A 71,576-nucleotide genomic window follows, 5' to 3' on the forward strand; every position below is an offset into this window, starting at 1 on the left:
GAAAACACTTCTCCCATAAAGCATGTTCTGGATGTCAGAACAGTCAAACTCATGAGCAGCGACAAAGTGCAAGTTAACACCTTTAAAGGACAATGCAGTTAATGAAGACGAGAAATAACAGTTTCAAAAGCTGCGATAAGAGTGTGTCACAGGGAAGTAGAATATAGCAATGGTCAGGAAGAAATATGAAGCAATAGCTGGGGAATTTTCGTTTTGATACAGTCTGTCTCTATGAACAAAACATGATCAAGACTTGTTCTAATCAGGCTCAAGCACCAAAGTAGAGTTTCTTCCCCCCCTAATTTTTCTCCCCTGCTTTCACACTACACACTGGAAGACTTAATTTTTCATTCCCATCATAGTGTATGTCTATGTCAGGTGCAGGTGTAAATGCATCAGCCAGTTTCCTCCTTGACCACCAAAAGTCTCCATGAGCTACAAAGATGTGTATAAAAACAGGCATTCCTTTATCCTGTGTAGTAACTATGCTCTTCAATCAGTAGAGGAACCCACCACCGAGTTATCTGCAGTATGTATTTAGGAAGTATTGAATGTAAAGTTCAGTAAGTTTATAGAGCAAGGACAAAAGAATGCCCTTCCCTTAAATATTTCAAATTACCTTTATTTCCAGAGCTTATCACTGTAGCAGCTTTTTTTCACTGTGTGTCAGAAATATCTGTGGGGTAATATCACTCAAGACTCTTAAAGCTGGAGAAATGTGATGCTATACAGTATATATATCAATACTCCGTAGAAAATGAGAAAAAGAAATTCTTAGAAGACAAAGAAGTCTAGAAGTATAGATGACAAACTGAAAAAGTGAGAAAAATGTTGAAGTTTTGGCTGAAGAAAGACATGACACTGATAATAATAGTATCTAAATACACATTAGTGATAGCAAAAATACACATTGCTGTAATTAAAAATTGTAGCTTACAGGCATTTTTATAAGCCCAAATTTGTTGGTAATTAAAAGTGATTCATCTACAACATGTTGCAAAATAATTAATAACTGTGTTGTTTTAACATGACTATAACCCAGTTCCCCAGGTGTTTGTCGAATACTAAGCTGGACTTCTATTTCCATTTACTGTCATCCTTACTGGTGTCAGGTGAGCTAAATCTGCTGAATTTTAATGGAACAGATTCTTTGCTTTCTGCTCTGGAGCAATTTTGTATGTCTGTGTAATGGGAGAATAGCTGCTAATTTCACAACTAAAGACCAAACCACTGGTTGGCAGCAGCAATTTGTATTGTTACAATGAATGGAAGACACGATTATTTTCTTCAAGTAAATCCCAGAGATTAAACTAGAGCGAAGACAATTGAATTTATAGGATTGTCACGGTTTGAGGCGGGGCCGGCCACTAACAAATGACAGACGCTCTCTACTAACCCCTCTCCCCTCCCAAAAAGGAAAAGGAAAGAGAACAAGAGAGAGAGAGACTTTATGGTTTGGAAAAGAAAACTAAAACAGCTTTAATGAAACAATAACAATAGAAGAAAAGATAATAATAAGAATAAGGAAATAATGAAGTATATACAATATGTACAAATATATACAAATAGATACAACACCAGCACCGAACCCAACTCCCCCCACCCTGATGACGATACGTCACCACTGCCACTGCAGGGCTGGCACTGGGGCAGTCCCAGGCTGGACCTGTCAGCAGACAGGGATGGGATGCAGGAGCTGGACTCAGGCACTGGATTCAGGGATGCACGGATTGGGATTGACGACACAAGAACAGACAGAGTCCTCCTCAGATGTTGGCCATCGAAGAAGAGAGGAAGAGAGCGAGACCCTCGTGATCTCTCAGCTTTATACTGAATATGATGTATATGGGATGGAATACTCTGTTGGTCAGGTTTGGGTCACCTGTCCAGTTCACTCCTCCCTGTAGGTGTGACCCTTTTCACTCCCGGCACCCCAACACAGAGTACAAGATTTAGCAGTGACCTTGGTTGCTATAAGAACAAGTATAAGCAAGGGCCTCTCTGCATCCCATTCCTTGGTATGAACTATAAACCTCAGGCCTTGTCACTGTGAGAAACAGTCACTGTCTGGAAAAACATGCTGCTGCTTCAGAAAGAGCAGTTAGAGGAGACTTAACTGAAAAGTTAAAGCACTAAACCAGAATTAGTTCTGATTTAGCCCAAACCAGGACAAGGATATAGAAAATTATGGGGGAAAAAATAGAAGATAAATAAAAAGTAGTTTTCTAATCACCAGAGGAATGAGGGTCTGTAGCAGCTCTCTAGTGAGAAGAGCAATAATTGAAGTGGCTTAAAAACAGGACTTGGCAAATTCAATGTATTTGCTTGACAGCTCTGAACTCGGTGAACATGAAAGTCTTTCACAGCCTGGTTCTATAGGTTTAATTGATAAACAGCCACTTTGCATTAATTTTGCATAATTTAAAGCAAAGGGTTCAGGTAGGTGTAAGGCCAGTTTCAGGAGATAAGGGGCCAGTTGTGTCATTAAAAAGGATGCTATAATGTAGTACCAGTAGTAACGATTGGCAAAGGGAATGTGAAACAGAAGGTTCCTATAGTTCATCTTTAAGCTACAAAATATTAATAAAAATCAAAATATAAAGTATGCTAAAGGAAGGATTCGTCTAAAAGCTAGTCCTCTAAAGGTCTAGGTTGCCCAGTCTCTTTCTGGAGAGAAGTAGGCCACTTCAAAGGTTGACCCAAACTAGGTACCTAAGAATTCAGCAATTTGTGTTGCTTTGCCCCAGGGACCCACAGCTACTCCCAGCAAGAAACTTCTGATTTAAGCTGTACAGCCAAAGACCGAGAAGTCTAACAAAGACCAGAGCCCACATGAAGGGACAGTGTGTCCATACAAGAGCACTCTCATGTCGATTAGTGTCCAGGCTTAGGACAGGACATTTCGACAGAGAGCCAGACTCCCTAACAGAGAGTCCAAGTGGACGTTTTGAAGGATATCTATGAAGAGGTCTTTCTTGCCAAAAATTCTTTCTCCGTGATTTCCATGCATGGAAGGGCCTCATCCTTTAACTTCTTCCTTGTTGAGTATGCTCAGGTTACACTGGAAATTCTTTGTTTTCAGTATTTATCCTCAGATTTTATGATCAAAGTCCAACTGCTATAGAAAAATGGGAGATGACAGTAATGACAAATATGCCTGTCCCAAACTCCTCCATTCACTGGTATATGGCAACAGGAACTTGGTAACTGAACTTGCCTTGGCTCTCTAGATATGAGCATGCTGTGCTGCAATACCTGCCTGTGGGCTCGCTAGAGAGAGAGCAAAAATTTAAGGAAGGCTTACTACCAAGCATCAGTGCCCACTTGGGCACAGTGCAGAACCTTTCTGCAATACCTAAGTTGAGCTAGATCTCACAGTGCTTTCTTAATTTTCTCTGAGTTTACACCTTTGTACTGTGCAAGAATAACAGAAAAGCCATTACTGTAAACCACAGGGTATGAGAAACTTCAAAATGAAGAAAATACATATATAACAGAATTATTGTGTAGTATTTTGGTTACATAAGCGTAGGACAACACACTTCAAATTACTATGTTGGAGCAAGGCTTTGGGATCCTGGCTTCCAAAAGTCTTAAGTCTCAGCGTGAAACCTCTGAGCCCTTGAGGCCAGTGATAAAAATCGCTGATTTCAATAAAGCCTACATTTCCCCTCAGATCTCTTCACTGCACTCTCACCAGATGCCATTCTGTTGCAACCCGTAGAGAAAAAATGTAAAGAACTATCTCATCATAACATATCTGTGCTTCAGCTTTCACTAAGAAAAAATGTTACTGAAGTAGACTGTCACAGCCTCTTTTTCAACTTCACAGAAATGAGGACAAGTTGAAAAACAGACACAGTATGACTCTTCAAAGAGAAAATTAAGAACAACACAAATATTTTTTCCAATAAGCAAAACATACTATCTTGCTGAAAATATTTAGTGGTAGTAGATGGGACCGTTTTTCACACTGAAACTGGAAAACATTCATTTTTGTAGGCAGCTTAAGTAATACTTCAAAAGATTTTTACCGATGATGTGAAACAAGCTTGTTGTTAAATTAATAAATTGTGGATATCAAAAAAACCCCCTTTGTACATAGTCATAAGACAAAATATCCGGGAAAGATGTACTCCCATTGTGCAACTCTGAATCTTTTATTTGATTCAAAAATTTTGGCATGAAAACAACTGGAAAACAATGGGGTCTGTACGGTCCAGATATGATAGAATTTTCAAAATTACATTGAAAATCCCAACAAGAAAGATTATGTAACAAAGAACAGGTAGCTTCTAATATCCTTTTTCATTTCTAATTAGAAAATTACCGTTCTTGATGAAACATCAGTGCACAGCCTCTTCCTAGATTTATTAAAATCAGAAGTTTCTTGGCATATTTACAAGTCCATGCAAAAATATTTAAATACAAGAATTATATTATATTATATATAACTGTTAACTTACAGGCCCACAAATAAAGATGTTTTCTACTGTGATAGTAGTGTCACTTGGAAGCTGTATGTTGATAATTTATAATTATAATGCATATTTTCATTATATTTATTTAGTTATTTATTTTGGTGGTTTAAAATTATCTCATTCCATAACCTAGAATATGTACAAAAATCAAAACAATCAATTGCTTGGCACTTATGATCTCAGAATTATTACCATGTCCTCCACAGAGTAATCATTCCTCTCCTTTTTTTATCCACAAGGCCAAAATCTAATTAAATATCTCGTTTTCCTTGTATGAGGTGATTCTGTTCCAGTGGAGAGATGCTGGAACAGCTTCTCCAAATTTGCAACTAGGAGGTGTATTACTGAAAAAATGAGACTCTTAATCTAAGGTTTTGATGACATGGAGAATTCATCTGTTTGGTGCCTGCTTTTCTTACCTTGGGAAAAGCAATCTGCCTTTATCTTAATCAGTCTTTTATGGACACTGTTGCAAAGAGTTACTGTGTTTTCTCATAGCTTTGTGGCTTTGAACAAAACTCTTCACAAGAAATTTTACGTGTTTATACTAATTTTCAGGATTGCTCAATAATGTCTGCTAAATCCACTAACAGCAATAAATAGCTGTTCTTTTTTACTCCTGTGTTTGATAAATCTTGCTTGCACTTTTTTGCTGAAAGACCTAGAGATGAAAAAGGTTTTGGTTTTCCTTGATGGTAGTAGAAAATAAAGGAATGCATATGCAGGACTCTCATTTGGATGTGCAAAACTGGAGGCTATCTGTGGTAGTCCCACACAGGAACAAATTTATGCCAGTTTTTGATCACAGTTTTTTTTTCCCATTTGTCTCTGTTCTGAAGTAGATAGAGAGGAAGATCCATCCACAAGAAGTGGGACAGAAGACTAAAAATCATTCAATGAGTTGCAGATACCAAAAATGAACTATATTTGTCTTCTACATAGGTTTCACACTTCTGAGGGGAGGCATAAAAGCTTTACGGACCACTTAAACCTTGGTCTCAGGCTCTTCTGAGAGTTAAAATAGCTTTTTCTATCATATAAGTGAATGGAACAGAGGCAGAGATGCTCTCGCTTAAATTGCTTTGGGTGCAAGTGTTTTATACATTAGCAGCTTCTCTGTGAGACTGATCCGCTAGCCAGTCTTTTGGAAGTCATCAAAAGAGTTCTGTCTGGAACAGTTTCTGGTGGAGAACATTTATGATTAGCTTACAAAGGAAGGAATATGAAAGGTACATATGTTTAAATCTAAGTTTTTGGTTTAATGCAGACAACTGTGACAACAGGATGACAACAAAAAGCACCAGACTTCATGCATAGCTATACTTTAAACTATGCTTCCCCAGTGTTTTAATGAGGCATATGCAAATCCTCTTTCATTGTTTTCAACTAAATAATTGCGAAGTTACTGTGTCAGGCCTCCTTCCTAAGATCATACAATAAGTTCTTTCAAACTAAAATGGAGAAAGGGTGATTAACTTCTGCTCTGTCATCACCTTTTCCTTGATGAAAACAGATTGTGCTGACGAAAGGCCAGACTGAAGAGGCTGTAGACTGAGCTCCAATAATTAGATGCTGGATGGGTGTGAATATTTGCTGCTCTGCTCATCTGTCTTGCATAGGACCACTTAAACCGCAAAGGCGGCTCTTTTTCCCGAGAGGTGATCTCTCTCAAATATTTTTGCTGGTTCCATTGCAAAAGAGTCTGGTTAGTCACAGCTTCTGCATTGGTTTCTGTCACCCTGTTCCCTGGAAATGCAGGTCTTTAGGAAGTGGTCAGAAAGGATTTCTCATTGAATTTCATTACAACTGGTTCTAGGTGGAAGAAAAGTAACAGTATTCTGGGTCCAGGAGTTTCTGAGGTGAGACTGAAGCTCTTTGAAATGCCAACACTGATGTATCTATTGGAATAGTTTTATATTGCTGGGCTGAGTTGTAGCATTCCACATGCTCTGTGTTTACATAAAAGGAAAAGCTTAGAAAATGAGTTTCTGGTTGTCATGGTCCAGTTTTCGTGTTCTTCTACTTCCATCTGATGATTTGCTGAGGACTGTTATACTAACCAATCTAGGAACTGATTTTCACAATATTAATACCCTTTTCTTTCTCTTTGTCATATTTATAGGCTTTTGGACCAGAAAAGAAGTAAATAAATCCTTAAAAATGAGAAAAAGGTAAAAAGGGAAAAGACAGTATTCATTAGAGGAACTAGCTCATTCTAAGGGCTCTGTTGCAATAGTTTGTAGCTACAAATGCATATTACATATTGATCATAAAATCTGAGCAACACTACAAGTCCATATTTCCAGGCTGTTTTCTAGCAGCTTTTTGCGTTATAGAGCTGTAACAGGTCTCACAGAGTTTTAAAAATACAGTATTATGGTATAATGCTAAATTACTAGTGATAAGTTTTAGGTCTGGGGATGCTAAGTTTGGGGAGTTGAATTCAAGTAAAAGTTCACACCTACATATTTGTTTGTTTAGTTACAGCAAGGTCTAGTATAGTCTCAAATTTGGGGCATCAGCGCCAAAGCTGCAGGGAAATTAGACAGTGAATTCTAGAGGTAAGCTTTGTCTGCCTAGTGAAATGTTTTGTGAGTGGGAAAGTCCTGGTTTGGGAGCTCAGGCAGAGTTGAGACCCATGACATCAGGTGACAGATAAACAAAAATAGACACAATTGATCAGTTCTCTAGGCTCTTCCAGTGTGTTAAAGAGATCTCCATTGACTAATTTACATGTAGTCAGCTATATTTTTAGATACAAGATCAAGTATCCAAACCTCGAAACAAAGCCAACTTGGGGGTGAGATTCAATTTCCCACACATAAATATGCAAGGACATTGACATGCAGTGTCCCAGATGGCTTCCAGATGCTTCTCCAAAAAGACACAAATGCCCATTTATTTTGCACCATGTCTCCCTGTTCTGTGTAGTTGTCTAGGGTACCTGAGTCTTTGGCATTAAGAAGTCAGCACTATGCATGTAGATGTAGGAAAGTGAATCTTGCCCCAGGTGTTTGACTTCTGAACAGCTAGTGCTTGATGCAGCTTTCTAAATGTAATCATCAAGTGCTACTTGAAAGGCCCTAGAATAAATTACCTGGCCTCCAAGTGCCTGTCCAGAGTGCATGACCTTACTGTATGTCCTGTCTCATATCTGCCAGCCCCATACAGGTGTTTTGGGTACTTTCAGGCTTCTTGTACAGTAAATGAATTTCTAAAGTTAGACAGGATGAACTTAACCTTCATGATCAAACCAGTTTCTAACCTGATTTAAGACAGCTCTATAGGCTAGAAGTGGTGTAGTTTGATGACAGCCAAGTCGGCTTTAAACAGAATTGTTTGAGTGCTACTAAAGTGTGAGTAGCTTGAAGATTGCTGTAGCTAAGGATTTACCCTGTTCCTATAGTGTGTGCTGAGCTTCGGGCTGCTGCAAATCTAGGCTGTCCCTGAGGTGTTTTAGTTAAACTTAGCCTGAATGTCAAGGATATGTTGCAGACAGGACAGAAACATTCACTCTCATGCATCTTTAACTTCCTGTCCTGAGGAAAAACCTTGGTGAAGGATTTCTGGGATCGAACCTCATACTTGTCACATCCCGTCTGCATTCATGAAATGCTCCTACTGCTAAATATCTGTTGGCAAACCCATGTGTATGTATTTCTTATTGAGTCACTGAGAAAGGTTTCACAATCATCTCTAGACAGAGCTCCCAGAGCAGTTCCTGCTGTTGCCGTGTATGAGATGTGAGCCCCAGTGAGCACCAGCTGCTGTGGACTGATACGTCTCAACATCTGCAGAACCACTTCCCTGGGCAGCCTGTTCCAATGCCTGACAACCCTTTGGTGAAGAATTTTTCCCTAACATCCAACCTAAACCTCCCCTGGGGCAACTTGAGGCTGTTTCTTCTTGTCCTATCACTTGTCCCTTGGGAAGAGAGACTGACCCCCACCTCACTACAACCTCCTTTCTTCATTGCAGTGATGGCTATCACTCCACTAGCATGCCTCAGAGACTCAGCTTACACCGTTAGCCAATACTGAAATCCGTGTTACCCCCAACTCTGTTTTTAGCAATACCTGAGCTGTTGACACGTAGTGTCCAAAGTTAGCACAGGCTTGGCTATCTGGGCTGCACTAACGGTATCACATTGATACTTTCGTTGTCAAGCAACTCAAGTTCATTGTCAAATCAATTCTGAAATACTGATGTCAGTACAAACTAGCATCTCTACTTGTTTTTAACATTCAAGGGTTCAATGTGGACCATTTACTTCTTTGTTATGGTATGTATGTCTTATGCCAAAATAAACATAGAGTATAATAGAATAGAATAGTTCAGTTGGGAGGGACCTACAAAGATCATCTTGTCCTACCACATGACCACTTCAGGGCTCATGAAATGTTAAAGCACATTATTAAGGGCATTACGCAAATGTCTCAAACATTGACAGGTTCGGGGCATTGATCACCTCTCTAGGAAGCCTGTTCCACTGTTTGACCACCCTCTTGAAGAAATGCTTCCTAACATCAAGTTTGAACCTCCCCTTGCGCAGCTTTGACACATTCCCATGTGCCCTGTCACTGGATGCCGGGGAGAAGACATCAGCACCCCCCTCTCCACTTCCCCTCCTCAGGAAACTGCAGAGAGCAATGAGGTTGCCTCTCGGCCTCCTTTTCTCCAGGGTAAACAAACCCAGAGTCCTTAGCCACTCCTCACAGAACATGCCTTCCAGCCTTTTCACCAGCTTTGTTGTTTTCCTTGGATCTTCTCTTGCTATTGACATACTTAAAAAAACCTTTCTTGCTGTTTGACACAACACTGGCTAATTTCAACTTTAGTTGAGTTTTGGCTTTTCATGTCTTCTCCCTGCATATGTGAACCATGGCTTTGTAATCTTCTTGTGAAGCCTGACCTTGCTTCCAAGATCATAAAATTTCTTTTTCCTCTTGAGCTCCATGAGGAGTTCCCTGTTCAGCCAACCAAGCTAATCTTCTGCCCTGCTTGCTTGACCTATGACACAATGGAATTGCCTGTTCCTGTGCTTTTAACAGGTGATTATTAAAAACTGACCAGCACTTGTGGACTCCTAAGCCCCTAAAAGCAGATTCCCAGGGGGACAATGTTAAGTAGCTCTCTAAGGAGCTTAAAGTTTGCTTTCTTGAAATTCAGGATAGCAATGCTACTGACCTTTTCTCTCATCACAATGAAAATTCTAAACTCAACCACTTCGTGATCACTATGGCCAAGAGACCACCTACCATCACATCTCCCACGAGTCCTTCTCTGTTCACAAATAACAAGTCTAGGAGGCTGTCTTTCCTAGTTGGCTCATTGAGTACTTTGTGACAAGAAATTATCTCAAACAAACTTCAGGAATTTCCCAGTCTTGCTTGTCCAGCAGTATGGTATTACTGTGAGGTCTAGTATTTTGGATTCAAAGGTTTCCTGTTGGAGCTATAATTGTATGGGTTTTTCAAGTCATTTTTCAAGACTCAAAAAGGTAATTGTTTGCTTGTGCAATAAATATGTATACAACTTTTTCCTAATTGAAACCTCATCGTTTTTGTGTGCTGTGGCTTTTTCAGCAGAAAGCTGAAGAGAGAGTTTAAAACTAACATGGAGAAAAATGCAAAACTAAATGCAGAATTATATCTTGGGATTTGAAACGTCTGATCATTTCATGGCTTGGATGTGGAGCTGATACGTTCCAGAGTCTTTGTTAAAGCAGCTGGACAGGAAATCTTGTTCAGCTTCATCACAGAGATAAAACAATAAAAATGCTATTTTTGGAAACAGACATTGTGCTTATACTAACTTCCTTACTCCCACAGAGGACAGACTGGCAGGATTAGGCCTGTTTGCTGTGTAGTTAAATACACATCATTCACTTCCAGTGCTACATCTACTTTGCTACGGATTCCTCTGAACTTTTTATGAATAAATTTTGGATGGTCATTTCCCATCTTTCTTTTCTTTTCATTGTAGCTTTGGAAGAAGAAACAATTATTATAAACGGACCAGCATTAATGTTTTTTTCATACTTTGGAAAATTTATTTGAAATGGTAAGACTTCTTCACTGCAATCAATAATAGAGATGTAGATAGTGCCTTTGATGGGGAACCTTGAATATGTGATATCAGAAAGTGGTCAGACGCAGCTCTTTTCAGCCTATTGGTGGTGTATGAGGAGTACTAAGATAATAAACAACCCCTTCCTGCCTCCTCCTGCAACCCGTACACTTGCTCACTTCCAGTAGCCCTGCTATGGCTAACTAATCTTTACTCCTCACTTTTGCAACTGGTTTCAGATAATTTCACTTGGATTGTGCAGTTTACATAATATGGTCTGCATGTATGCAGTTAGACATTCTCATACCTTAAAAAAATTGACTACATAGGCCAAAAAAGGAAATATTTGAAGATTTTGATTAAATGTGCTAACCAGAAAATCTATAGGGAGCCATAGGAAACTGCTTGATCTAAAAAGAAAGCTATAGAAACCGCAAGTAAGAAACATCATTAGCTTTAGGATTATGGAAATTTTCTAAGACTGGTAGAAAAGGCTCATGAAAACCAACTCACAGTCGGTTTTCTCTAAGATTAGTATCCCACTGTCAAGTCAATAAAAAGGAAAATCAGATTAAAAGCTTTGATGTTACTTTTAATGTTAGTCTTCAAGGAAAGTACAATGCTTTCCATAGCAACTTTTCGAAGTACTAACTACAGTAGCACAGACATTTGGTTTAGTTCCATTCATATTTATTTTATTACTCGTGCCTGTGCCGGAAAATACACATGCTCTATATTCACCAGGTCAAATGAATTTAATATCTCCTATGAAGATTTTACAGCTTTTCCGAATGTGGTTTCTTTAGAATGAATCAATGTGTTTGCTCAGTGGTTTGAACAGCTGTAATAATATTCCATTTACTCTGCATCCTTATTCCATTTGCTTAGTAAGTGTGAGTTGATTTTAAGATAGGTGGGTCAGAATTTTCCAGAGTACTTTTCTTGGAAAGGTCATAGATTATTTTCTTTATTTTTAAGCGTATCTTTCTTCAATTTTCAGTTACCATTTTTTTTCCCATTTCATTAAGAAAATCAAAGAAAGCAAATTAAAATAATTTAGACAAGTCAGAAAAAAAGCAGTATGTTAGATAAGAGATAAATAACCAAAATTGTGAAAATATTTAGTTGCTTTCTTTTTTAAGATATTTTTATTGTTTATTTCCTTAACTATTGTAAGTATTTCAAACTGCACTTCTACTTAGATGGAGCTAGAAAATTTTAAGGGTGATTAATTCTATTTTAAATGCAAGTTCGATGAGACTGGTTTCTGGGCTGTGCATGTTTCTCCCCAGGATCTTCCTGGAGAAAGAACGAGCAGAGTGAGGGTGGAAAAGGTACTCATGGTAAGGGGTGATCTACTACATATCTCTAATACGTCCACTGCTGATTAAGGGCCTAGGACTTAGGATATCTCTGAGACCTCTCTTGCTGTCTTCTTCCAGTGCAGTTTGGTGTTTATAGAAGATCTTTAGCTGAACAGTTTATTTCAGGACTGTTTTATGCCTTGTGCTATTTGGAAGAATATAAGTATTTTGTGGCTCTTCTAAACATTGATACCTCTGAAACTGGAGGAGCCAAGATTTGATGAACCATGCCTGCGCTTTGTGTTTAACCTCGGCACGAGAGTGTGCCTCACTCTGCTTATGACACCGGCAGCCTTGGGGAGGCTGGAGAGATGTCAGCACAATCTCTGGCTTTAACTCTGTTCAGTGGAGGTACCCTCTAAATTACTGTTCAGAGATTGGAGTAAATCACAGGTCCAGACTGAGTATAATGGGAGTCTGGCTCAAAGTACTCATATACAGCCATACACATTGTAGATGTCTACACTTTGTCAGACGTATCCCACCATTTCAGTGCTTTTAGTATGTCTGCATTTCCTTACTGAAAAATAAAATCTTTGTTTTCCAATGGAAGTACAATCCAAAAGGGTCAGACAGTAGTGAATGTATGTGTAATATTAATTTCCCACCAGGAAAAATATCTCCTTTTCATCCTTTGGATAGTCCACTGCATCAATGTGCTGCACTTTTTTTGAAAATCCTAAGTCAGAGATGGTGTTAGGGGGGCTCTGTGCTTGAAATCCTTGAGTTACCCAGTAATGAGGGACTGAAAAAACAAAGGTGTTATACAAAATTGTCAGTTTCCCAGCAGTGCAGTTGCAGATACAGTTCTTGAATGTGAATTAGAAGGAAAAAGATGCCACTGCTACAATTCAGCGCAAAAGAAAATAAAACTGCTACATGATGTAACTGGTGATGTATTTCCATGGGATCTTGTGCCACCAGTGCAGACCAGGTTGAGCACTGGTTTTACTATACAGCTGATGATATATGAAGCACTAAAAGCCCCTGGATCTGATTAAAGGTTGTTTCATTTCCATGCAAATTAATAGAAAATAGTTCAAATGCTAAAACATCTCATTTAATGAGTCAGGAAATTCTTCATCATTTGGTGTCTTTAGGTAAAGATTGGACCCCTCTCTTTAAAAAAGTACTCAAATATAAGACCTCTTAGGTGGAAGATAAGAAATGCTGGAGAAGTTTCTGGTCTCTCTATTGTGAAAGGTAAAATGAAATGGTGGAGTAGATCCCTCTAGAGGTAAATATGCTTGTGAGTGTTTCCTTCCTTATTAAATCTTTCGGTACACTAACCTTCACTCAGTGTTCAGTAGTGTTCACTTACCTTCAGTAAGTCTTCTCCTCTGCAGCAATAACTTTTCTGTACAGAGCTAGAACTGCTGTGCAAGACATGAAGTCTGGGTCATATATAACTCTTCCTGTGACTCTTTAGGAAATTAGTATGTTGCTATAAATGGGCAAAGTGTGGGCAACATGGCTAAAAAGTAACTTAGGAGAAGGCAGAATTTGGTTTCATTGCCTGTTGTGATTGCTAAAGATAACCTTAACTGTTGTATTTTTTTCCATCTGCAGCTGACTGATCCACACAAAAAGACATGGAATTGACAGCTAGCTTTAGAGCTCTGTGTTGGCTCTGTACTCTAGCGACCGAAACTAATGATCTAAGTTATGGACAGTTAGTTCATCTTCTAAGAGACCAGTTGGCTTGAGAGCTTTTTCTTCACTAAACAAATTTATTTCCCCCACCCCCCCGAAATAATTGACCTTTGAAAAAATGAAACAAACCCCTCTCAGGAACTTCATAAACAGCAACAACATTTAACATGAGCTGAGGAAAGGAAGGAATGGCCAGTGAGCCTCGCAGTGTAGTAGATGGCTCTTCTTTGATGAATAGCACATGGCAGTGACTTCCTTGCCAGCTTCACCATTGTGTTCCTTTCAAATGAAGGGATTAAAAAAACCTGTCAGAGTTGTACCACAGTGCTAGCAACAAAGAGAACGCTGATGTAGATCACACAAGAGTCTTTGTCATACTGTCAGAAGTAGGTTTTGATGTCAGGTATAGATCAGTCTTTTCTGAGTGTAGCTGTCTGCTTCAGAATGAAACATCTTGTTCCCCTAAAGTACTTGTTTCTCTGCATTGGCCCTAAGGATTAACTTTAACGTAATCTCCTGTATAATAAATGTCTATGGTTAAGTGAAAGGGAAGTCACCCGCTGATGTCTTGCCTATTCTTTACCCTCTGCTGCTGGGATGGTTTAGCCCAAGACTCTTCATCGCAGACAGCCTGGGGCAGCACAAAGTTCTGATTGAGAAAACATCCTTCTCCATGCTTGAATCTGAATATGTGATGCAAGTGGAACATACCTAAAAGATTGATTTTGCAGGACTTTAATCTGGCAGGCAGAAAACAAATTTACTCTATAAAGACTCTATCAAGAAGATGCCATAGAAAACCTGCACTGAATTTACTGCAACAAAGACTACAGCCTTGGTCATAGTAAACCCGTAGCTACCTTCATGAATGCTGTGTAGGAAGAGGAGCAGAAGAAAGTCAAAAGGCTACAGATTTGCCAAGTGCAGCTTGCACTCGTTCAGCTACCACACACACAGACCACTTCTGGAGTATGTTGACTGGATCCTCTTCAAAGTTGTATAAATATACACACACATATATATATATGCATGTGCTATTGTGTATGTGTGTATCTACAAAGATTCTGTGCAATTTTACTAGGCCAGGTCTCCAAGATAATCTTGTGTCTGTTCATCCTACCACTAGACCAATGTGTTTCACATCTGTTTTGAATAAGCAGTAACAACCTCCAAAGGATATCCTGCTTTACAATTTCTTCCCTACTTTATTGTGGTGTGGTGGCTGCCTAAAAACCGCTGTTAGGTTGCCTCTTGTGAAATGGTTGCAGCAGCTGCAACTCTGATTCAAATTCTTGTCAAAGTCATTGAAATTCTCTTGTCAGAGTGCCAGGCATAAAATTAAATGGGAGCTAACTAAATAGGCATAAAATTAGAAGGAAGGAGAGTAAGCAAGAAGAGAAGAAAACATTTTGTCTTGTGGGCCTCACTGGAAGCTGCTGCACTGTCATCTGTGAGCTTGGTGTTCGACAGAGTTTGAGAGAGACTGATGGATGGATGCACAGACTGTGGCTGGTGTTAGTAAATTTTGTGGTACCAAAGAACGTTCCCAGGTACTAGCCCTCAATCCTCTGTACTGCTAAATTGCTGGAGTGGCTTTTGGGTGGTTTCTTTTCAGACCAATCCTCTGAATGGTTCCCAGGCTCTATTCAGGATATGTCATAGGTCAGGGACAATTCCCAATAACCAGTTTGGATGTATCCAATCTGTCTTGGAGATTAAGAGAGTTTAATAGCATGGGCATGAGCTGCTTCATGCCTGTTGGCCTCCATGTCAGAGAATGGTCCCAATTGTATTTTATTTCCTGCTACAGATGTAGCCATAGGCTTTAGGCTACATCTGAAATGCCATCTTATACGCTTCAGTCTAGTAGTCTCATATCAGTCCTATGATTTCTCTTTAATCGGGTCGTATTGGTTACATCTACAGCTGGAGATCAGGCCCCAGCACTGATTAATGCATTATCCCAGCTACAATCATGATACGTCGGATCTGTCAGACATTTTTGCAGGTGGCATCTCCTCCACAAGCCTCAGAATGAGAGATTGAGTGGTAATAGAAAACTTTTAAAAAATTTCCTCCTGCCACAAATCTAGGAGATGACTCACAGGCCACAGAGGATATGGCAACCAATTTGTGAAATCTGGGGCATTTTTCAGTTCCTGATGAAAAATGAAAATCACATAATTTACATTTTATTTTAGGAAGTTTTCTTTGTTTTTCAAAGTATTTTGATGACAATAGTTATTTTTGGCAAAGTGCTATTAAGACACAAGACCAGTGAAATCCTGCATGACTCCCTACCAGCTCATGGTAGGCTGTGGTGAAGTGTGGCTGCAGTATATGGAATTTCAATGGATTGTCGCTCCAAAATGGTACAAATTTGCTGACTTAAAGTCTGGAAAGCCCAAGGGAAATAGTGATTGCCACAGCTTTAAGCAGAATGCTGACTGATCTGAAAGAACTTTAATTTTTTTTGCAGAAGAGGTTCTCAGTCCCCTTGGTCCCTGGTTTCGCAGTAGCTGAAGTGGCAGGCCAGCAAAGAGGAAGGAGTTGTCCCAGCCTGGCAGAAGAGTTAGGGTTTGGGTTTTCTACTGTAAACTTGGGCTGAAATGGATCCAAACTATAACTGGCTGCCCTCTTCTAAGTGATAATTTGATTGATGCTCTCACAGGAAGGGTGTGCATCCATCTTCACCCTCCCCAGCCACTGAAGCTCAGGAGGTAACAAGTCCAAGTCAAACTGTGTCCCTGCTTTCAGATGACTCTTTGTAATAGGGAATGATCACCTGTCCCACAGACCAGATACTATTATCTCTCAGAGTGGTTTTCTAGTGAAGATATTGTAATCTTTTGAGGCAGAGGCTTCCCTCAGATATAAAGGAATTTATGGCCGATTCCAGTGCAGTCATGATTTAACCTCTTTGGAGGAAAAACAGTCTTAAGAAAACACAGTTTTTCTCTCTTCCAAAAGCTTTTTGACAATAAAGAAACTCAAATTTGAGCTATTTCAAAGTGAAAGTATACTTTGAGAAACCGTACAAAACAAAGAAACTGCAAAACATCTAGAAACACTTATTTAGTCAGGACTAGCATATTGGATGATAGAGGAAGTATAAACCTTACCCATCTCTGAAGAAGAGAATTACTTTTCCCAGCACTGTAAGAGCATCAAAAGAGGCAGAAACTGTCTGCAATTTTTTTAATTTCTTGTTAAGATGATTGCTCTTTAAAAAGTGTACAAAATGTACCATACAATGCTTGGATCCCTTTCACGTTGTCCTTTGGCAAACAAAATCCAAATGGAGACTGGTATTTGTAAGTAGGATACATCAAAGCAGATCGATCAGCGGGATGGCCAAGACTCAGAGCATGTCCAAATTCACAGGCAGCAACAATGAATAAATTAAATCCTAAATAATAAAAAAAAAAAAACACAGGTATTTCCATCATGGGCGAATGATTGTATTTCTTACCACCTGAGGATTAGAGATCAGGATTCTGAGTTTGCGCTCTTTTTTTGGAAAAGGCAAACTTTTCCCAGATCTCAGAAGACCAAATTTGGTGAACATTTGCAGAAACTCAGGGGAGATTGAGGCCATCTGTGCAAGTGGTGATGTCTGTGTCCTTGGGAATGCATTCACTTGAGTCACTGATCTATGGCTGGAGCTGGACCTGTCTGGCAAACTGAAGGACTGGAGAAATAATGTGGGATTTGGGTCCTATATTATTCAGATGAGACAATGTATATGGATGTTGAAATTAGGCAGATGGAAAGATGAGCGCTGGGGCAGATTAGAAAAAAGATAGTCTAGAGCTTTGAAGAGCCTGAGGCTTGGCAGAGAGGTCTGCACAGTGGCTTGTCAGATGCCTTGAACATGTTTAAAGTTAGTTGCTGTTTCAACTAGAGACCAAATGACGCAGTAATAGAAGACATTAGTCTTAAGCCTGCCTTGTAAAGAAGGGTTTTATAGAGTGTGCTTGGACAAACAGCAGGCATTGAACAGGACCTCCCATGACAGTAGATTTTAGTGGCACTATTGAGCAAATCCACCCGAACAGGACTGAGATGATTAAGAGGATGTGCTCTCAAAAAACCTATTATGAAGCAGTGGAATATCCAGAAAAAAAGGCTTTTGCCATTTTTTACAGAGTTTTAAGGTTGGACCTCTGACTTCTAACTAAGAGACAGGCTTGTTTTCCCTGTCAGCTCCAGGTTACTAAAACCTGGATATGCTATCAGAGGACACTGAAGGGGAAAGGATTGGGTAAGACCCAGGTGAATGACAGAACAAAACCTGATGATATAAACAAGAAAGCAGGGTCAGGCATGTCAAGCTTATCCACATGAGGGTGGCAAGCCATCAAGGTGCAAAAAAGCAAACACTGACTATCATTGTAGTAATAAAATAAATGGATCAGGAATCTAAACTATCTTTCAAAACAGGGCAGGTACATGCAGATTCCTTCTTGAGGAAAGTCTCTGAACTGTAGTGACTCCTGAATCATGTCCAAATGCTAGTTTGTCCAGGACAAAGCTGTGACAGGGACCAAGTTAGTAATTTGTCAGTGTGGATTATTACTTCTCTGATGCTGCTTAATTTACTCTGCTGAAGATAAGGAACCAGTATGGCCCACAGACACTCCTCAACCCTACAAGATAATAAATGTTCCAGCACTGGTCTTGCAAAGCTCTTCAGGATAGACTTAACATTAAACCAGCGATTACTCATATTAGGGTCATACAGCCTCCTGTCACACAGCAGGGAAGCTGTTATCCAGTGGCTTTTTAACAAAGAACAACAATAAGCTACATAATGAGGTTTTTTTAATGTGTGTGTATATATATATATATATGTGTGTGTGTGTGTGTGTGTTGACCCTCAGTGGCCAGCAACAAAAACTGTGAATTGTGCTATCTTATTAAATTATTATCACAGAAAATGATGGATCAAATTTTGTTCGCCCATCTCCTGCTACACAATGGTAGGTCAGAAATAACTCTTTCAAGATTTATTGAGTTAGTCCAGTTTTGAAAGAGTAAGACTAAATCCTTTTCTTTGTACTTGTTTCAGTGAGTTTGCTTGAGATTAAGGCTTATCAGTCTGTTCATGTATTATTCACTTTCCAAACTGACCTCAAATTTATTCCTTAATGTAGGATTTCACATTTCCACATTTTAAACTGTTCTAACATCCCACATCATTATGCTGTATGTCCCTAGGTAGCTCAGAAATAGACCGATTTCTGAATGTAAATTTTAAGGATTGTTTCATAGGAAGTCCTTAAATCTACAAAATTCGTAAGCTATTTCCATGTACAATTTGTTCCCATGGTCCACCTCTCTGTGCTGTCAAAATGATTATCCCCTCCGAATCCTTCAAGGGCAAAAGCATGTGCCAGGGTCCCATGTAGACTATCAAAGGGATAAGAGTCACAATGATGTAGCAAGTAATAGCAGAAGAAAGAGAAAGAAACACCCAGCACATAGGGTTTCAGAAACTCTATCCTTAATGAATACTGAGGCGCTGCTTTCTTGGTATGAAAGGTAACCTAGCATCAACCTAGGAAGCAGATAATGCAAGAAGCACAGCTGTGACCATGAAGAGCAACAGAAAAACTCCAGTGAAAAGGAATAATTTAGACGCTTTTGGGAAAGAAAATGAGGATCAGATTTAGAAAAGATATCCTTATCTCCAGTAGTGCAAACACAATGATTCATGCCTACTTATAGCATTTGGCTGAAGGCATAAAGCTGTGCAGTGCCATGAAATAGTGTCACAGCATAATTCTGATGCAATTTAAGTTCCTTTCTCATCCCGAGAGTAATGAACTCGTGATTTTAGTTTTATGCATTCTGTCCCATGGCTTTCCCTCTATAATTAGGAAGGGATAAGTCTGAAAGCAGCTTTTTTTTTTGGTATTCATTGTGACCAAAATTCATCTGCATCATTCCACTTTACACAAGGTACTAGAAAAGAGTGAAGTTTCTGAAGCACTTTTTTTTTTTTCCATTATAAACACCGATAGGGCAACCAGATTAAAGTGGCCTGATCACAGAATACAAAGCTTGTCCTATATGCTGAAGAGAGTGGGAAGACTTTTTGTCCTGTACTACTACACAGAACATTGCCTTTTCCCCATCCCTCCCCTTTCTAGCTTTTGTCCTGGGAAGTTGTGACCATGATGACAGAGGAGCAGGATTCATAGTCCAAGGCTGTTCCTTCTGTTGGGTACCAGGGTGTGGTCCAGCGCTGCCTTCCTAGCTCTGATCTTTTCAAAATGTCCCTTAACCTGTTGTGGAGAGTATTTATTAACTCCATAACATGACATAGAGGACATACCAAGTCTCCTATTCTTTACAGTGTCGTTTGCCAGCTTCATTGGTGGTAAACATAACATGATATTTCATCACCAAGCCCCATAGTTAGTGTAATCTAGCTGTGAGCATGGGGCTGAAGGGCAAGGCCATTGAGCTAGCTGAGTTGTAAATATGGGTAAGCCGATACTGACTGAGGAAACTAGACCTGATAATTTATTTTCTTCTCTATGATTTTAATTTGCATTGGGTAAGCTCTGTGTCTCAACTTTCTGTTGTTACTTAGTGCTAGCATTGTCCTGTAACAAATCAGGGTCCATTTTGAAAGATTCTTTAAAAACAGTGTAAAAGCCCAGACGAAGAAGGTGGCTGCAGGAGCTTTCCTGTATTCTTGTGTGTCACAACAGTGCAATTCTTCATAGAAGAGCAGTAATTTAATACTGACAAAAGCTAAAGATCAATAAAGCTACCTTTTTTTTTTTTTTTTTTTTTTTTTTTTTTCTTTTTTCCCCCGTCCATTCCCCTTGTCCGTCCAAAACTTTCTAATTCATCTGTTAAGCAGATCCACGCATTTGTGGGGACTACCGGGGCCCTTTCGTAATCTGACATCTAGCGGCAGCGTTGTGTAATAGTAACAAGAGAAAAAAAGCCAGAGACGGTCAGAAATGTCATACGACGGAAAAATTTTAGCCATTAACGGATCATTTCACTTTGTGATAGCCAGCCTGTTTTTTTAAATTTGTAGTCTTCTTAATGTAATGCAATGCACTTAGTGGTGCAGTATCAGTGTGTGTTCTCACTGAAATAGACAAAGAATTGCGCATTTGACCTTTCATTTGCCTTTTTATAATACTGTCTTTCCTTAATTCTAAGTACTAGTAATTTCTGGCAAAATCATAAAGACTTATTACAAAGTCCTCGCTGAATTTATAACAGAGATAAAAGATTTGAAGTGCAAATAAGAGACAAGATTGATAAAAAATATTAATGGTCCTTTTAAATCATCCAAGTGATGCCTACTCGTTACCAAAGCTGGAAAATCTACCTTCACGTATTGTTTTCCCATTTGGGCTGTCCTGGAAAGAGTTGGTAGTTTGCTCTGTCAGGAACACTGCACCATGGTCTCTGGTCATGCTCACAGTGCTGCAGTCCACATTCCTGATCATCTGAGCACCTAGGAATGCCTGCAGGTCTCTAAGATTCCTTGTCATGCAGCTGCTGCCATCTCCATAGCCTGATACCTTCCCTTTTGTGTATAAAACTTGTCAAGGTAAAATTCAAGCAAATATTGCTCATTGACATGTCAATGTTTTGATTGACATAAATTGAGTATTTTCCACAATTTGTGTTGTATGAAATGCTGATTAAGAAAATATGTAGCTGAATGTGTGGTTATTAGAAAAGTCTGGCAATGAAAACTGGGCAATTATTAGCATATATAAAGTGTATTTATTTATACTGAATTTTAGGTCTTATGCTGAATTGAGGTTTAACTCGCAATGAAAGGAAATTGTAATTTTGGAGTTTTCTGTGGTATCAAACATTCAGGTTTTGACAAGCTTAGTTTATTTGAATGAGCTTTCTCTAAGGCAAATAGAAATTTGGCAAGGAAGTCTAAACAATAACTTTATTCTATTCTCTAAAGCGATTACTATTTGGCAGATGATTACTGCTCAGCCTTTCTATTTCAAATACACAGATCTGAAGACATAGAAGGAAATTGATGTGTATCTGTAGAATTGTTTAAGAAAAAGGGAAGGAGACAGCAAAGAGGTTACATGGAAAATGCATGTGACATACTTGAGAATAGCTGGACCACAACACTAGCACGTCTTTGATGACAAGCAGTCCTGTAGATGTCTGTCTTTAGATGTCTAAGTCTGATCTGCAGACTGAGGCAAGGTACCCCTGTCTTGGTTTGAAAGACAGATGTCTGTGGAGGAAGGCAGGAGCCTCCCTTGAAATGGAAAGTGCAACCCCCTTCCCTCCAAATTATTATAATTTTGAAATTAACGGGCCTTCAGGCAAAGATATGGGGAATAGGAATAACAGTTCTTTATATATATATAACACAAGGCAGGGAAAAACAAACAACCCACTGGTTTACACTGACAGAGTCAGAAATACAACCTGACACCCTGTTAGGGTGGCAGTAGCAGTCCGATAAGATGCTGGCTGCAGTCCTCCTGAAGCGATGGATGTAGTTCTGTGGAAGCAGCAATCAGGTAAAAGAGTCTGGTCTTCCTCCGAAGGTCCAGTGGTAGGTAGGTAGCTCTTGTCCTCTGGAACTCCAGTGGGGGGGAAAAAGTCCTCTGGGAATCCAGTGGAAGAAGGCTGCTAGGGTGTTCGAAATCTCAGTTTATATTTGGCATGGACTGCTTGGCTCCTTCCCCCCGGGCGGAGCATCTCACAATGGGATGGGGAGTCGTGAGGCAGTTCCTTGATGGGCCATTAACAGGAGATAGCCCAGGAGCGAGTTATCTATGGGTCAGGCGATAAGGCATTGTTGTGCCCAGTAACAGGAGATAGTCCAGAGGGGGGAGGCAGGGAGCACCGCCCCACCTGGTCTCAACAGCTCCTGAAGATGGTAATAGAATACTTTTTTTCCTTTTGGCACACTTTACACTGTAACCTAGGACAACCCCCAAGAATGATTCACCTTGTCCTAGGACAGGCATACTGTGAAAAGCGTCTTTATCTAAGATGATCAGATGAATCATCATCTGGAAGAACATTTCTCTTTCAAACACATGCAAATGCAGCCCGTGCTTGCATAATCTCAGAAGTATAATTATTACCCATTAATTTGCCAACATGTAGGCATCTCATGCTATTTGAGATTTCTTAGGGTATCCTGCTTGGCTTCCAGCTGCAGTTCTGGAAAGTTGTGAGCCTTCTCAAGTCTTTGGGCCCTGTATCATGTCTGCCAGGTATGTGCAGATACCTTGGATACCCTGTAGTCGGTGGCACTAAATGCTTGGCGCTTAGGCAACTTAATTGACCGAGAGTTAAGTTAGATGAATCTACTGTGCATCCTGCTGTAGCTGCAGTTTCTTCTACTCAGAGAGCTTGTGCAGTTACGATCTTTGAAAAGGAGGTTAGTGGCGTGAGGCTCTTTGCACTGAAGGGCTCTTCTCTCCTCATATTTTACTGAAATAGCTTCAAAATGTGACAGATTACAAACTTCACCTTTCCTTCCACGTTTGTAGTGGAAAAAGACTGAAAACAGCACAAGCATGTAGGATCTTGTTGCTCAGTGAGGGCTGACTGAGCAGGTATTTGTCATTTTAGTGCAGTAGAGGTGTGCTGAGAGTGAAAGGATATTCTGAACATTGCTAATGGCTAAGTCCCAGAAAGAGAAATACTGTTTGTGTGGACGAATCTAAATCAGTAAATGCACAGCTAAATACAAGCATGACACAAAATCCAGTGAAACCACTTGGAGCTTGGCCAGCCGTAGCGTTCACTGGTATAGCGAGTTCAGTAATTAGAAACCAGTTGTACCATAACATACCCTGTTACTTGTACAGGCCCTTGTCTAGCAGTAACGCAGAAAGACACTGCTATTGCTTCTACTACGTATTCTGTCAAAAGAGTGAGATAAACTTACCACTGTACACTTTTACTGTGCATGATAAAGAAACAAGACCTTAGTCTCTTTATCAGATATCATACGATGCTGGCAATTCCAGCTGCCACCCAAGCCGTTGTACAGATAAATGGTTTGGTTTTACTGCTGGAGGATGACAAATGAACTTAGTCTAAGAGAGAGGATTAGGAACCACCCTGTCTTACACACCAATGGCACACAGCTGTGCTGTGTAATATTCACACTACAACCATTTTCTTCAGCATGCAAAAAGAAGCAGCCCAGTATCTCTCTTACAATGCCAGCTCTGCTTTGGTGACTAGCAGCAGGTGCAGAGGCAAAGTTTTAAGCAGCTCATGCCTCCCTGAGCATGGTTCCTGGCTGCCCAGGCTGAAGGAGGGAGACAAAGACTCCCAGAAAAGGTGGCTGATGGAAGTAACTGTGTGCTGGTTTTTGCTTGGTGTTCAAGAAGCAGATCAAACTGAATGCCCTTAATCAGCAAATATATTTCATTTAGGGAGTTAGATAAATCATCTTAATTACTTGCCCATGGGTGTAATGAGTAAATGTTGTGTTCACAAAGCACTGAGTTCTATGCAAATGTAAACAAGAGAAGGACTTGCCTGGAAAAGTTCGTGTAATGAATAATATAGAGGTGGTGAATCCATTTCCACTGGAAACTGGAATGAAACTCAGACCGGAACTCTAGGACTTTGCTTTAGTGAGTTTTCCTGTCTGCCAATCCTCACCAAAGATCAAAACATGGTTTGTTACAGGACCTAGCAGTTTATGACCCTTTTAAAGTGTGCAGTCACAAACTACTCCCTTCTTTTGTCTAAGAGAATTTGCAGTGATTTCTTTGTTTCTCTTCACTTTAGCCCCTTAACAGCAAATGTGTATCACGTGGTAACTCTAGGGAGTGCTATGAAATCTTGGTCTATTGTACACTTTATGTGATTTGTCTCTATCTTGCTCCCAGGAATGTTCCATATTTCATATCCCATTATTCATTTCAGACAATGTATTTATTTTCTTTATTACAAGCATGGAACTAAGAATATAAAAATGTTATTTAAATGAAAAATAAAATGAAAGTACTCATATTTTAGCAACAATACTCTAGATGTTGTCAAGTTACTATTTCTTGTAATAGTTGCGTATGTTTTATTCTCTTGCACTTTTAATAAACAAGCCTTATTACACTGAAAGTGAGGTGGGGAGAGCTCTTCTATAAATGCCTATGTCTAGATACCCATGCTCATCACCCTGCCACACACCTTCCAACCCTCATCTGCAATAATCCTCAGTGCCCTCCCTTGTCATCTTCCTACTTTTCCAGCAACATGTGTTAGGTCTGCAGTGGAAAACAAAAAAAATAATCTAAACCAATTGGGAAGGAAGTGATAATCACTGAGACACTCAAATCTTGAGAAAGAGAAGGGATTGGTCATGAATTGGAGCGGGTGTGAATTCTGCGAAATTCTCCATCTGTGCCCCTTGAAGGGACAAGGATATCAGCCATCCACTGATTGTAACAGTTATGCTTTGTATGCTTGCCAAAACAAAAATGCTGAGGTTTAATTTTTCAGCCCCACATGCTGAATTTTGGGAGGAGAGGAGCTCTGTTTTGCGGTTTTTGAGTTGTATGGGTAACAGGTACTAGGTACAGATATCTAGATTACACTCTGACTTACTCTGTCTAATTACACTGTGGAGAATGTATTTGTTATTTTATCTCAAGCCTAATCACGACCCTGGGAACTCTAATGTTAGAGAAATCTTCATGGAAACCCTGTGATTTGTCAGAGGCGTGCTTTCTTCTGCTGATTTCCTTGTGATTAAGCATGGTGGAGGGAGGGCTGTACAGGTGATTTTGAAAAAGAGTTTCCAAATCAGCACACACCTTGGTCAAAATCAGGGCAAATCTGGGGTTCAGGCAGTTTTCCCCAAAAAAGTGCAGGCTCGATGAGAAGGGGGAATAGGTGCCATGTGACATTAGCCTGGGGCTTTCTGTGCTGGACTACAAGGACAGAGAGAATTCTGCCTAGTGGTGATGGGGAAGCCCCAGCTGCCCCAAGGCAGAGGCAAGGGTCTGACATTATGTTACAAGCAGCCCTTTTTGGTGCTTCACAAATTACAAGAGTCTTTTTATTTAAATGTGAAACTCCAAGGTTTAGCTTTTAAAAGCCAAAAAAAAAAAAAAAAAAAAAAAAAAGGATTGGGTGAGGAGTAGGGCAGAGGAGAAAGGTAGTGACTGGTTGTAATCCATGAATGAAGTAGGTCACATCTTGGATACAGCAATAACTTCTAGAGAGATATCTGATAACCTGGGATGAGGGAATGGCCACGGGAATATGGAAGGTACATAGCGATTCCCCACAGGTTTCTTTCACAGATTTCAGTGAGCAGCTTCCCTTTTCTTTGGCTCTGTTTCCTTCTGTGTAAGACTGAGCAACCCTTTGATTTTCCAGCACGTTATAAGAGAGGATTCAGCTAGCGCTTCCACACTTGGTTGATACAGTGGTTGTTCTTCTGGCTTTAATTTTGGACAGAGAATAACCTTGCAAAGCACAGCCCTGAAATGAATTGTGGGATTAGCCACAGGGAAGCCATGCGAGGTAGTTATACTACCTGACTGTGCACACAGACTTCATGTCTCCTTATTTCTCCTCTCAGTGCATATTTGTTTACCTGCTTAACACTTATATGTTACGCTAAGTGTTTACGCCTGCCAGACACTTTAGGTTCATGTTGCTGCGAAACTGACTTTGATTTTGTAATTTCTAAGTAAATAGAAAGGGATCAAGTGAGTGGAGGCTTATACACTATATGCATTCAGGTGATTGTGGTTACCACCAGCTGAATCCATCTTTTTTTATAACATCCTGCTATTAGCTACACACAGGAAAAGTATTCAGTAGGAGACCCAGGACTGACTTCTGGTGCTAAAACACTTTCCTTTGGCCACATGGTTCGAAGGTGTCCAAAGGACTGTTCTTTGGTCCAAGCTCAGATCTCTTCATCAGGCACGTGGACAGCTGTGGCAGAGCCTCCCAGATAGCTTTCTCCACAAGGAATCTGATTTTCGTGTCCAAAGTGCTCCACAAACTGAAACCATGCATGGCAAGTGAGGGAGCTGGTTTCAAAACCACAGTGCACTGAACCAAAATACTAAAGTACACTCAGCCTTTCTAGACATGCTTGTCCTGGTGTTAAAGTCTATAGTTCCCTTGTCCCCTGCCCCAAATAGATGCTCTAACCAATAAAATCTTTATTTCTGCCCGTTGTCAGTATGTTCTCTAAGTTTGGGAGCCTTTTTCCATGAATATTTTCTTTTTACACTCAGTTTAAAGCTTTAAAGATGGGGTCTTGATGGTCAAGTTAACCCCACATTGCAGAGACTTCTATCTTCCTGATGGTTAAGCATCTTTAAAGGCTCAGATCCAGTCAACAGGACAACCAGATACAAGGATATATATAGGTGGAAATTAGATAATTAGAACTTGGCCTTCACAGTGCAACCAAATTCTTACAGAAACACCACGTGTGCAAAAATATCCCACAGCCTATTCAGAAATTAATGAATGACCTCCGTATTCCCCTTTGTACAACTTGTATTTTATTCAGCTTTCTGCCTTTTAATAGCACCGATTCCCAAAATTATGACTTCCAATAGTCTGCATCTGAGGATAACCTTTGCAAAACCAGAGACAGAAGCAGAAAGGTTTGCAGGTTGGCAGGTTAAGCTCTGGGGATGAGAGTTGAGGGCACTGCAAAGGGAAGGAAGATGGTAGGGTCCATTCTTGTTTCATGTGCAGATCATTTTGAATGTAACAGTGTGAATGCACATTTCTTCAGCGAAGTGCTTGAGTAATGGCCATGCTTTGTGTGAACTTTGTTATGGCAGTATGGTTCTACAGTCATAATGAGTACAGATGTCTTCATTAGGACTCTGAGCAAAAGATTTCAAAAGTAGTGTTGCTTAAATATGTGTTTGAATTTTGGCATGAGATTGAAGACTTTGCTGAATCAGCACCTTCTTCTCTAATTAAAGCCTGTCCTCTAGCTCACAGTGTACACAGGCTGCACTGTGATCCTGGAAATGAGGAAAGAGTTTATCACTCTCAGAAATTAAAAAGACATCTTTAATAATAGCCATTCTCCTTTCATTTTCTATGCTTGTTAAAATACATGTCCAGGTAAAGTTTCTGTACATTTCTGTAAACAAACACTTGCAGAATTTTGCTGCAGAACATACCTGTAGCATTTTGGTCTGCTTCTGAGATCAATGTAACCTTTCCTTGCTTCCTTAAACAAAGTGTATTTCTTCTGCACTAAGAGCCTGGTTTGTTCTCAGTAGTCCTGTTTGCGGTAGTATGAAGTGATAAACTCACTGTTCAGCTGCTTGGAAAAATATAATAACCCAAGCTAAATTACACCATGATTTAAAGAAAACACATTTACTGTATAAACAACTTCCTCTGTAATCTGTGGTGAAAATCAAATGCAGTGCCTATAAAAGTGATGATGATAGTCTGAAACATAGCTAGAGGTAAATATGCATATATATTTGTGTTATATACATACACACAGGTTTGAAAAATGTTTTCAGTGCTTTTTGTAAACTATTTATTTTTCATATTTATTACCAAATTCTTTTTTTAGTAATGACATTTACTATATGTCTGTAAGCTATTTTTTCAGAAACACTTTCATTTTTAAATTCTGATTTTTCATCTTAACCAGTGTAACCTTCTCAATCTAGAGTAAACAGCTTTTACCAGTTCCTATAATAGTTGCTGACAATTTAGGGGACTCAGTCCTTCAAGACATAACTTCTAGTACTCTATCGCTGTTTTTCTAGTTGTATTCTCTTTGGTGAGTCTGAATTTTTCGTTTTCAAATCTAAGTGCTTCTCCTTGCATATGTTTCTCTCTTTAAAATACCTTCATGCAAGTTAAGTATCATTTAGAAAATTGTGAGCTGCGTAACCGCACAGTTAAAATTAAGCCTCTGAGGAGCCGAGCTGCCGGGAGCTAACCCGGAGCAGATGCCGGAGCAGCTGTGACCGCAGGGGGGCAGCTGTGACCCTCTGCTCCCAGCCTGGGGGACCCCGATGCACGGGGCGGTGGGGAGCTCCGGCCGGTCCCTGCGGGCTGTCGCGGTGGGGTGCACATGCTGTGCCCTGCAGTGGGCGGTTCGTGACTCCATCCTTTTGTAAGAATCCGCATTTCTTTGTTTGCCAGCGACTGCTCCAGAAGTAACCACCACCCTCATCAGTCCAAGGTCAAACAGATGCCCCATAGTCACTTAATGTATCAAAAGCCTGAGTTACCCACCCTATACCTAGTTGTTAAGAGCTCATGTCGGCTTTTTATCTGATGGTTTAAAACCCTGTGTTGCTCTGTTATGCAGAGCCTATATTCCCTTCAGTTCTACAAGCAGCATTTGTTCATAAACTACACAAAAGGCATTTCCATGCAGCTGGTGAGATCCCCTACTCCTTTAGCCCCCCTACAGGCCTGCAGAGCCCCACAGAGGCTGCACAGACCCACATGCACCTGTGGGCAAGGGATGTTTATGGGACCAGACAAACACACACACACATATGTGCATCTATGTCTGTTTGGTTATTGAAAGGTAGCAAGACCCAGGGCTTATAGATCATAAAAACACATGAAGCACATGATACATGAGGAAAAACCCCAACAGATAACCCCCCACCCTCAGACTGATTTAATTAATGAATGCAGGTAGACCATGAAAAACTCTGATTCACAGCCAGAACCACAGATCACATGTCTCAAAACTTTAGGTCCTGTCTACAAAGTATGTGTACAGGGTACACTCAGCAATGTCATCGAGATGGCTGTCTTTAAGTGTGCTCAACCTGCAAGGTCTCTGCCTGTGTTTGTAGCCCTCACAGAAGTGCTCTCCCCTGTCTTAGCCAGGCACATTGTTCAGCTCATCTGCGTTTCTTGCCGGCATCCTGTCTCAGTACCTGACATGGCTGCAGGGGGTTTCAGTACTCTGCTTCACGTATGGTTCTGGCGTATCTGAAGATTCAGTGTTCAAAAAGCTTCAAACTTGATAACCTGTTCAAAGAGCACACTGGCTATCAAAGCCTAAATACTGGCCTCACAGCTTCCTTTTCTGTTATCAGGATTTAAGCGATTAGCAGCAAGAGGCATGAAGGTATGAGTGAGTGCAGGGAAGAGCAGTTACGTACATCCAGGTAACAAGAAGTTCTTTCCCCATACATATGCTCCTAGGCTTGTCTTTTTTCTTCCTTTAAGGTAGCAAACCCTTAGAAAGGTTTAGTATCAGTTTTCTTGAGGCTTTTGGGATATCTTTCTATCAGCCAAGAGTACAGGTGATATGTTGCTTACCTGAAAGCCTAAGGGGAAGAGGTGGGTTTAAGCTCTGGTCTAGGAAGTATTTGATTATACACAGCTCCTGCCCCTCTCTAGTAGCTAAAGCATACCCATGCAAGTGCTAGGAGACCAGGTTCTTGCAGGCAGAGAAGCGAGCAGGACTTTTCAGGACAATTTACAAGGGATGCTGTACTTTGTGTGTCTCAGCAACACATTACATTAGGATGCATAATTTCCTCATTTCCTAATCCAGTCTTATCATCACAATCTTATGATCCATTTGAAAAACAGCTGTTAAAAAAACCATTAATTGGCTGAGAAACATGACCATTTTTTTCTTTGTGATGCGAAACAACTGGAAAGACAAGTGTGGATTAGCTTTCTCCTTGTTTTTGTCTTTTCTGCCTTGCCTTGTCTGCCTTGCCAAACTCCTCTGGTCAACAGCAGGGGGACTATGACATTACAAAATCAAATGGAAACGTGCAGTGGAAAGCAAAAAGGATGTTTAGCAGGAGGCACCAAGAAATTATCTTAGCTTGACCACATGGGATCCTGTTTTCTGTGTGTCTGTGTGCCAGTCTGGTCCCACAGTGACTGAAGGTACTGGCCAAGTTCAGCCAAGCCAAACTGAGACGCTGCAGTTCCTACAGGTGTTGTGGAAAGAGCGGCTGGCTAGAGGAGAGGAAAACCTATTAATGGGAAGGCAGATAATCATCCCTTAGCTGGACTGTGAGGCCAGCAGCTGGTCAGCCCACAGGTAACTGCACTGCATTACTCAGCTGGTAACCTAAATGCAGTGTGGGGACATGTGTTATGAGGAGTTCTCGGAGGCATAAGAGAGTGCTGGGGAGGTGGTATTGGGAGCCCTTTAGGATATGATGAGGTGTAAGACATAATCTCATGTTAACCAGGCTCCTGGCAGAGATGGAGGGAAAGGACCACCACTAGGCACTCATCACTTACTGGATTTCCGCTGTGACACTCCTATTCTGGTTCCTATTTCTCCAAAGAAATGACAAATGAAGAGGGAAAACTGAGTGACCAAGCTGTTATCACTAGTCAAAGTCAAGTCTTTTTGTGTTGGGAGTGACTTTTCAGGCCTTCACAAACAAAGGAAAACCAGTACTCATTGCTTTATTTATTTTTGCAGGTGACCTGTGAACATGCACCCCACGCTGGTTTAGTAGAATGCCAAAGCTGCCAATCAGAAAACTTCATTAACAGCACTTCACTGTTAAAGATTAACTTTCCTTAGGACAAGAGATTTATTTAATTGTGAAACAATGTTTCACCGGAGTGAAGAAGGAACACAGAGTAGCTATGATGTTTGTTTACGTGTCTGAAGACAGAGGAACTTGCCCACATATTACAAAGAGCTGAATAATCTCCTTGATGACTCAATGATTAAACTTTTCTTGCAGCCGAAATTACAATTGTATTACACACTGAGCAGAGTGTGTGTGGAAGAGTAATCTTGCCTCTGAGTATAAACACTTGGGCATAACTTGGCACGTTCTGTGACTGTGCTTTCTACACAGCCATCAATTGAATTATATGCTGGACAAGAGTTTAAGAAGACTGGAAATATACAAATAGGTAAGAAACCATCTCCATCCCACCTGCCTCCAGCATGTCCAGCTCTTGTCTCATGGGATCTCATGGTCGCTCCACAGGCAGTGTCAGTCCAAGTAGGCGCCTTCAGACAACTTTATCACTGGATTGTTGTCATATAAAAAGGTGCTGGTGTATTTTGCCAAAAAAACGAACATCAGAGAGGATATAAGTAGGATGTCCTATTTTGGATCACATAAAACCTGAAGTCACAGAAGGCGAAGGCAGGACTGGGAGAATGAAGAACCACCCACTGTAGGAGAAGATCAGGTTTGAGACCAGCTGAGGAACCTGAAGGTGCACAGTCCATGGGACCTAATGAGATGCATTCGCAGGTCCTGGGGGAACTGGCAGATGAAGTTGCTAAGCCACTGTCAACCATATTTGAGCAGTCATGCCAGTCTAGTGGAGCTCCTGCTGACTGGAAAAGGGGAAACACAATCCTCATTTTCAAAAAGGGAAAAAAAATGAGATCTGGGCAACTACAGGCCAGTCGGTCTCCTCTCTGTGCCTGGCAAGATCTTGGAGCAGATCCTCCTGGAAAGTATGCTAGGGCACATGGAAAATAAGGAGGTGATTTGTGACAGCCAATTCACTAAGGTCAAATTGTGCCTGACAAATTTGGTGACCTTCTACAATGGGGTTACAGCATTGGTGGATAAAGGAAGACAACTGATGTCACCTACCTGGACCTGTGCAAAGCATTTGACACTGTCCCACACGGCATCCTTGTCTCTAATTTGGAGAGATATGGATTTGATGGGTGGACTGTTCAGTGGATAAGGAATTAGCTGAATGGTCGCACTTAAAGAGTTGTGATCAACAGCTCGGTGCCTGAGTGGAGACCAGTGATGAGCGGTGTGCCTCAGGGGTCGGTATTGAGACCAGTGGTGCTTAACATATTTGTCAGGGGCATGGACAGTGGGATTGAGTGCACTCTCAGCAGGTTTGCTGACAACACCAATGTGTGTGGTGCAGTCGACACGCTAGAGGGAAGGGAGGCCATCCAGAGGGACCTTGACAGGCTGGAGAGGTGGGCCTGTGCAAACCTCATGAAGTGCAACAAGGTAGAATGCAAGTTCCTGCACCTGGGTTGGGGCAGTCCCAAACACAGATACAGGCTGGGCGATGAGTGGATTGAAAAAAGCCCTGCGGAGAAGGACTTGAGGGTGCTGGTGGATGAAAAGCTGAATATGAGCCAGCAATGTGTGCTCACAGCTCAGAAAGCCAAAAGTAACCTGGGCTGCATCAAAAGAAGTGTGGCCAGCAGGTGGAAGGAGGTGATTCTTCCTCTCTACTCTGCTCTGATGAGACCCCACCTGGAGTACTGCATCCAGCTCTGGGGCCCCCAGAGTAAGAAAGACACGGGCATGCTCAAGTGGGTCCAGAGGATGGCCACGAAGATGACCAAGGGGACTGGAGCACCTCTTCTATGACGACAGGCTGAGAGAGTTGGGGTTGTTCAGCCTGGAGAAGAGAAGGCTCCAGGGACACCTTATTGCAGCCTTCCAGTAGTTAACGGGTGCCTGCAAGAAAGCTGGAGAGGGACTCTTTACAAGGGCACATAATGATAGGGCAAGGGCTAATGCATTTAAACAGAAAGAGGGTAGATTTATATTAGACATTAGGAAGTTCTTCACTGTGAGGATGATGAGACACTGGAAGAGGTTGCCCAGAGAAGCTGTGGCTGCTCCCTCCCTGGCAGTGTTCAAGGCCAGGTTGGATGGGGCTTTGAGCAACCTGGGCTAGTGGAAGCTGTCCCTACCCATGGCAGTGGGATTGGAACTAGATGATCTTTAAGGTCCCCTCCAACTCAAACAGTCTATGGTTCTGTGAAAGATACCCAGCAAAGACAGTATAAATTTCTGTCTTAAAGTTAGCTACTCTAAGCTAGTTGGCTAGCCTTCCTCTGCAAAGAGGTATTTTCTCCAGGGACTGGGTTTGCCCCAGCAGTTTTTACACGAGATGAGATGAGATGAGATAAATAATGTTGTGGAGAATTTCTCCCTCTTCTTTCAGTACAGGGACCTTCCCTGACTCGTGTCGAGTAGATATGTAGATAGACAGAAAGCTAAAGTTAAGTCAGATGAATCTCACCCAAATATCTACCATTTCACCTCACTTTAAGTTTAAATTTCGTTAGGGATCTAGAGTGCAATGGTGTTCACCATGATTATTTTTGTAGATCAGTGAAGCAGCATATCTTAGCCTTTATTTTGATTTTGTGGTGGGAGACAAGCCAGCAGGGTTCTTACAGCAGTAGTGGCAACATAACAGTACTCCTGCTGCTTTCACCAAATCAGGTAGGCAAGGTTCAGGTTGGGATCATTGCATTGTTGTATCTGGTACTGTAAAAGCACATATCAAAAGGAAACTTTTTACTCAAACATGCAACAAGTGTTTAAAACAGCCAGATGTGTGAGAACTAAGGAGCAGGAAGACAAGACAATACTAATGAGACCACTTTCTCAGATATACCCAGTCATGCAGGCAGTATGACCAGCCATTTGGCAGTGTGTTCTGGGCCTGTTTCCAGAATTTAATGTAAAGGAAATACTTGGAGAGGAAATGGCTGTGACTTTATACGTTTTGTCTGATTTTTTGAGGAGTTGCTCCATGTGCAATGGCAACATGTAATAAATCCTTGATATATGTGCACTTGAAGCACATGCTGTGTGTTAGCAGGACAAAGGTTCTGCTCCATGACTTGGTAATTGAATCTGTTTCTTGAATAGGACAGGGATGTTCTATGAAGGATGTCATTCATAGGTTCACAAAAAATGGCCACTGATGAAATGTTAATTGTTACACCATAAAGACAGATCAGGGTGAGATAATGTATTTAGACATTGGAGCTGGAGGGTGATTTCGGTGGCAAAACACTGATACGATGTGAAAGGGACGAGACTGCAATAGTCAAAGAAGAGCAGGAGATAATGCAGGGGAGAGGACAGAAAAACAAGTGATTAATGAAAAGCCTGGCTATTGAAGATGTTTGGAGAGAAAAGAAGAAAAATACGAACATTGTATGTTGGAATTATATTAACATATTAACCTGAAGTCCTTCACACCTCTGAAATATAGAACGCCTTCAACAGATGAAGCAGAAAATAACAGACAGCCACCTAAAACTGTTTATTGCCAAGATATTTGAAAACCCACCTGGAGTATAAAATAATGAATTATGTTGGACATTTTGCACTTAATTAAATGAAAAAATACAGTTTTTTTCTAGCTTTTGGAGATACAATTAGAGTTGACATGCCAGTCTATTAAAATAGTAGACATACATGAAAACTAGTCCTGTTGCCTCTTCTGTATAGTAGTGTATAGATGAACAACCTTTGAGACATCTAGAATGATTTTTATTCTCATACACTGTGTGTAAGAAAGTTTAATGATATTAACAGTTAAACCAGCTGTTACTCTTTATTTCGCGGATAACTTTTTTAGCAGTAGGGTCGAACTCCCACTGCTTGGATCCATGGAAGAAGTAGAATAATCCTGGAAGTACAAAAGTAAAGCATTATGTTATGGGTACAAGAAATATCTTCATTCTGACAAAGCAGGGAACATCATCTTTGTACACACAAGAGAGCATCTCTTCAGTTCTGTCTTTTGCAGGATACAGCAATAATGACATTCAATTCATCATAAGTCCAGAATTTATATTCTTCACAAGTAAACAGATTCTACTTAAAAGCTCATTTCATTTACCTTTCTGTTGGAAAACAGCATCAACCTTCTGGCTAATTCCTGGAAAGTCATCAACAGTCTGTCTGGGATAACCCTTCTCCATGGACTGGCTGGTTTCATCAAACCTAAATCATGTGAAGGGGAACATCTAATTTTACAGAGTTTAGACATCAATTATGCAAAGAATTAAGCAGCTGCTGATAGGTGAACACCATCTGCAGCTTGGCTGATTTCATTTGGGTAACAGAGAGTAAAGTTATCTACTCGCACAATGTCTGCAGGGCGCTGGCCACTGTATTTTCTGTGAGGTGGCTACTTGTTTGCTGATAAAGGCAGAGAAGCATCTGAAGTAAGACAAATTGAAGGAAGATCCACATTTTTGACAGCAGGGATGGGATTTACCTCCTCTAACGATAGCAGAGTAACAGGCAGCACATGGGAACTGGCTGGGTTGATTCCTGCTGTAGTGACTGCACATACTGATTGCATGGATTTTGAACTCCTCTTAGACTTTGATATGATGTTGTACATAGTCCTCTACTAGATGACAGATTTAGATGGAGGAAAGGGAGCTGAATTATTTCTAATACAATCAACTAGTTCCTAACTCAGCCAGGACAATTTTTATGAGATGGGGCTGAATTTCGGGGCTGAAAGGAGGACATAAAAGGTTCCTCAAGATTTAAGGAACTGTCTCAGGAAAAAAAACACAAGCAAACAAACAAGCCTTTGTTTTACTTCTCCTTGGATACAGGAAATATTTTTCACAGGGACATGAGACTGAGAGAATGAGTTGCTAGGTAAGCAATCTGTGCTGTGGTTTTCTTGCATGCCTTTGTCTTGTGACCAGGACGGTAAAATAGCAATGCAAAACATTGTAAATACTCTTTTCAAAACTATCAAAAACAAAGGACAGGAAACAACACGCAACTCAAAATCTGGCCCACACTGTGTGTCTCACTGAGGAACCCCACAATTAGTCACAATAAAGTCCGTTTGACCCACGCATGCTCCTGGTTGCCTGTGGAAGGCCTTCGCAGCATTTGTCCTTGCATGCAGGAGGAATCTACCAGCTTCCCAAAGCTGTCTTTTTGCTTCCGTTTGCCTGGTATTTGGGTATCAGGAGTCACTCATGCTAGCTTGGGAAAAGGATTTAGAAGAAGCATGTTGCAAATCCAATAACCAGCCAAAGAAAGTAAAATGAACTATCATTTCTATCTCTTTAAAAGAGATAAATTAATCCAGGACTTTTCAGAAATAAGACAAATCCTGCACAAGCCATCCCAGACTGCCTTATGCTGAAGTAGGTTAGCTTTCAGATTTTTATTTTCTAGAGATACTTTTGCTTATTGCATTTGTAAAAATTCTATACGTCCTGGAATTTTTCCAGCTTCCAGACATAATGAGTCAAAATAGGTCCATACCTTGAATGCTTATTTCAGGACACCCTTAAGCTGTGAAAAGTCAAAGGTATATTCTTCTCCCCATGAAGGAGTCAGAGAAACATTACTATGGAAAGTGAGATTACTATAGTTACCTAGTTACACATAGTTACCTAGTTATATATAGCTACCTAAAGGTCTACTTTCTCTTTTATCACATGAACAGCTTTAATTGTATTCAGATTATATTGGAGTCAATCATAAGAAAACATTCATCAGTTTTTCTTACCTCCAGTACTTGTCACCTATGAAAAAGTCTGTCTTCCCTGTATTTTTATTGCAAACAGCTGCATCAATTTTCTTGACACCTTTAGGGAAGCCCAGTGTGTTGATATTCTTCGGATAACCAAGCAACACCTGATATCCGCTGACAACCCAGAATTTATTGCCTGTTAAAAAAAAAAAATTAGATTTCACCAATGATTTTCAGATAGTAAAAGAAAAAATACACACCCTTAGTGTATGTTGTAGGAAAATCAGATAAAATAAATGTGGTATTTTATTTATTCGGAAAGTGAATTTTATGCATGTATAACTACCCTTCCTTCCTCCCATCTTCCCACAAAATTAAAGGTAAGAAAAATTTAGAGAAAATCTCATACTTCACCTTTGAAAAAAAGAATCTGATCTTTTGTGTTCTCATACACAGCTTCAATACCAGGTGGCAGAGTTGGCCAGAAGGTAGAAATTAATTCGCGTTCAACTTCTGTGTTATCAGGATAGACTCGCCATAAATGCCTGATTTAAATATGAAAGTTTTTGTAGTAAATAATAAACCACGGACATTTCTATGTGGTTTTCTGGCATGCCTCACACAAGAATGTGAGCAACTTTGTGACTTACAAGCTCACTCTTGTCAGTGGATCTACCTGAGTCTATGTGTCAGAAAGGAAAACACTCCCCTCAGTGGGAAGTGAGTGTTTTTTTATTCTGGCTTCTGTCTGGAATTACCCTTCTCATTGGTACTGATTGATCAATAGGAACAGCAACAAGTGGCTGAAAAATTCAGATTGTTCCTGTACTGTATAACGAGAGAGTTATAGGGTCCCACATGAACCTGAGTGTAAACTATTCCTTGAGTAGCTTACCCAGATGACTTTGGACTTGCATAGGTTACTGGAGGAGAGATTGGCCCAATTATTTGGTAGAATATACTAATTTCTTAAGAAATGCTTGCAGCATTTAGTCATGTCAGTACCTGGTGTAACCTTCTATACATTTGGGAATAAAGCTTTATGGGACTGAGATGTTTTCTGGAAAAAAACAAAGCATGTTTTTTCAGGAGATCCTGTAAAAATAATAATATAACTTGCAACTGCTGAAAGTCTTATTTCCGTGAACTGACATCTAACCATTTGTCTCATTATAAATCCCATAATCATAATCATGTAAGCCATCAAGGTATTCAGTTTTTGTAGAAATCAAGAAAAAATAAACCTCAGAGAGACGAATGTCCTATCAATATTTACCTGCCCTTTAGAAAAATGACTTCTCGTCGGAGTGTAGTTATAGCATTGAAAGACATCTGGGAGCCACAGGTTTTAGGTGAGGTAGGGCTGGCTGGCCTTTTATCTGGGGCATTTGGTGGAGATCCTAAGGGAGAAATTTTAGAAAGAATACACCAAATTTGTAGAAATATTAAGGTGTTCACCTATAAATGCATTTTTTATATTATAAGAATACAATTTTTTTGGTGAAACTTTGTGAAAGAGATTATTTCTGTGAAATCATTTTTTATGATCATTTCTGTGAAGTAATTTTTTGTGATAATTTCTGTGAAAGAGATTATTCCTCTCTATGATGACAGGCTGAGACAGTTGGGGTTCTTCAGCCGGGAAAAGAGAAGGCTCCATGGGGGACCTCATAGCAGCCTTCTAGTACCCGAAAGGGGCCTATAAAAGGCAGGGGAAGAATTGTTCACAAGGGTTTGTAACGACGGGATGAGGGGTAATGGTTTTAAGCTAGGAAAGGGCAGATTTAGGTTAGACATTAGAAAAAAGGTCTTTAATATGAGGGTGGTGGATCACTGGAACAGGTTGCCCAGAGAGGTAGTGGAAGCCAATCCCTGGAGACATTCAAGGTCAGGCTTGATGGGGCTCTGAGCAACCTGACCTAGTTAGAGATGTCTCTGCTTATTGTAGGGGAATTGGACTAGATGACCTTTTGAGGTCCCTTCCAACGCAATACGTTCTATGATTCTACAATTCTCCTCCTTACTTTTTTTAAACCACGGATTTTACTCACCATAAATGGACTGAATACCACTTATATCATCTGGAGAGAGGGGAAATTCGCTGGGGCTGATGTAGGCATAATTGGGGAACATCAAAGCCCTCTGGTCATTAGAATGGGAGAGACCCAGGGCATGACCAAACTCATGAGCAGCAACGAGGAACAAGTTGAATCCTTAAAAAATAGATAGAGAGAAGAGATGAGTCTACATTTGGTCTTCAAATGGCTGATATGAACACAGCAGGGTTACGACTCAGTGACAGTTTTCATAATATATTGAAATTCACTAGGGTATGCATACATGTAAATTTTTTTTGCATAGGATATATATTTTTTGTATAGGAAATATATTTTTTGTATAGGATAAGGTTGTATTCTTCCCCCACTAGAAGGGAGTGACATTTGGCCCTCTTTCCTGCTGTTCTTTCTGTTAACTACTGAAAGTATGTGTGTGGCATGAGTAGATGTCTGGGGGTGAGTGTGGGTGCAGCTCTGAGGAATGTCCTGGCAGGGTTTCCTGGCTGAGCTAGAACAGGTTAGATAGTGAGTCAGATCAAACTAACAGCTCTCCAGGGCAAGGATAGGACAATGCGCTCTGTGCTCACTTGAGGTACCAAAGTGTCACTCCGTGTGTCACCTTCCCTCCTACAAACCTAAGAAAGAAAGGTGAGATCATGAATAGAACAAGTAAAATATAATGTTAGCAGAATGATTTACCTTTTTATCGTTAGGACTTTAAATTGTATGGTTTCTTTACAGCCTTGCAAAATGAAATAACTTTTTAAAATATTATGCTTATGCATGCTGATTTCCAGTGAAATGTGCAGACACAGTAAAATAAAAACGGAATTTCCTTCAACATGCATCCCTCCAAGTAACACACCTTTTTGAATTAGGGAAGAATGATCATCTGCTCTGCAGACCAAGAGCCAGCAGTATCAGCAGACTTAGTGAAGTTCACATCTGTGGCAGAGCGGAGGACTGGACATCGATTGCCCAAGAAAGGCTGGCTGAAGCCAAGATATCCATTTCTCAAAAAACCAAAGAAAAACCTCAATTTTTCCAAGCTTATTTCCAGCCCTCCCCTGTCATGAATCCTCTGAGCTCTCCAACAAGTTCTGCCATGCTTAGTTCCTGGAGCTGTGCTGCTGAGGAATGGCAGCAAAATTGGAGTTGACCCATTCAATTACAGTGTGGGGAAAATATTGCATTTTATCAGCCTGACATGTCCACCTCTCATCCTTCTTTTTTTTTTCCCACCACAATAAACCCATACATCTCTGCCTCATGCAGTGCCCTTACAGCACCTTCCCATTTGTTAGCTCCTTGCTTTTCCTGCAGTATGACTTTAGTTCTCCTCCTGCAGTTATCCTCTGCAGCTTTCCATCCCAAAAACTGGATGAGAAAAGGGTCTAAAGCACCACAAGGTAATGTGTCCCTGTACAGATGGATCTGTCAGAGGCGGTGTGTGCTGTATGGCCAGCCTGGAGGTTGAGAGAAAGGAATTGAGGGGAGCAGATAGGTCCTAGCTAGATAGTTGAGCACTTGGTGTTCCCCTCTCTTCTGGGCTGGTGGCACACAGCCTAAGTCAACTCTACACACTGCATCTCAGCCCGTGGGTGGCCTGAACAGCATGTTCAGATTCCCAGCTGCCTGCAGGCAGCTGAAATTTCTTGGAGAACACTTCTGTGTATAAGCCCATCCTAGCTTGAATGCAGAGTAAACCTGAAACAGCCTATAGTCGGACCTGTCATGGTATTGTTAGTGAAGACTCTTCATTACCTCTGGTGGCTGTAATGTTTTTTAAGTGGTGGGGATCTCCTCTGAGGGCTGCTGCAAGGCACAGTGTGCTTCCTCTGCAGTGTATGGTAGTGCCAGGCTTGGTGCCAGTGTGTGCACCAGTAAGGGAAAAATTCAGAAAGCTTTTACTATGGGTTGTAACACTGGCAGGCATGGGCCCTACCAACCCCCAGGTAAGACCAACCTGTGTCTGCAGCATTCGTATCTGAAAAGGATTGTCCTGTTGGTATCTTTACCAGTATTAAATAAGAACTAGAGTAGCTCAGGCTGGTTTTACGTAGGTGTCATTGCAAGTATCTCAGTTAGATGATGGCCTGTAATACCCTCAAACCTCTTTCATGGTTAATGCTATGTTTTATCTCAGTCTGTTCCTTCCTTTAAATAAAATCATAAAGGAATTTACCTATCTGAATTTTTTACCTACCAACTAAGCCTGTGGTCCAGTCTTCATCCTCATCAAAGTGCACATCGCCACCAAAACCAATGCCAGGTGGAAAGGCGTGAGCAAGGACACCAAGAGGGCCATCAAAATAACGAGGGCAATGTCCATGAGCTAAATAATATGATGTTGAAACAACATTGAATTTATGTTATGACTATTGGAAAATGTTTAAATTAATCTTACCATTGGTATGCGGTCAGCCTATTACCTTTTGTCCCAAAAGCAATCATTATATCTGCTATTCCCTCATGAATACGAGTGAAAATCAGCGGGGTGACAGTGCTCCACATTCTAAATGCCTTCTGGATTGCTTTATCCACGTCCTCTTTGCTCATATCTGGTGTGTAGTTCACAATTCTATGGTTGAGGGTTCAAGTAATAATACTTAGTGTTCGCAGAAAGAATTTTTCTAATATTGCTAAGATGATGAATAGAGATGTGTAAGAAGAAATTTCACCTGTAATCGAATAGCTCAAAGATTAAACTTGGACTGAGTGAGTTTGAGGAATGTGATAACTGTCCAACATGTCTTTTTTGTAGTAATAATTGTGTACATGGTATCAGTTTTTCTCAAAATGGCTCTAAGCCAGGAGTTTGTCTCTTGAGCATGAGGAAAGTACTCTCCTCAGGTTTCTGTGACTACTAAACTGTTGGTCTTAGCAAATTTTGAAGATAACGGGGCTTGTACAGGGTGCAATTGATACTTCTGTTTGTTTCATAGAATATTTGTCAGGAGTGATACATGACAAGAAAAAACTGTGGTTGACTCAGAAAATGTAAAATACCCAGCTTGACTCTCAGACATTCCTCTCAGGGATAAGCATAGCTAACATCTGGGGAAAGAAACATTTTCATATTCCCAGCTGGGAACAATTGCTCTAGAAGTTATATTCAAATATAACAAATGTGGATACCCACAAAATCAAAGCTTAAACTCAAAAAGTAATTATTGAAATACTACCTGTATGTCAGCTTGTTTTTCTTCCATCCTGGCAGAGTAACACCATAGAGACCCACATCGGGAACTCCACACCTGGGTTTCTTCATCGTTTCCAATGTCTCAGTATCTGGTTTTCCAGTCACTTTCAAACCAAAAAATTGTTGCATTTTCCGAAGTTTTTCAGCTGTGGATTCAGCGTTTATTTTCCATCCAAGTTGATTTGGATCTGGCTCAACAGCATAAAACTTATTTAAATAGTCCTAGTGAAAAAATAATACCAACACAGTTCACACTTTGATCTTTTTCTTAAATAAAAACCTTGCAAGGTTTCTATAATGTTTTATAATGTTTGTGTGCTTTGCTGGCAAAACCATCTGCCTGCAATTTTGGAGCACAACAGATGTTTTCCTGAGGATTTCAGCTAAACAGAAACAAAGAACATTGTCTCTGACTCTTATTTGCTTGACATTTCCAGTTTGTACAGATTTATCCTACTTTACTAAAATTTGGGCAACAGAGTTCTGTGTAAGAGCATTGTCTCAGAAAGACAGACAACTGATGTGTAGCTGGATTATGCAGATTGTATCTAAAAAGAGAGGGCTCAATAGATCTCTAATATGGATATGGTAGTTACCTGTACAAGCTTTACTTCGTCTTCTTTACTGTCTTTCTCTGGGTGAACGGGAAGAGTGTTAGAAACAGCTGCACATATCAAAAGCAAAAGTAAAAGATCCTTCATTCTTACTCTCATCTCTGTTCTGTTAGGAGAGCAGTCTGCTTTCTGCTCAGTGTCCATCCCCTCTCACATCTCAGTTTGTACGATTATGGCGTGCTTTGTAGACCCAGCAGTAGACTGACTCAGAGTTTATCATGGTCTAATTACCTCCGCACATCCTATAACACTGTGCTGGTTGACACAATAAAACTTAATTAAACCCATCTGATTTCACAGACATCTGTACTCAGTTAGTATCCAAATACTCCTCAGCTGCTTGGCTACCATCCCAAAACTGGCACTTGATTTTTTTTATTTTACACTGAATTTCAGTGAACCTGAGCAATTTTGTGCCAGATGAAACGGTTGACAAATGCAAAACCTTTTAAGTTGTCCTGACCCAGCTGTCTGAAATAGGGCCACCACATGTAGAGGGACTCTTAACTATTCTTAGCCTAGAAAATTGGAGTCATGCAGCAGATATGAATCCCATCCAAAAAAATTAAAACTTCAGGAGAAATCACTGTAAGCAAAAGTTTTCTTTTAAAATTGATCCATAAAGTGAGACTGGATGTTTTGGAAAATGGATGAAAATCCCAAATCACTCACCACTTCTTCCCTCTTTGAAAAAGTGTGTTTCCTTTAAATTATACTGGTGGAATACATGAGATACATGAACAAAAAAGATTTTACCCTCTAAATCCAGCCTAAAGAATGTGAATAATCTTACCTCTTTGCATTTATGTAATCTGTCCATCTATCTATCTATTTACTATCTATCTATCTGCCATTTCATCATGAAAGATTTCTTCAGTTTGACCACTTTAGCCACAGGGAATATGATTATTTCCTGTCTTAAGTAATTCAGAATAGAGGAAGTTTCAAGAGACACGCAAGCTGTGACAAATTATGGGATTTCACCCTGTGCTGGCCAGGCACCTTCCTCTTCCACTGGCAGCAATGGGAGCTGAAGGTGTTCAGCATCTCAGAGGAGCTCTGTCAGCATGTGCTCAACTTTTACAGAACGTTGGTAAGAAATACCCTCATGTTGGACTGTGGCTTTTCCAGGAAACCCTTGCTTCTGTGTTCTTGGCTTTTTTGCTGTCACTTGCAGCCAGCTTTTCTTCAGCTGGAGGCGTTAATGACGAATTTTCTAGCCCAAATTTCACAATGTAGCCTTGTTAGGTAAACTTGTTTGTTAACGGCATTTCTCAGCTACCATAAAAACACCCCCCAAACCTTCCCTTATTTTTTTTTTTATTATCTTTGTGTTGTAAGGTAGGAGGCCCGTGAGGCCCAGATCCCATTCATTTCTGTAACTGAGCTACAAACAACGGATTTTCTGAGGTGGAGAGCTTGACTGAACAGATACTGGAAATGACATGTGTGATCTTTTTTAACGTATGTCTTATGTTTTTAAATGGATATATTTGTTTGCATCAAAGATTTTAAAACTACAAGAAATGACCGCACAGCTATCATCTGTCTGTATACACAGTGTGGGTCACAGAAGACAAACCCCTGTTCAGTGGATTTTGCACCAAGCATATTTTCCAATGGCACTAGAACAGACTTTTCAAAAACATGTTTTAGCTGAAAGGAATTTAGTTTTGTAAAAAATCAAGGCAGCACTGAACAGGTTTGATATGAACTGGGAGAAGCGGTTATCTTTTTTCCCACTCTGGCTGGCCATCAGATCCCCACAGTTGTCTGCTATGTAGCAGCAGAAGGATAGAGAGAGCAGCTATGTTAAGATAAGTTACACTTTATACATTTATTAGTTAAGCATTCTTCTATAGAAAATAGAGAAATACATATCTTTGAGAGTGATTCAACCAGCTATCTTGACGGATGAACTGGCCTCTATAGGTGCTCTCTGTTTTTATTGAACGTAGAGAAGCTTAAACAATTAACTTAGACTACATTTCTACTTTCAGCTAACAGCTCAAGCTACACTAGTGTAGTACTCAGAAGACACTTGAGTGACGGATGACGGTGACCAATGTCACTCAAAGCAATTTTAGGGTTTTGCAACTTGACCACCTACACAACATAACAGCCAGTTCCCACTGTTCATGGGAGAGAGGCCTGAACACATTTTTTCCCAAGCCAAGTTTCAGAAATACGCCTATAACTGGCCTTGAGGTCTGGGAAAAGAAGAAGCTGCATTAGCAGCTGCTGGCTATGGTTTCCCAATTGTTATTTTTTACATTGGTTAAAGTAGATGGATGTTGATCTACATTGTAACTTCTTTCCTTATCCTAGAATTGGTTTTATCCGGTTTGCAGTAATGTGACCTATGTTTTAACCCAGAAAGATTGCTGCCTATCCTTGTCACATTGGTAGTACCAAATGATGCTACACAGGGCATCACAGGAATCATCAGTACCACTGCGTAGTGGTGATCCTAACACAACACCAGCAGGGATTCAGCTTTCCTAAGTGTTCACAGTGTGAGTGTCTACATGTGAGCTAACTGTCTAAGCTTGCATTATATCAACAGAAATCTAATCAATATGGTCAAATGGCATCTAGAGAGCATTTATTTGACCACATGTGAGAGGTAAACTTAGGATGATTTGTGCAGCAAACAGAAGCTCACCAAATGTTTTGACCAACACCATTGACTATGATGAGAGTCTAAGCCTGCGATCACATGAAAACACTTAGGCTAAAATTAAGCTGCTTTTGAGACAGTCTAGTGAACCTGAGACATTGACACAGGCCTGGTGGCTGTGACCCAGGACCTAGAGGGGACATGTGGCTTCTCAGCTGATGGCTGGAGGCCAACTGGAAGCCTTCAGCACCTTAATGATATGAGATACCTCTTCAGTCAGCTAAGTAGAGCCACTACTTTGCAGGCTCAATCCTACAATACAGTCAACAAAGCTGAATCATTACTCAGCTTGAGTGAAAAATATGAGACAATGGCGAATGTTTCAAATAAAGTATTTTACCCTTGGTAAACTTTTAGCAAAGATAGAAGCCTGCGAGGGCAGGATTCAACCACCTGAACACAGGTGCCTAGAGACAGTGTAGGCTCTGTGGGGCTTTGGGAAGTGCTGATCTTCCAGAAGTCCTGTTTCATACCTGTATGGGTGACTTGGATACCCTACAGCACCTCAAACGGACTAAACATGTGTTTAGGAGTTGGATTCCTGCCTGGGCAAATCTGTCTCAGTTAATAACAATATGGACTATAAGTACACACAAAACCAGTAACCAGACACTAGGGAGTGGTACATAGTACAGTACCATAGTACAGTAATTAACAAATAGGACTGTAAACTTATTAAAAGGGAGTAAGAAAATCGTGATTGCTTGGACTGAGCTAGAAACAACACCCAGATTCCAAATTACTGAAAGCAGTTCTTGTGCCTGCAGGCAGGAGAGAGCTGCCACCAGCAGACGTGCCTTCTTCCTAATGGTGTGGCTGGAATGGAGGAATCACCACACTCACACAGGCAGAGGAAATATTCACTCACATAAGCATGGGGAATATTTCTCACTAAGAAATCACTTCATTTTGAGTTCTCAGTCTTCCTGCTCAAGGGAAATCCACAAAATAAAATTCAAAAAAATACACATGGCAACTAAAAATCAGAACTTGACAGGATACCAAAACACACGGACTAAAAATATGCCATTACAAACTTTATCCTCTCTTTACCTTCTTCATCGTCCGTGGTTTGTAAATTACACTTTATCCTTCTCTTTTGTCCAAAACATAACCGCCTCCTTGCCCCTTGTCTCCCATTTAACATTTTCTCTGCCCCAAGGGTACCCACTATTTTCTTCTAGAGGGGAATTAGTGTTCTGCCCTAAATCTGAGGAGCTGTTCCAGCATTGCCTTGAGATCTTTTGCTTCTTCGTATCTGAAGGGAACATGTGCCCCCAGTTTTAATTTTTTAATATATAATTGGTCTAGTAAGAAATATTATCTTTCCCTGAAAGTCTTGTGTTATGTTTGCAGACCAACTTTGCTAAAATAACATAATCAATTTAGATTTATATACTTCTAAAACAATTTTTGGTTTAATTGTCACTGATAGTTCAGTAGCACTGGTTTACACAAGAAAATATGATTAAATAGCTTTGCTACTAGTGTTTCAGATTAAAGAACCAGTACCTAAGTCACCTTCTGAGAACAGGATTCACATAAATTAACTTCTTTATTGAAGCCTTTGATTTATTGTAATTTAATTTAATTTTTCTTATTTTATATATTTTTTTAGGTTTTATGAAGACTATAATACAATCAAGTTAATTTCAATTATACAATTTCTTATCTTTGCATATTATTAGACTAATTTTTACCCTTGAATTTAATAAACATAAGAACTACCACGTCTTTTCTTTATTTGTGAAGGACACAATTTAATAGGCTTCTAATACATACAGCTAAGTAATGAAAAAATTAAATGGATATGTTTTTATAAGGTTACACATTCTTTTGTCAAAATGCAGTTACTTGTATTACAGTAACTTGAAACCTTCCTCTGAAGTATGTTGAATAATACAGACATTGTACGAGATAATACATATATGGTTGTATAGTTTCTAGTTTTATCATCTGAGCCACAAAGACTAAAATGAAAGTGGGTAACCCTTCAAGCACCATTTTAACTGAGGATATTTGAAAAAAATTGCAGTTAAGCTGGAAGTCAAGCTGTCTTGTTTTCATGAACTTTTTGTATCAGAAATATTTTTGCTCAAGAATTTTCATTTTCTAAGTAAACTTCTTCATCCTTTAACCCAATGAAATTAGGAGAGATTTACTAGCTATTGGACTAGTAAACACTTGAAAGAGTCTTGAGTAAAGAGTGTTATTTGTCCATTATATGATGTGGCTACCTGTGGTAGCAAGGGACTGGTTTCAGTGATCTCAGGTGTCCTTTCTAATTTACATTTTCAGGCTTAAGCCCAATTCCTAAACCCAAAAGCATTGGGAGAAAATCCCTCCTACACTTGCAAAGAAATACACCGTGGGGAGAAGGCTGAGTGGAAGTTGGAGAAAGAGGAACAGAAAGCGGAAAGGTGATTTGTAGACTAATGTTAATGAGCTCCAACCAGCCTAATTACCCATAGGATTTTCATCAGGGCTTGTGTGGGATGATGGAGCTCAGAGCCAGCTGGCTGCCTCATTCTCTGGCTTTGGGTGAAAGACCTGACGTTTCAAGCTGAAATATATTTTTTAGTGTTTGGAAGCTAGAATTGGCTCTTGAATATTAGTGCAAATAAGACATTAAGGACACAATGATAGGACAACATAATTTATTAGGAAACTTTAATGTAGCAGATGAAATGGTGATAAATTATATAAATGTATTTGTTTTACAGTAAATAATTATTAAGACTATACTCCCACAAAATTTGGGCAGAAATCCATTCTGACTTGATAGTCATGAAATACTGAAAAATTCAGCGCATAAAATTTTACACTGTGTGTACAGAAAAACATTGCAATTAGCAATTAAACCAGCTGATGCTCTTCATTTGTCCGACAATCCGTTTGGCACGGGGATCAAACTGGAACTGAGTTGTTCCATGGAAGAAGTAGACATAACCTAGAAATAAAATTTAATCCCATTATATTTCATAGGTGAATTCTTTCCAGTATTTTGGAAAAAAAAACCCAACATAAATAGTCCATGTGTACTTGCTGTTTTTCATTTCCATCTCATTAAGGTTAATAACAGGTTTTTGAAAAAAGGTGATTCTATCTACAGAAGCCCAAATATTCAAGTAAATCCAGATTAAAAGTGTATTTTACTTACCATCTTTCTGGAAAGCAGCATCAACTCTGCCAATTTTTCCAAAGTCGGAGACTATTTTCCTGGGATAACCATGATCCATGGATTTTTTGTTTTCATCATATCTTAACATGAGAAATATGATTACAATTCGTGAGGAAGTAGACAATATTTTGAAAGTCCAAAGCAAATACACACACATATACAACTCTACTGTTACTAAGAAGTCTTATAAAGATTAGCTAAAGTAGCTTTTGGATTCTTCCTATTATGTATTAAGGTTCTCACATTATGAATGTCTTGAGATTTGAAAATCCTGCCTTTGGCAAAGTTTGTCAGAAGGCTCTCAAGGACCTTGGGAATGCAGCCCAGGAATTTATTAATGGACTGTCCAGAGCCTTGGCCATCACTTGCACATATAGCGAGCTTCTATTTCAAGGCACTGAATATCCAGTTCAGTATAAAAGCAAAACATAAAACTTGGGAGTAGAAGGCAGTAGCACAGTCCTGAAACATACTTGTATTAATGTCAACCATGTACTTCTTAAACAAAATTGCTCTCTGAAATTTGTCCTGAGCTACACTTGAATTATAAATATGAATGACACTACAGTTGGAGAATATATTTAGTTTGTTCATAGAGAAATTCAATTACAACACTTTTTAATAGCAGTTAATTTTGTTTGAAATGTGAATGAAAAGTGGGCATTTTCACAACATTGCACAGAAAAGCAGCACTGTTGTGGAGCAATTTCAGAGAATCTTGTTTGAATTTCTGGAATACACCTGGTTTAAACACCATTGCACTTGAATTTTATAGTAATACATCAGTCCTCAGGGGCAATTGAAAATATGCCTTCCAGTAAATGAACATTAAATCTTACCTCCAGTATCTATCAGCTATAAAGAAATATGTTTTTCCTGTGGTTTCATCACTGTAAGCTGCATTAACTCTTTTAACAGTCTTCGGGAACCCCAATCGATGGATAGGTTTAGGATAGCCAGGAGCAATGTTATATCCCCTGAGAACCCAATATTTACCCTCTGAAAAATATAAGCACATTTAATTTGTTTTTGCTATTTATAAACAACATTGAATTGTGTTTTAGACGGGGAGCAAAAAATGTGTCTTAGATATCAGTATTATTCCTTTCAGTTTATTACTTTTGAAAATGTTTCTAATCCTTACATGGGGACTATACCATGAAGACAGTGGAAATGTCTTTTGTTTTTATGAGCAAAACATAAAAAGCATTCATAAGGAATATGTATAGTACATTTCCCAGATTTTTTTTCAAATTCATATAAAGTATTTGTCTGGATAACAGCTTGGGGAGGGCTGGAGATTGATGAGTTAATCCACTGATATTGGACTGGGATATTGAGTTTATTAAATTCCTGTAATATGCTATTTGATTATAGAGCCAGATAGTATTTTGCAATCTAGACAATGTGCATTAAATTTAACTATTAAGAAGGGCATATGTCTAATCAAAATGCTTTGGTAGTTTTAGATGCAATAAACATATTCATATATTGTAATATATCATCTACTATGATCTGTACATAATGAAGTTATTTGAAACATTTAAAGTGCATTTGAGACCTTTAAAGAAAAGGATTTTTTTTTCAATGAGCAAATTTCCTCTCACAGTATGCTTTTCCATCAACATTTTTTTCCCCCTAAAATATTGTAAAATACTAGTATCAGCAACAGTAGTGTACAAATGACTATATTTGCCCATTGAATTCATTGACTATAGCAGAGGGGCAAGTTTTCAGGCTTATGACCTCTGGAGATCCCTTACAGCAGTATAGCTCTATGATCCTCCGGTTTAATTATTTGCAGATTTTAAAGGTTCTCTGTTTCACTGATCTCCCTTAAAAAACACATGGACTTCCATAATTGCATAGTTTGCAAAGCAGCAGGAAGTAACTGGTAAGAAAAAGTACAGAATGCCAGATTCCATTACCTTTAAAAAGCAAAACTTCATCCCTCTCCACGTTTTCATAAGCAGCTTGAATTCCTGATGGCAAATTTGGCCAGAACAGTGAGATAAAGTTGAGCTCTGTCTCTGTCCTCGTAGGATGTTTGCGCAGCATGTATCTGGTTTAAACAAAATTTATGGAATAAAATACTTCCACTTCTATCATAAGTGCAAAATAATTATTGTAGCTCCTGGAGCATAACAAGAGGGAGAGATGGGTACCAGGGTGTGAATGTTCCCCTCCACTGAATGTAAAGGAAATCTAGAGTGACTGCACTCTTAACTTTAGCACCTCAGTTATATGCTAAAAATCAGGCAAGATGAATATAAGCCCTTCTAGTTCTCTGTAGCTCAAGCAGGCTAAGAGTTGGCTTCAGCAACCACCTAACAAGACATCTTTCTACGTAACATTGCTTTCAGTTCTGCCCCTGCTCTTGTATTGAGGAATAGAAAGGTGACAGTGTAGGACCTGTGGACATATTGCTAAGGGGTATATGAATGCTCTTGCTTTAGTATTAGTTGAATCGAGTTCAGACACTCATCTGTTGCAGCCGTGGCCAAAGCAGCAGAATACTTGGAAAGCAACCTACAAACCCTCATATCCTTCACTGCTCTTGTCAACTAGGGCTCTTGGGATTAATGATTTGAGAACCCTTGCTTGTGTAAATACATGGTGGTTTTCTAGTGCTTCTCTTTGTACTACATTCCAAAAGGACAGTTTCCCCTCATGGATTACAGATTTTTTTTTTTTTATTACTGAATATTTTAAAGAGATAATATATATGTTTATTGTCATTACCTGCCCTTGAAGAATATTATTTCTCCGCGTAGGGTAGTAATAGCATCAAATGTCAAATTTGGGTCACAAGCCTGTGGAGTTATAGGTCCTGTTGGCTGCACAGCAGCACTAGACTGTCCTATAGGAAGAATATTTTATCTTTTAGTATGAAGAAATATAAAGACAGTGTTCAGGAGCTCTCTGAGAACAATAACCCTCTCTACAGAGAATGAGAAGGCATGGTTTTAAACAAAGGGTCTCTCACTAAAAGCAGGATTTTAATGCTGAGAAAACTGGTTGTGTTCATCTTTTACAAAATGAGTTTTTTGCAGAACTGGACTTCAGCTGAAGTCAGCTTTCCAGGAATTTTCTCTCTTTTGTTATCCATTGTTCAGCAACAGTTAAACTTCTCATTTTGGTGGAATAAATATTCTTATTACTGTTTACCAGCCTTCCAAGTAGAAATATTAAATAAAAACAATTTTTTTTTCTTACCATAGATTCCTTGGATGCCATCAATGTCATCCTGAGGAAGAAGGAATTCACTGGGGTCTGTGTAGGAGTAAGTTGGATACATCAGTGCTCCTGGATCATTTGAATGAGACAGACCCAGTGAATGACCAAGCTCATGGGCAATAACAATGAACAAATTGTAGCCTGTAGGATAAAAATCATATGAAACAAAGTGAAATATGTTTCAGTATTCAGCATAGTTGACTAAATGGGAAGCATTTATGCATCCTCCCAAAATACATTGCACATACAAGAGAGGCTGTAAGTAATCCTATCAACTTCACAGCTCAAAAATATTGTAACAAAAGAGCTATATGTGTACTTAAAGAATGTCCAGCCTTAATTATGGTCTCATTGTCCTTCTGTCTTAAACACAAACCCTGTTTCTCCTGCTATCACATGAACAGCTCAGATCAAGGATCATGCCAACGAGTGGAAGTTCAGTGATCCAACAGAAAAAAACCTTCAAAACAAACATTGAAGTGACAGTTTTGGTGATACTAGAATAACCTAATTAGCACCAAACTTTGAAGTGTTAGGCTGAGAAACATAAAGGATTTAACTTGAGAAGTTTACCACCAGATCTTCCTGTATCCAAGTTTTAGTTTTCATCTGAGCAAAAACAGTATTAAATGCTGAACTAGTTGCAGTTTTAAATTACTGTGACTTAAAAATCTCTTTTCTGCAAATTGATTCCTACAAATGGCAAAAGAAAAGAGCAAAGCAATTTAAAAGGACAAGTTCTGCCACTTTTGCTCATTTTTTGCCTGTAATCAGGCTCATGAACTAAACACCACATGAGCTAAGATTGTATGAAGTAGAACTATATAAGTGGATCTAGTTATGAAGTCCTTACCTCTTCCATCTTTTGTCCAGGCTTCCTCCTCATCAAGATGCACATCTCCACCAATACCTTCACCAGGCTGGAAAGCATGAGCCAGCTGCCCATTAGGGCCATCAAAAGGAGAGTTGTCTCGGTGGTCTAAAATGAAAAGGAGAAAGACCTGTTAGGATCCTAAATTATTTCTATGATTGCAGATGACTATTTAATATGTAAAGATCTCAATGTTACCTCTATAAGCAAAAGAAATCATTATATCTGCTTCTCTGTCCTCAACCTTTTGGAATGTCAAGGGTGTCACATTGCTCCAGACACTGAGAGCTTTTCGGATTGCTTCATCTACATCAGCTTGCCTCATCTTTGGGGTGTAATTCAAAATCCTTCAAAGCAAACCAAACACATTACATGTTTTAAGAATACAGCATTTTAGCTGAAAAATAATAACTTGTGTGAAAGTCAGAATTCTTAAATGTACGTTTCATGAATGAAAATGAATAATGGCTTCATTTTAGATACTGCCTTCCAGAAATCATTTAATTTCTCTGGATGTCCATATATGGCATAATGTACTTTAGACTCCCCCCAAGTTGGGATGCTAGATTTGTATCTTTTTGAATCAGATGAGGAAAGTTTACCTGTATGTCAGATTATTTCTTTTCCATTTGGGGTTCCCTGCTGTGAACACGTATTGCCCTATATCAGGTACACCACATCTGGGTTTTTTCATCATCTCCAAAGTGTCAAGATCAGGTTTCCCAGTGACTTCTAGTCCAAAGAAAGCCTGCATTTCCTTGAGCTTTGCAGCAAAGCGATTTTCACCCTTGTTTCTTAAATGAGGCTGGTGATCCCTTTGAAGATCGTAGAAATTCTGTAGATAACTCTGAACCAGATTTAAAAAAAAAGAGCATTGTGGCAAATCAGTGTACTGTGTTCAGTCAAGTAATCTTGAGCTGTTCCTGTATCGACATGCCCTGTGTTTATCAGAAGCAAGAACAGTGTATTTTCTCCAGGAACTGGTGTGAAGAGTCAGATCTAATTTACAGTTTTCATATAGTTTTCTGAACTTCTTGTTTCACTGATAGAATATATGAAGAAACGTCTTTAAAATCTAAATGTTACTATTAATAATTAATTCCACATTATTTGTGGTGCCCGATTGCTCTGGCAGCAAAACTTATGGGGAAGCTTATAACTGATCTCATTCAAGGAAATAGAGATTGGCAGTGAGACTCCACACAGCCAGGACTCCCAACAAAGCAGGTGACTAGTCAGCACTTGGCAAATCATGACATTAATTTTTAGCTATGAAATATGATGTTAGGAACTGAGGTCTTCCTACTAAATTTCAACAATTTTGTCTCCAATAAATACTGTTGTGTCTATATAAGTGTTGTATTTCGCACAGATGTCCCTTTTGTTTCAAAGTATTCCATAAAAAATCCATTCAGCAAAACACTGAAATACACGCCTGCTTCAAGCAAGTTTCCTCCTTTATGTTACCGAAACCAGATGTATCACAAGTTTCAAAGCATATTCTGAAATGTACATTGTTGCTGAGTTTGACTATTTCTGCGCAGCCACGGAGCTTCGGTAGTTTTGTTACTACTTTACTGACAATATCAAAAGTGAAGTTATGCAATATTCAGATGACTATTAGGTAAATAAGTTCCGCATAAGTTTCACATGTTTTCTAGATTGATAGGAAAAGCTTTTTCTTGAAACCTCTGCAAAACAGTACATCTTTAATTTCAAGCCATATTCTGCGAAAAGAATTGCAATTATAGTTATGTCTCAGACTACCTTATGTTTCACTTAGAAATGCACTGAAAAATATTTACCTCTACAAGCTGTAGGGTTTTTTGTTCATCTTCTGCTTCTGGAGCTACAGGAAAAGCAGAGGAGACAGCCACATAGAGTAACAGGAGAAGAGAAACGATCTTCATCTTCATCTAAGGCAGTCTGCCTTGGTTTCACTCTTGAGCTATTGAACATGCTTCTCAGCTCTGTTTATATAGCTAATTTTTAAATCAGTGACAGTCTGACTCATGCTGTATAATATCCTCTGATTAGTAAAAATGATGCATAGCTGTTTCGTCATCAGGTAGTGACACAATGTGTTTAATTTTACTGTCCTTATTTTGCCTCAGCCTTCTGTTCTGGGCAATTTTGTAGTGTGTTTACTAAATAAGGAAATGCTTTTCAGGTAAAATGCGGAGCCACGTTTCATAGGGGGTTTTTTTTTGAATCATGAATTTAGACTATTTATGGCATAAGGTCTTGACAAACTGGAGAAATAATAGGAAATATATGTATAGCATACTCTATAACAATATAGCATATTGTATAACATAATGAATAAAATTATGCTATATATTATGTGATATATGATACATAAGTTTTAATATTTAAAAATACAGCATATTAAGTCACAATATGTAATACTGTACACAGAACTTCTTATCTGGGAATAATCAGCAGGAGGGCTGTCATCAGCTAACTAAAAGTTATATCTAAAACAACCTTATGATGCTAGCAAAACTGAGTGCTAAAATGATTCAACATTTTTTTGACTGACATTAACAAAAATCAGCCATGTCATGGAATGTATACGTCGGGTTCCCATATATATGGTAAGGAAAACAATGTTTATACTCTTGCCAGCATGGTTAAGGTTTCAGCTGCAATACCGTGTTTGGATCCAGGCAGAGAGATGAGCTCTGGTCAGAGAGACTCCATGAAGTCCGACAGGATTTTTTGTGAGTCTGGAAAAGGAAGATTAAAGTAACCATTTCTTGACTCTGTGTTCACTGTTTCATGGAAGGGAGAGCAAGGGGAGCCATGATGAATGTTGTTAAATATATGAAAGGTTTTTCCTAAATGAGAAACAGTGACTGTTCTCCAAGACTCTAGAATAGTCTTGGATACTTCTCCAAAGTCTTTGCTACAGCTCACATGATCCTGGATTTGTGAAATGCTGCTTAACTTCTCTAACTCTGTTTCTAAACTAGTGTTATTTCGCTGTAAATATTTCTCCTTCATGTGTTTCTATAGACTGGTTTATATAATTCCTGATTCAATACCTCCATTTCTGTCTTATTTTTTTTTCCTAAGGAGTAGTTAGCTCCTTATTTCTTCTATCCTTTTTTCTTTATTTTCCAAGTGTATCATTGACATGTTTAAACACATATAGGCAAAGAAGAGATGCAGATTAACCAGATGCGTCCAGTGGCTGAGACGGGGAGTTAGGAAATTGTGTGTTGCGGCTTACACAGAGAGGTTCTGCTGCCTTGCGGCAAAGGGTCTATGGCCGAACAAGAGGATATTGAGTAAGGCAGAGGATGAGAGGGGACATCTGGTTGTTTTCCAGGAAACTTTAAATAAATTAGTTTCCAAGGCAGCCAGTGGCAGGACTACAGTCCTGGACTCCAGCATTAGCTGTGGGAGATGTTTATGTATTTGAAGAGTCATCAAGTGAAAAACCTTAAACAGCATCACGAAGAGGAAGCAGAAGCAGTGGCTTCCCTCTGTCTTGGGAATTTCCACAGTGTTGGGCTACAAGGTCATGTCCCATTTCACTGTCTGTATTGGCTTCCTACTGCATGTACCTTGGCACATCTCCCTTGAACGAGGGAAGGAGAGGTTTCAGCTATCTGCTCTTTCCATGGTGTGGCAACTAGCACGTTGCCATCCTCTCCTTTTCAAGCACTTATCTTCAGACAAAAAACTCAAAAGCCTGCAGAAAGAGACATGAATATGACAATATGAAACCGAGACCCCTTGAAATATATGAGTATTTTTGTTGAGTGCCAGCTGATGTCTACACAGTCCCTCTCTGCTTGTGGGACCATTGTGTCGCACCTGCATCAGTCTGTCCTGGCCTCTCACTAAACCCCATTTCTAGCTATTTTTATAGGCCAGGGGCTCTGTCCTGTGTTCAGGAGTGTGTGTGGGGTGTCAGTGTCTGATGTCCTAGGGTGGGACCAGTGGCTGGAGGCCCGTGTGTCTGTGGTGCTTTGACTGGAGAGACCGGGATGAATGTGTGTCAATTGGGTAAATACAAGTATGTGTGCAAGCACTAACAAACATCCATCTATGAGCCAGTGAGTAAGGTAAGGGGTTGGGACCCAGGTGTCAAAGTGGCCCTAAGACAGGGCTGGACACTGGAGAGACCAGGGTTCTGTGGGTTGGTGTCACAGGTTGAGGCTGGGCCGGCCACTGACAAATGACAGACGCTCTCTACTAACCCCTCTCCCCTCCCAAAAAGGAAAAGGAAAGAGAACAAGGGAGAGAGACTTTACGGTTTGGAAAAGAAAACTAAAACAGCTTTAATGAAACATTAACAATAAAAGAAAAGATAATAAGAATAAGGAAATAATGAAGTACATACAATATGTACAAATATATACAAATAAATACAAAAAAAATACCAAACCAAACTCCCCCCATCCTGATGACGATACGTCACCACCACGCTGCAGGGCTGTCACTGGGGCAGTCCCAGGCTGGACTCAGCAGCAGACAGGGACGGGATGCAGGAGCTGGACTTAGGCACTGGATTCAGGGATGCACGGCTCAGGATTGACAACAGAACAGACAGAGTCCTCCTCAGATGTCGGCCATCGAAGTAGAGAGAGATTGACCCTCGTGATCTCTCAGCTTTATACTGAGTATGACGTATATGGGATGGAATACTCTGTTGGTCAGGTTTGGGTCACCTGTCCAGTTTGCTCCTCCCTGCAAGTGTGACCTTTTACGTGCATGTGACCCTTTTCACTCCTGGCACCCCAACATGGAGTACAAGATTTAGCAGTGATCTTGGTTGCTATAAGAACAAGTATAAGCAAGGGCCTCTCTGCATCCCATTCCTTGGTATGAACTATAAACCTCAGGCCTTATCACTGTGAGAAACAGTCACTGTCTGGAAAAACATGCTGCTGTTTCAGAAAGTGCAGTTACTTAGAAGACACTTAACTGAATAGTTAAAGCACTAAAACAGAATTAGTTCTGGCTTAGCCCAGACCAGGACAGTTGGCTACTTGAGGGACTGAGGGCCCAAGTCAGCAACTGGGGAGGCTGTGGGATCTGGGGTCGTTGAAGAAACCTGTTCATGTGTGTGTGCATGAGGCAGCAGTGGACACCAGCATATCCCAGGGCAGCTGCTGGATGGGCGTGGTGTCTAAGCCCAGTTGCTGGTGAGGTCCATAGTGTCTTTGCGTGTGTGTACTTGTGTGCATGTGCCTACTGGGAACCCATGCTCAGCCTCTCTGCTAGCTGGACGTGGGAGCATGGAATTGCTCTAGCTTCACGTCTATTAAGGAACCAGATTTGGACAACTCCTAACACATTGGCCCTGCCTGAATTTTTCCTAAAATCTCCATGTAATATCCAAGTGGAGAGAGGTAAACTTTGCCCTTACCTACATCTATTTGTTCTTCAGAGGCAGTTCTTGCCTGGACTGCAAGCATCAGCAGCTCTCACGGGTCGCCCTGAATGATCCCACCAGGTCTGGGACCCATCTGCTAAGCCAATGCTAAACCCAAATTGGGTGCCTAAGGAAGAAGGGGTTGACACTGTTGCTAAGAAAGGGTCAACATTTTCAAGGGTTTTTCCGTTGTACACACAGGCAGTACAGGCTTGTGTCTCCCTGTATTAGCAATAATCCTGCTTTATTTGCACACTTCCTCAGAAAAAACTGCACTCTTGTTGTTTGTGCTGAGGCAAAAGACACTTGCAGTGTCCCTTTTCTAGGTACTCTACTCACTGTTCCTTGTTCATTAAGTCCGCATGGGAATGCAAGCACTGCCAGAGGTCTATCCAGCACATTTCCTCCTTTCAGCATTGACTGAAAAGGACATTTAGGCAGAAGCACAAGAGGAAACATATTTTCATGGAAGAGTTTCTCAGCCTCAAAAAATTTTCTAACTCAGTGATTTCCATTTACTTTGTACCCGACTTTCCTAGGGCTTACATTTGACTCTTCGGGCTTTTTTCCTTTTCCCCTAGTTATATCTGTAAACATTTTAAAATGTTCTAATGGCTTTCATCCTTCTCTCCTTAAGGAGAACCTTCCACCCACACCTCTGACTAAACAATGAAAAAATAAATTCATGACGTGGATCATAGTGGGGTTTCCCTAAATCAGTTTCTCATTACAGAATTACTGTAGAAAAGGGAACTTTGATTAGTAGTTCTGTAATTTTAATATTACAAAAATTAAAAGAAGTACTTTGTAAATCTAAGAATTATTTACTGTTATAATTTGTCACAATGATGTTTACAATTGTTTTCTCAGTAATACGTAGCACTACAAAGTACATTACATTCTTGCAGGAAGTACTTTTATGTCCATTCTGTGCTCTTACGCATATCTTAATCTTTTCATGTGTTTCCACTCTGTTTTGAAACCACAAAATAAAAATCTATCTGCAATCTCAGAACGATATCCTGAAGCAAGCTATTTTCCTTGGAAGTTATCATTTTTCACGAGAAGACTGGTGTGTCAAAGATACCAGTCATGTCACTGTGCAGCAATATTCAACTGGCTGCCAGATATTCACATGTAGTTAGAGAATTAATAGGAAATTTCTTTTAATGAAGTAAGTACATTTTAAGAGATGAAAAAGCCAAAGGCAACCCTCCAAGTCAAATTTCTTAAAGGTTGCACAAGCTTGTGGCTTAACGTCACCCAGCGTTAAACATTTATGTTATAGAAATGCTTCAAGAAAGTGATCAATCACTCTGTTTATGAACTAGGGTGCTGTGCTGGGCATTGTTAAGAGCACAATGGTATAGTTCAAACCACACTGAAGTCCAAAGGCCACTGTGATAAGGCTCAGGATGTCAGGTGCTGAATCAGTCCTAATTATTGTATTGTATAAGAGCAATTCAACGTGACAAATCGCAGACTGGGGCAGTGCCTGAGTTACACCTCCGTGACTTGCAGAGTCGCAGACATGGCATCATCAATGATGTCAGTAAAAGGAGAAGGGAAGGAGAGCCGCTTTCCATGCCAAGCACCTGTTTCCTGAACATGCAGGAAAAGCAAATCACATTCTTCATCTCTGCAGCTGAGTTGTTGCCTGGGATGGGAACCTGCTCTGTTGTGTCCTGAGCGTGCCTTCCCTGACGGCAGACAGACCCTGGGATACTTTGCAGAGCTGACCTTACCAGCTTGAAGTCCTTTGCCTTTAAACTTGGCAGTTGTCAAATAGGCTCTGCAGATTTAAAAGTTGCCCTGAAAGAGTCAGCAGGAAGAGATCAGCGTCTTCACAGTTGTCTACAAAATAAATCTGCATATGCCCTGGGGCTCTGGACCATTTGGGACATACTGGAACTGCTACAGGCTCACAGACCCCCAGCTGGAGGCATAGCACCAATACCAAAACATCCATTAGGTAGCTACTGTTTGTGAACCTGCAAGGGCAGCTGTCTTGCTGGCAGTGGGCAAACATGAACAGGCTAATTGGAGACCAGCCAGATGGCAGTTCAAAGGCTGCTACAGAATCACCTGGAAATGAAGTTTGCACCTTGGCAGCTTTTAACTATTTTCTCTGGAATACTAATGGCAGCCGAGAGATGAGTCTTTGCAGTTCTGAGTGGCCTTCAGTGCTTCTGAACCCACAAATCTGCTGCTTCTGTCACCAAAGGCTTTTTTTTTTTTTTTTTCCCCATTTCCTTAAACACAAAACAACATTTCACTAGGAAAAATTCCTCCGAATAGAAGTTAAATGAACTAATTTTAATTTTGTTCTTTTCTGCCAGGATGTATGTTACCTTTGTCAGTTTTACTTATCTGGTAAACTCTCCGGGGTCTTTTAGTTCTGGGTGTCCAAATCATTGCACAATAGCTTTTCAGTTCACTATCACAGCCCTACCTATTGTGATAATAGATATGTAACCATGCCAAGAACAATATCAAAGGGCACTTACCCCTTCCAGGCAGGGTAAGTGTAGGAAACCAAGAAAACAAATAAATGGTAAGAAAAAGAAGATCCAAACCAAACTGTTTTTTCCTGGGGTAGATAGTTTTGGGCCATCCATGTTGGACCTCCAGGATAGTGTCTGATGGACAAGCTACAGAGTCCTTGGCAAACAAAAGGCAAATAGATACATTTAGTTGTAGGCAAAATGTTCTCCAGAACAAGATGCTGAAAATCACAACAAATGAGACTGTTATAAAAAAAACATTGAAGAAAACAAAATAGCTTTTCTAGAGGAGAGTCACATGATAAACCTGTTTCTTGTGAACAGACATTTGTCTTACCCAATTTTCTATGCAAACGGGCTAGAAATTTGCTGTAGCATGGAAAAATCCGATGTATTTAGAAGACTGAGAAAACCATAACTGAAATGCTTGGACTGAGTGTACCACAGGCGATGAATGTATCAGCTCAGAGTCCAGGTCTCAAACTGTGTCTCAGAAGAGCACAGGATGTTGAATACAGGTCAATGACCTTCAGTTCAAAAGCCTGCTTTCACTCAAATGATGAGGCTGACTTGTCAGCAGTACCAGAGATTTTCAAAGTAAGAATTGTGAAGCTAAAAAAGACAGCAACATGCAACACTAAAAGAGCTAAACTATATTAAGACAAATAGCGCTAGAGTCAGTTAAGCTCTACTTCCGCTACAGATCCAAGACTTCACATTCAACAATTAGTATGATCATCTGTGTGCACAGTTAGTGAAATCAGGAAGGAAAGACCCCCAACTAATCAGAAATCATCAAAACCAGGGAAGAACTAGTCAGATAAGTGTTTGGGAGCCAGAAAACTACAAAACAATCATGAAAAGTCTAGGATAAGTCAGCTTTGCTCTGAAAACTCTAATCCCATCTGAAAGAGGATATTTCTGAAAAAAGTTGGAAAGATCGAAGTTGAAGAGCTTATCCCATTTTAAATAACATGGTCTAGTGTAGTCAGTTAATCACAATGTTAGTTAACCACAATGGCAGTGCCATGGAGGGCACAGATACTGTAGAGGAGGATCAGCAGTGGGAACAACTGAAGAAAACCACTCAAGACCAGGACAGTTAGAAACTTCCTTAAAGAATCAAAAATCTATAAAGTGTGAGTCAAACTATTAATGCGTCTTTTTGACTTTCACTGTTATAGGTGAGACCATGGACTGATTAGTTCTTGCAATTGTGAGACTGCTCAAAAAGCCGTATCAGAAACGTGAAGGAAAACAGAAAACAAGAACAGCATGAGGCAAATAATAACAAACAAATAAACAACAATGAAATATTTCCTACTAAGTTCAATAGAAACATTCAAGTTAGAAGCTTGAAGCCACTTCCCGGACCTTGGCAATGTCAGACACCAATCAGAGCTACTCATTTCCTTTTCTGGAGGTGCTGTAGTTGAAACTAATAATTTTGGCTCTAGTTCTGCTTGGTCAGTAAAGTCTTGTTTGCCACCTCCACACTGAGAGTGCCATAATGTGTTTTGGATCTTGATAGAATTCACATAAAAAGTGCTTGGTGTCTACATCCATGCTGAGGTGCCCCATTTGAGTAGTCCTGCTACTAGGGGTTTTAAAAAAGCATGAGAAAAAAGGTTCCACAAAGTGTGTTGAAATATGTTGTGGCATTCATACAGTACAATTGTATGTATAAATACAATATAATTGCCTTGTCCTGACAGGACCAGAGGCAATGGGGACAAACCGAACCACAGGAGACTCCCTCTGAATATCAGGAAACACTTTTTTACTGTGATGGTGACCAAGCACCAGCACAGGTTGCCCAGTGAGATGGTGGAGTCTCCCTCTTTGGATTATGCAAAAGTAGTATCTCCAAAAGCCACCTAGATGGCCCTGCTTGAGCAGGGAAATTGGACCTCCAGAGGTCAAATCAACCTCAATTGTTCCGTGATTCTATAATTCATGGAGAAGAGGAATCAAATAGAACTATCTTTTTCTCTGTTTTTTCTGGTTTTTTACGGAAGTTGTCTAATAAGGGGGAGACAGTGGGTACTGGGCGAGATTTCTTTCATATCTTCTCTAAGACATTAGATCTTGCTAGCTGTTCATCTGAATACTTATGGGCCCCTGTGGAGCATTACCAAATGATGCCTGACTTCAGCAGCAGGGAGATCATTGTCAGCAGAACTTGCAGCTGCTGCATGTCTCTCCCCCAGGTCCAGAAAGCCATGAGGCTGGCCATAGAGATCATCACAGATAGAAAATATGAAGCACTTGGACACATATGAAAAGGACTGGTGGCCCCATCCACCAGTTTGGAAATACAAACGCTGTGGCTGCCCTCAGCAGCAGGCTCAGACAGGCAGTCCTCCCAGTAGCTTCCCCCACAGCTCCTGTGTCCCCAGTATTGTACAAGTCCCTGCAGCTTGCAGCCATGCTCCAACTGCTGGTACTCAGACCTCCTAACCCACTCGTCAGCCAGTTCACCTTGAAGTTCACCCAAACACATGTAAAAAGAGCACCCACATATAAGATATGATTTACTGAGAAGACAGGACCAAATGTGCAGAGCATGGCCAAAGAAGCACAGTGACTGCAGCCTGTTTGCATGGAAACAGCACCTTTCGACCACTTATCCCTTTATTTTCCCAAACCTGTTCCTCTCCAATGTACCTTGATCCTTCCATTTCCCTGCCTTTGGTCTTTCCCCTAATCAACGCATAATAAATTTTGCACATTCCCGCAGTCCCACAAACATGACAAAATAAATTTTATAAAATCCCCAGATGCTCTTCCCCTGGGTACTGATGCCTGTCCCCCTGACAGTGACGCCTCAGCCTGTGAGGTGATGGGGACCCTCTCCTGTTGACACATGGTGACGAGTGTCCCCCAGCCCATGGGGGCTCCCCTGCGACAGCTGGAGAGTAACAGGGGCAGGTCAGGGATGACTGGGGCTCCCCTATGTGCCAATGTGCCCCTCTGCTCCTGTCTGTGTGGGTATGACGTTTCAATCACATACATATAGAAAAATATCTTAGGGTAGGGTTCATTACACTTAAGCTGAGACTTCTATAACCAGGTGCCTATCCTAAACTGTTCAAACAGGCTGCCTCTCCAGTCAGTAACGAAAAGGGGCACTTCCATCCCTAGGGACCCACCTCAGGCTGGGAGGGATTGCTCTCTGGAGCTCCTGTCTGGCTCTCTGTAATTGTGAGCAGTAGCTTTGTTTAGCCTGCTTGCTTAACTTCTAAGTGTCTAAAGCGATCTGAAAGCAATCCTAGCTCTAGGAACAGAAATGCTTTTTCTCATGGACTCCTGGCTAGTAGGGCTTTGTGTAGGGTGAAGTACAGAAAGAAGAGTGAAAAGATGGTGGAAAAAATAAAACAAGCCACAATTTTGTATCAAAAGTAAAAACTACTTTGTTCTTTGGTAAACTAGCAATTCTGATGTTAATTACTTACATATATACACATCAGTGTGTTAAATACTGTTCTGCTATTTCCAGAAACAGATTGTTCAGGGGCTGAGGTTTGCCATATGCTGAAGTACCTATACATTCCATATATTTATAAAAGAAAAAGTGTTTCTAGTGCAATAACACTACATTCTTTCCAACACCATTACAGATTTCATTTTCTTAACATGTAAACCAGAAGTTTGTCTTTAGGAGGCGTGTAACTCTCTTCTTATCAGGGTCAAACTCAAATTGCTTTCTTCGACAAAAGAAATAAAGGAAGTCTAGGGAAAGAAAACAGATGAATTATTATATTGCAGGTGTAAAGATTATTATGCTTTAACGACACTCAGAAAGAGCTCAGAAAAACATTGGATAGACTTACGCTGCCAATAGCACCTGCTCCCAGGTGTAACCTCTGCAAAATGGTGCACAGCAGTGTGGGGACACCTTCCATAGCAAACCAGATATGCACACACTGCATGATATACTTAATGACCCCCAAGAGATGACCCTGCAAAAAATTTATCCTGTATGTTTCCGCAGTTTAAAATATCTGCTGTTATCCAATGGCTGTGTTGAAGCCCTACAGAAGGGTGCATTTCTAGCCACCTGTAGGTAGGTATTGCACAGCATGGAGCATGGCACGGAGCATGGCACAGAGCATGGCAATGTGCAAGCGGGTACAAGTTTGCTGGGGTGCTGCCAGACACTGTGCAGGCAAGGACAGATCCAGCCTGAGGCAGCAGCATCCACGCTGCCCTCTGGGAGCAACAACTGCAGTTAAGGATCCCCAGCACCACATGGAAGACTCATTTTGGAGGAAGTTGATAGGTTTGCTGGAAAACAATTAACATGCGTGGGTTCTGATGATCATAGAATCACAGAATCACAGAACTGTTTGGTTTAAAGCTCATCTAGTTCCAAACACCCTGCCGTGGGCAGGGACACCTTCCACCATACCAGGTTGCCCAAAGCCCCATCCAACCTGGCCTTGAACACTGCCAGGGAGGGGGCAGCCACACCTTCTCTGGGCAACCTGCTCCAGTGCCTCACCACCCTCACAGTGAAGAACTTCTTCCTTACATCTAATCTAAATCTCCTTTCTTCCAGTTTGAAACCATTACCCCTCATCCTACCACTACAATCCCTGATAAAAAGTCTCTCCCCACCTTTCCTGTAGGCCCCCTTCAGGTACTGGAAGGCTGCTATAAGGTCTCCCTGGAGCCTTCTCTTCTCCAAGACAAACAACCCCAACTCCTTCAGCCTGTCCTCACAGAGGAGGGCTCCATCTCCACGATCATCTTTGTGGCCCTCCTCTGGACTTGCTTGAGCAGGTCCATGTCTTTCCTGTGCTGAGGGCCTCAGAGCTGAATGCAGTACTGCAGGTGGGTATCTGACGAAAGCAGAGAAGATCAGGAGATGAGGAACCAGGAGACAACTGGGAAGCTGTGCGATTTGGCGCTGTGGACTACACTTGAGTCTCTTCCAGCATCTCCCTCTCTAAGTAAAATTCTCCCTCATGCAGGAGAACCTAGTGTCGATTATTGTTCTCCATGCAGTGCCATTTTATATCAGAGGGACAGGCTCTGATAGCCTTGCTCACAGCAGGTAGACCTTATGTTGTTGAGACGTCACTGTCTTTAGTGATGCTCTTCATGGTGTGAGGTGCACATCAACATGAATACAAACATATCAATATGTCCCTAAGAGCTGGCCTGTCCAGCTGTGAAGCTGTCACCAGTATTTTTCAAGGGGGTAAAGTGAAGCATGGGAGTGTTACATGACTGTTTCCAGTTCTTGTTGGTCATTCTGAAGGCTATGGGCAGCATTTAGAAATGCCTCTCTCTGTCCTAGCACTCTCAGCCCCATGACCCTGAGCTTTTAATACAGATTTTATTAAGAAGAGCTACTCACTTTCATGTTGAAAAACAGCATCAACCTTCCCATTAATTCCTGGAAATGTATCTCTTATCAGCATGGGCTTCCTGTCCATAGACTGACTTCTTTTATCATAACTGAGAAACATGTTAAACAACCTGGTGTCAATGAAAACTGTGAAGAACTCATGATTAAATCAGCTTACCTCAATATCTTCTACATATCAGCAAGTAACCTGATCAGCAGGTAGCTTGTTTAGGTAGCGTTGAGACAGTCACAGTGTGCCATAAATAATTATTACTCTATTAGCTGCATTGGAAGAATTGCTTCTGTTTACACCACCTCAAGATATGTCTAAGAATACCTAATATTCGAACCATCATAAATCTGCTAAATATTTTTTCTAAGAGACTGTACCTAAAGGAGAGGTAGATAATCTTGTCTCAAACATAAGTTAGACTTGTAATATCATAAAGGGATTGCTTTCATGTTCCCTCTCTGTAAGAAATGTTTATCATGAAAAATCTGTTTTTCTTAAGTTATAAGTTATTTTGAGTTATTTTACTTAAGTTACTTATAGCAGGCTGCTACATTTTTAATGCCATTTATCTGTCAGTGCTGGAATGAGAAAGCTTCTTAAAGCATTTTCCTTCTGATACCTTTGCTCAGTAAGAGTTTTAATGATCGGACATACTGCTCAGCTGAAATCCTTCAAGCTACGAGAGTTTGAACTAAAATGTGGAAGTCTGATCTTTTGCTTAAACTACAAATATGTGGCTGAATGGTTACTCCAGGATGATCTCTGTATATACAGTGACTTGGGCATTGTCATGGCTGGAGGAGAGAGAGAAGTTGTGCGTTCATCTGCAAAAGTTCAGGTTATCTACTCCTTCTGTTATAGGAGCATATACTTCTGTTGTTAGAAATATAAGTCCTGCAACACAAACCTCAGCAGTACGGATTGGATTGAAAAGAGGAAATAGTAACCATACAGAGTAGATAATTCTTTGCTGCACATGGCATTTATCAGCAACTTTACGAAACTATCTGTCGGTAAGTGGAGAAAGGTGGGATACTCCTTCTTACCCTACAGAGGTGTTTTTCGCATAAATAGTGACGTTCTGACTGATTTCCTGAGCTGACTTGTGAAGTTGTAGGATTGCTTTTTTCTCAAGGCAGTTAAAAGAAAAACAAATTAATACAAGAACTAATTAAATAAAAATAGATTAAATTAAAAAGAAATAATTGAATCAATTAAAAGGAAAGTTAAAAGCGTTGTTTCACCTCCCTTGCAAATGTTTTTCCATAGCTAGTTGTGACACTGAAAGAGATTACCAAAAGTGTGTGACTAATGCATCCTAAATCATGACAGAATACTGATCATGTGATTACGTTTGCTCTTATTTAGGAAAGTAGCACAGGAAATATTACCTCCAAAATTTGTCCGCTATGAAGTAATAAGTTTTCCCCTCATTTTCATTGTAAAAAGCAGCATCAATTTTGGTAACATCCTTTGAAAAGCCCAGGGTGTAGACTTTTTTGGGGTATCCAGGAAGTATGGTATCTCCTTTCACAACCCAGAATTCATTCCCTATCAAGAAAAGTTGATGAAAATATTTTATCAGAATCTTTTTCTGGGAATGACGCAATCCTTTTCATGAAAGTTAGTCTTTTAATGTAAAAGTGCAGAAAGAAAATAATGGTTACTTGAAAACACTCTACATGCTGGTTCTAGAGTCCAAAAAAGTCTTCAAAAATAGGTTTTTGCACAACATTTATTGAAAAATTTCAATCTTCTTTCATACTTATGTTAGTTTTCCACAAGCTAGGAAGAAGCATGTGTTATAATTTTTAAATGTAATAGGTAATTTTCCAGAAAAAAAAAAGGAAAATAATGACATTTATTTTCACAGGGTAAATTTTCTATATAGACATTATAAAATAAGATACATGTTCTTATGTCTTGGACACAATTTTTGTTTTTTCTGTGACTGAAATACACCAATTTATTGGATTAAATTAAAGCTTGTGGAATCCTACAGAAAGAGCTTAAGTGATTTTTAAGCCAGACACAAACTCTCAAGACTACTTGGAAAGACAACATAGGAAAATAAAAAGACAACATTTTACCTTTAAAAATGACAGTTTCATCTTTTTCAGGAATTTCATATGCAGCATCAACACCAGGTGGCAGCCGTGGCCAGAACGAAGATATTAAATTAAAGTCAGCTGTTCTGACTGCAGGATGCTTGCGCCAAAAATGCCTTACATAAATATAGAGTAAGTTTTAAATAAAATCAAGCATTCACACACACTAATGCATGAAACCACATCATGGCAACCAGGGCGGGATTTATCTGACTAAACCTAGCCATGTACCCTGAGTTAGTCTTCCTAAGCTCCCTGTAATATTAGTGGAAAGAAACTTATTTCCATGGTGGGATTCCTCTCATCTTGATACAGACATCTAAAATAGGTCAGATGAACTGTTTTGTCAAAACAGTTACTGTATTCCCTTACGCAGAAAGGGAGCCTAGAGAGGCCTGGCTCACGTGGCTGGTATGGGGTAAGGTTTCGGGAATGAAACCCCACCCCGGCTTTACCAACACCAGTTTAGAGAAATAGTTTGTGTGCATGAGGATCTTCTGCAAAATAACACTTTACTGGCTTTGTGGACTCCGAACTCTGAGGTCAAAACCTGCTTTAACATTGATTTGGGGAATGTCTGAAGCAGGGGAAGGACTGCCCTACCACATGAAAAGGAGGAAAATCAGCTCTTTATCCCTTCTCCTCAAGACTTTTGACTGTCATGCCTTTGAGAGAGACAGTTTGTCTGAGCTTAGCACTGAATCAATTATACTTTTCTTTTATTATTATACCATTGCCGGGGCTCTTCAAGCAGGTATTGTGTCAGGACTGGTAAGACCTCAGCTCTCTCAAAGCAAGAATAGCAATGAAGGTGCTGAGTGTCTCGGGGCTGGTAGTGTCTTTTGACAAAGCTAAACTCTCCCAGGTGCCAAATGTTTGGCACTTGCTTACAGCCTAAAACAAACCCCCATGTTTTCAGAGGCACCTTGTTTCCCCATCCTATTCATAACATGCCCTGTTTCAAAGGTGATCTTCCTCCTTATAGTGGTCTCTCTTCATTTCTCCACCACCCTCTTTGGTTTTGCCTGCCACCTCTTATCCTGATTCCCTGTCTCACCTTCCTGCCTAGAATGATATTCTGGGTAAAGTTATTTTTCCATGCTGCAGAGCATAATCAAAAACGGATACATGGCTATTTTACTTTCAGAAAGCTGACTTACTTGTCTTTAAAGAACATTATTTCTCCACGGAAATTGGTGACAGCATCAAAAGTTAAATCAGGGCCGCAGGTGTTTGGCAGTACAGGATCTTTTGACTCAGTTGGATCTTTTAGCCCAGTAGATTCCCATTGGTCATTGTGGGTGTTAGAAGATGGTCCTAAAAGAAGCAGTTTATGGAAGAAATTAAAGTTAGAACTCATTCAGGTACATCCAGTACACAAAAATATCACTGAAAAGTATTCCAAAGTCTTTGAAATTATAAGCACTTGTTGATTAATAATTGTGAATTACCATAGAGGTACTGAATGCCATTAATATCATCCTGATGAAGAGGGAAGACTGAAGGGTCAAATTTCCTATAAACTGGGTACATCAAAGCATTGGGGTCTTTGGAATGGAAAAGTCCCAGTGAATGGCCAAACTCATGGGCAGCAACATAAAACAGGTTTGTACCTGAAAACAACAAACAAAACACATAATAGGAAAGATGTGTCTTTTCATTTGTCCTGAAAACACGAAGGATGAAAGGTAGGTCAGAAGCTTTCTGAACTGCTTGCCTAAGCAAATAAACCTGTATGGAAAATTCGGTTGGAGGTAAATTCTAGTCAGAAACAAAAACAGTGAAATCATTACAGTACAGTACAGGGAAATAGTCTGTAGATCCTGCAGATGCTAGTGTGGGAGAAGGACCCTGGACCAATGCAGGTGATGTAACTGTACAGGGACAGACAAACAGGTTGGAGGAGTGGAGACAAGGAGGCTGTCAAGTCCCCCATCTCCCTCCCAAATAAATCTCCACCCAGTCCATGGCAGAAGTTCAGCTGGGGCCTTAACTTTTTAAACCAGAGAGCTCAGAGGCTTTTTATAGCTATGGAAACCAGCTGCCCAATGGTCCTTCAAATCACCCCATTTTTAAGCACTTTTTAAGGAAGAGAGGAGACAGACACTGCACCCTGGCTGTCAAGTATAGCCTCCTTCAGGAAGGGCTTGGAGAACTTAATTTCCTACCCTCTGTGTTTTTGGTCCAGGTTTCATCCTCATCAAAGTGAGCATCTCCACCAAAGTCCTTGCCGGGTGCGTAGGCATGAGCAACAGACCCTCCTGGGCCATCAAAGGGGATGAAGTCGTCGTGACCTGAGGAACAAGTCCCATACACAGCTGACTGGAAGTTACGGAAGTAACAGATCTCAGTCATGCACAGAGCTCTCTGTTCTCATGATTTTGTAAACTTTCAAGTTCCCCTTCCACACAGATTTGCCAAATGCTTCACAGGGAAAACTTAGGAAAATTTGAACTCATGCATCAGGGGTGAAAACTTGGTTTCCTCAAGAAATGGATGGATATTTACATACTGCTGCTGCAAGGGAAGAGGATGATGTGGTTTAGGTTGAAATATATTTCGTTTTTGCTTATAAACTCTTGTGTCAGCAGCCATCAGGTTGTTACCTGAACCTGACTGGTCACTTAAGTGTTGATGGCAGAACGATCCTGGGAAAACTGTAAGACCTTGAATGTAGTCTCCAGAAAAGGATTTAAGGACATAAAGGTTATGTGCGGCGCCTGCACACTCTGTGTAGCCCAGATGAGTGGATATGTTTGGGTGGGAACAGAGAAGCTGACTAGAAGAGTGCATATGTTCATGACTGTTGAAAGAGGGAAGGTTGCTGGTAAGCCTACCCTGAGGGCAGTGCCAAAAATATAAGCTTTGAGTCTGTCTAGAACTTATTTAGCTCACACAAAGCACATGTCTAATCCCAGAAGTGTAACTAGAGCCACCCACTCTGTAATGCTCAGAGCTTGAGTATATCCCACAAGCCCTGAGCCTCTTGTGGTTTGTGAACACATTGGGCATCATATGCTAGGTGTAGATCTGGTGAACTACAGGCAGCTCCTTACATTTGTTTTCTCCCTCCTTCTCTTCATCTGCCTCTAGAACCTCCCCCAAAGATTGTCAAGAATTCCTTGAGCACAAACTTTTTTTTTTCTGTCTGCTTGTTCTACCTGACATGAACTTTGCACATGTTATCTGTGAGAAAAAATGATTAGCATTTCAGGTCAACCTCTCCATATAGTCAGTAACTTTGTAGTAAATCATAATGGTTGTGTAGAGTTTTACCTCTGGCTGCAAAGGAGATCATGATGTCTGCATCATCTCTGTCCTTCTTGATGAATTTCAGTGGGGTCACACTGCTCCAAACACTTAATGCTTTCTTGATTGCTGCATCGACATCTGCTGGATGCAGGTCTGGTGTGTGGTTTAATATCCTTCAAATACAGGTTAGAAAAACAGCTGTGTTCTTACAACTTATGCTGTCTAACACATTGTCTTTACATTAAGAATTCCACTATAATTACCTGTATGTCAGAACTTGTTTTGCCCATTTTGGCTCTCCTGCAAAGGTGGAGAAGCCAGCGAT

General features: G+C 40.2%; 4 protein-coding genes across 4 annotated transcripts in view; all 4 read right to left on the bottom strand.

Moving 5' to 3' along the window:
* Positions 1–6,536: 6,536 nt before the first annotated feature.
* LOC104346385 (matrix metalloproteinase-20-like) lies at positions 6,537–21,093 on the bottom strand. Its single transcript, XM_086474491.1, is given in 8 exon segments — positions 6,537–6,633; positions 10,362–10,462; positions 12,499–12,659; positions 13,676–13,792; positions 16,815–16,976; positions 18,885–19,072; positions 20,934–21,012; positions 21,015–21,093. Coding segments are annotated over 8 exon segments (984 nt in total).
* Positions 21,094–34,859: 13,766 nt separating this feature from the next.
* LOC104351211 (matrix metalloproteinase-27) lies at positions 34,860–42,789 on the bottom strand. Its single transcript, XM_009957257.2, has 10 exons — positions 42,643–42,789; positions 42,030–42,268; positions 41,277–41,425; positions 41,051–41,179; positions 38,839–39,000; positions 38,064–38,187; positions 37,202–37,332; positions 36,824–36,983; positions 35,174–35,277; positions 34,860–34,960 (listed from the first exon to the last, which is right to left on the bottom strand). Exons 1-10 carry the CDS (start codon positions 42,757–42,759, stop codon positions 34,860–34,862), a joined length of 1,416 nt encoding a protein of 471 aa, XP_009955559.1. The 5' UTR covers positions 42,760–42,789.
* A 5,400-nt stretch (positions 42,790–48,189) lies between these two features.
* On the bottom strand, positions 48,190–54,545 carry LOC104351210 (interstitial collagenase). The gene is made up of 10 exons (XM_009957256.2): positions 54,435–54,545; positions 53,232–53,476; positions 52,828–52,976; positions 52,612–52,737; positions 51,738–51,899; positions 51,264–51,381; positions 50,450–50,583; positions 49,361–49,520; positions 48,501–48,601; positions 48,190–48,290 (listed from the first exon to the last, which is right to left on the bottom strand). Exons 1-10 carry the CDS (start codon positions 54,543–54,545, stop codon positions 48,190–48,192), a joined length of 1,407 nt encoding a protein of 468 aa, XP_009955558.1.
* A 9,608-nt stretch (positions 54,546–64,153) lies between these two features.
* Positions 64,154–71,576, bottom strand: part of LOC104351209 (stromelysin-1-like) — an 8,515-nt gene continuing 1,092 nt past the window's right edge. Inside the window, exons 2-10 of the mRNA XM_009957255.2 lie at positions 71,515–71,576; positions 71,276–71,424; positions 70,168–70,293; positions 69,451–69,612; positions 69,160–69,316; positions 67,982–68,115; positions 67,283–67,442; positions 65,888–65,988; positions 64,154–64,254 (exon numbers count right to left, since the gene is read on the bottom strand). The exon at positions 71,515–71,576 is cut by the window's right edge and continues 180 nt beyond it. Coding sequence (XP_009955557.2) covers positions 64,154–64,254; positions 65,888–65,988; positions 67,283–67,442; positions 67,982–68,115; positions 69,160–69,316; positions 69,451–69,612; positions 70,168–70,293; positions 71,276–71,424; positions 71,515–71,576 — 1,152 coding nt within the window. The remainder of the gene's footprint in view (positions 64,255–65,887; positions 65,989–67,282; positions 67,443–67,981; positions 68,116–69,159; positions 69,317–69,450; positions 69,613–70,167; positions 70,294–71,275; positions 71,425–71,514) is intronic.

Source organism: Leptosomus discolor, chromosome 1 (genome assembly GCF_034619465.1).
Source record: "Leptosomus discolor isolate bLepDis1 chromosome 1, bLepDis1.hap2, whole genome shotgun sequence".
In the NCBI taxonomy this organism is placed as follows: domain Eukaryota; kingdom Metazoa; phylum Chordata; class Aves; order Leptosomiformes; family Leptosomidae; genus Leptosomus; species Leptosomus discolor.

Excerpts from the sequence above, each read along its gene's own strand:
- LOC104351210 (XM_009957256.2), bottom strand. The coding sequence starts at position 54,545 with ATGAAGATGAAGATCGTTTCTCTTCTCCTGTTACTCTATGTGGCTGTC. Across the intron at positions 52,738-52,827 it reads GATTTCTTTTGCTTATAGAG|ACCACCGAGACAACTCTCCT; the intron begins GTAACATTGAGA and ends TTTTCATTTTAG. Across the intron at positions 51,900-52,611 it reads CTGGACAAAAGATGGAAGAG|GCTACAATTTGTTCATTGTT; the intron begins GTAAGGACTTCA and ends TTTATCCTACAG.
- LOC104351211 (XM_009957257.2), bottom strand. The coding sequence starts at position 42,759 with ATGAGAGTAAGAATGAAGGATCTTTTACTTTTGCTTTTGATATGTGCA. Across the intron at positions 42,269-42,642 it reads ACGAAGTAAAGCTTGTACAG|GACTATTTAAATAAGTTTTA; the intron begins GTAACTACCATA and ends TTTTTTCACTAG. Across the intron at positions 38,188-38,838 it reads TGGTATTCAGTCCATTTATG|GATCTCCACCAAATGCCCCA; the intron begins GTGAGTAAAATC and ends TTTCTCCCTTAG.